This window comes from Curcuma longa, chromosome 7 (assembly GCF_044706935.1).
Source record: "Curcuma longa cultivar G26 ecotype Majalengka, Jawa Barat chromosome 7, ITB_CL_G26_1.1, whole genome shotgun sequence".
In the NCBI taxonomy this organism is placed as follows: Eukaryota; Viridiplantae; Streptophyta; class Magnoliopsida; order Zingiberales; family Zingiberaceae; genus Curcuma; species Curcuma longa.
The window spans coordinates 2,190,861-2,243,878 of record NC_133867.1 but is presented as its reverse complement, the minus strand read 5'-3'; the positions used below and the strand labels follow the sequence as shown (position 1 = coordinate 2,243,878).

The 53,018-nt window shown below is 38.5% G+C and overlaps 2 protein-coding genes across 2 annotated transcripts; one reads left to right on the top strand and one right to left on the bottom strand.

The window, feature by feature from the left end:
- Window positions 1–13,469: 13,469 nt before the first annotated feature.
- Window positions 13,470–14,841, bottom strand: LOC141832441 (uncharacterized). The gene has a single exon (XM_074719944.1). It carries the CDS (start codon window positions 14,798–14,800, stop codon window positions 13,601–13,603), a length of 1,200 nt encoding a protein of 399 aa, XP_074576045.1. The 5' UTR covers window positions 14,801–14,841; the 3' UTR covers window positions 13,470–13,600.
- An 11,154-nt stretch (window positions 14,842–25,995) lies between these two features.
- On the top strand, window positions 25,996–48,094 carry LOC141831598 (putative methyltransferase PMT11). Its single transcript, XM_074718991.1, has 9 exons — window positions 25,996–26,793; window positions 36,541–36,690; window positions 36,789–37,059; window positions 37,271–37,381; window positions 44,830–44,989; window positions 45,602–45,859; window positions 46,832–46,954; window positions 47,467–47,544; window positions 47,683–48,094. The coding sequence occupies exons 1-9, from the start codon at window positions 26,104–26,106 to the stop codon at window positions 47,882–47,884; spliced, it is 2,043 nt and encodes a 680-aa protein (XP_074575092.1). The 5' UTR covers window positions 25,996–26,103; the 3' UTR covers window positions 47,885–48,094.
- Window positions 48,095–53,018: the final 4,924 nt, after the last annotated feature.

Here is a 53,018-nt window from a genome sequence, read left to right as displayed (position 1 = left end):
TAGGAGAAGGCGGTCGGCGGGCGAGGAAGTTGGCCCGTCTCCGTCATTCGGCTCGACCCCGGCTGTGTGAAGCACGGGGGAGTTGGAATCATGGACGAATAGCGAGTGTTTCGGGATTTACCAGACTTGGCGGCGACGGGCGACAGTGGTCCGTGACCACCAGGAGTAAGCTCGACCCTGACTAGGAGGGGAGGTTGAGCCCTGAAAAGGACAGTTGCTGATGGAGTAGGTCCGAGACCTAATTTGAGCTCACCTTGGCTCGAGCCGAAGGGAGGTTGAACCCGGAAAAGGGCAATTGCTGATGGAGCAGGTCCGAGACCTGAAACCCGGAGAAGGGCAATTGCTGATGGAGCAGGTCCGAGACCTGAAACCCGGAGAAGGGCAATTGCTGATGGAGCAGGTCCGAGACCTGAATTTATGTCGATGGAGTAGCTCGACCCCAACAATGTCCGAGTCGGGGGAGGTTGAGGTTGCGGCAGAAAGATGCCCTGCAAAAAGCATATGCATCAGGCTTAATACTATGCGGCAATATGTACCCGGATCGATCCTCCTGGCACATCGATGAGGCTGCCGAGCTGAGCAGATTGGCTAGTCGTAGGCTGAGCCGCTGAGAGGTCAGTCGGCCAAGATGCGGGAGAGATCGGCCGAACTGTGGAAGAGACCATCCGAATCACAGTAGAGATCAGCCGAAGTGTGGAAGTGGTCAGCCGAATCGCTGTAGTGGTCGGCCGAGCTGTGGAAGAGCCCCCAGCCGGGCTGTAGAAGAGGTTCCCTGGGGCGCCGAGCTGCCTATAAATTCAGCCGCACTAGGCTTGACCGTGGGCCTAACGGGCCGGGGTCTGGTAGGCCTGGGTCTGATGGGCTTGAAGGGCTGGAGCTCGATAAATTGGAGCTTGAAAGATCGGATCTTGGTGGGCCTGAGGATGCCTGAGCTTGAAGGACTTGAGTGATACTGAACTTGCGACTAGATGGGCCTCTGATGGGCCCATAGATGGGCCTCTGCGGACCCAGGATGGGCCTCCGTAGGACCCAAATCAGCTGGCGCGCCGGCGGTGGTGGAGCATCGCCGGCGAGAGAATGGAGGTCGTGAGGGGCCAGCTTGTACCTGCGGCGGTTGCCTGGAAACTGCTAGGACTGCAGCCGTGGCAGACACGGCCCTGTCGAAACTCCTCCTGCGACATGGCGATGAGGCGAGGCTGAGGAGGTTCGTCCGTCGGCATCTCAAATCCGGGCAGAAGTGTGTTCCCACAGACGGCGCCAAATTATGTTCCGGTTGAGAAGTGCGTCTGGACACGTCACCGACCTAGCTCGCCGTGGAAGTGGAGCAGGAGGAAGGGGGAGAGCGATGCGAGCTCCAAGGGCTTCAGGACCACCACGCCGAGGAAGGAGATAGGACCAGCCACCTGGAGGCCCTGAAACATCACGGGGAAAGAGGTCATCCTGGCGCCGGGGAGTCCCCGGACGGCCACTCCACGCTCAAGTCAGCCCACGGATATAGGAAGAAGACGCAACAGTAATGAAAAATACTGTAATGAAAATACTATCATAAAGGGAGATGCCGCAGCCCCTAAAAGATAAGGCTGATGAGAGAGAAGGGGCGGATGCTGCGAGAGGGAGTGAGAGCGGAGCTCAGCCGCGAGAGAGAGAGAGAGAGAGAGAGAGCGGAGCTCAGCCGCGAGAGAGAAAGAAAAGTCCCTCCTCTTTGATACCTTCGGAGCCTTCTTATAAACTTTAGAAGATCTGGATGAGATCTGTGCTGTCAAGACCAAGACATTGCCTCGAGAAGAACAGTTTTGAGATATCTCATCCCCATTAATGTTAGTCTGACAAGGGATGGCTTTGGAAGACTTTTTCTGACAAGTCATTGTCAAGTTAAGACTTCACATCACATCTAATTATTATTGATGGAGACTCAGAGTGATGTTTGACTATTAGAGAGAGTTTATGACGGGACTGTTGAGCCGGGTGGGCTAAATGTCGAGTGACCTAAGTGGAGAGTGGCCTAAGTGCTGAGCTGCCGAACTAAAGGAGCAGGGCTGAGCTGCCGAGTGGCAGAGCTGAGCTGCCGAGTGGCAGAGCTGAGCTGCCGAACGGGTGGTGACAGGGCTGGGCTGCCGAACTGAATGACAGTACTGCTGAATGGTTCGAGTCTTAGATGGGGGCTATAACACCCACGTGGCCGAATGGGCGATCCGGCAAAAGGCGAAGGCCGAATCAAGCGATCCGGCAGACTAAGGCCGAATAGACTAAGTCCTTGGTGAGGGGATATAACATCCGTAACAGTAAAAAAATTACTCTAATATTAATTAAAATTGTTCTATTAATGGTTAAAATTATTTTAGTGGTATTGTAATAACTTTGGTCAAAATTGCTTTAGTCAAACTGCTTGAAGGGGGTGGCCAAAATTCTAAATGGCTAACAATGGCTCTAACACTTGGCTAAAATTACCACAATTTGAAGTAGTTTTTATTAGTACAATCATGCCTTGAATGATGTAGTACACATTTGAATTTTGATATTTAGATAAAGAATTTCAATTAAGTCTTGTTGTTATATTTGAGTGTAGAGATTTGGCCTCCGGAGCATGGTTAAGTAGGTTACTGCGGGGCATACTTGTTGAAATGGGCAATGGTCGAATCTCGGCAAAGCTGAGGCAATGCCCTCTCCCGTAGTGGTCAATTATAACTTCTCGGTTTACCTCCTCGCAGATGGTCGTGGAGCTGACCGTGTAGAACTGCTAGGGTGACGGATTCCACCTTTTACTGAAGAATAGTGTAGAGATTTGAAAACCCCCCCTATGGAGTTTGGAGAGCTCATGAATCAATGTGATAGAATATTGATTTGATGATGATTTGGTGTGGCCAAGACAATACACTAAGTGGATTAGAGGTATGTGGAGATCGGAGACAAAAATATGACATGCATGGCAGACCAAGTTGACAAGTTTGGCTCGACGACCATAAAGATTAAAGAAGGATGGAATAAAATATCCAAGAGACCATAGGATAGAAGTATTGAGAGCCACATTGACAACAATCGGTAGAGATACACTATATAGATGAAGGGTGAAGGATGGCATATGAAGCAAGTTGAGGGTTTGATACATTTGAGGAATAGGTTACTTGATGAGAAATGATCATGGGACGAAGTCAAGTTACAAATTAAGCTCTAGTGAACAATGAGAGTTGACTAGTCGAGTCATTAAGATGATCATGGTCAAGTTTCAATCAATTGGAGAACTAAGTTGATTAAAGAGTCAACTTAGGATGATCAGTCAGCAAACATAATATTTTTATTTAAGGTTATGTCGAGTGGGTAGTCGATCAAGCTAGGATCAATCGATCATTGAAGAATCTTAGTTAACTAATGCTATAGTAGGAAAGTCATAAGGATCCATCGATTGAGTGAAGTTGCACTACAGTAGTAGGATGGCCTCAAGGTTACACTAACCAATTAACTAATGATGAATTCCATTCAATCCAAATAATCGATGACAAACTCAAATTGAAGCAATTAAGAAAATAGTTAACAAGTGGTTAGTTGACTTATTGAACAACAAGTGAAGAATGAATTAAGAGATGATGAAGACTATAAAAGGGACCGAGGTGGAGGTTTGAAGATCACCAAAAATAAAAGTTGGTCAAATTTTATTAGAGTTTCATCCTTGTACTTCAAAGCTTTCCTCTTGTATTTTTTTATAATCTTACTGTTGAAAAATATTGCACAGTCTGTCGGAGATTGTTACCAAAGTTACAAAGGAAATTTACTAAATCTAATTTATACAAAAGTTAAATTCAGCTTTATATGTCGAGATTGTTTGAACTGATAATCTCAAGCTGTTAGCCTGGAAAGATAGGTCGACCTATTGGGTTGTCCAAGCAAGAGTGAGACGTCATTGGACGAAGTCGAGTGCTCTCAAGTGTCACGAGGTCTGAATATTTCGAGTGGGAAGGCAAAAGTGGAGTCGAGACACCGAGTGCTCTTGAGTAGTATATCGAGTCGAGACACCAAATGCTCCCAAGTGAACTCTAAGTGCTCCTGACGAATGTTGTCGAGTACCGAGTTTGGAGGCCAAATCGCCCGATTGCCAAGTTACTTGAGCCCGAGTGGGTTGCTGTCTTGTGCAAAATATGAGCCACAACGCCACGGCGGTCGGTTAGCGGGCGGGGTCAAGGGGCAGCGCCCCTTGCGGAGGATTCGGGGGCAGCGCCCCCGAAGCTAAATTATTTTTAAGACTCGTTGAATGAGTCGCTGCCCATACTGTTCATCATGATGAACCCAAGACCACCTGATCGGTACCATCAGATCTGCACCATCGGATTGGTACGATCCGATCTGATCAGTCCAATCTGCACCATCAGATTGATGCCATCAGATCTGATCAGTCCGATTGGCTCCGCCTTTGCGATACTAGTAGATCATCCCATGATCAACATGCAGATCATAATAAAAACGTTCTAAGTTCTATCATATAAAACTAAAAATGAGTGTGCTTTCGCAAGTGGCTCTGATACCACTGTAGGAATCTATATGCGCGAAAAACCGATTAAACCGCATATAACGCAGCGGAAAACAGGATCCCTCCAGAAGATCCTAACTCAAAAGTGAGCACCCTAACTCAATGTAATTCAGCCGTTACCTCGACGGATTTTCGACAGTCGATAGTGGCACTGGGCCAGGGCTTCGGTGGCCGGAGGTGGAGGCAGCAGTGGCGGTGGTGACTATAACAGAGGCAACAAGCAGCGACGCCAGCAGTAGCGATCGGGAGTTCTGATCACATTGTTCGTCGGCAGATAAGGAAGGGCATGCTCGCGGCCAACGAAGGGCGCGACGGAGCAGGGGATTGCGGCAGGGCGAGGAAGCCGGTGGCGGACTGGATTGCGGCAGGTGTAGGGATCTATATGCACGAAAAACCGATTAAACCGCATATAACGCAGCGAAAAACAGGATCCCTCTAGAATATCCATGCGAAAAACATACTCGTTTGACGATTCTACCTACTAGAATCGAGTTTACCTTCGATGCGTGCCCTTCGCAATCCCGACAGCAACTCTTTGCCTTCAAGGTCGACGGATCTCAGCACGATCAGTGCGTTCGTGCCTCCACGGTATCCACACGAACACTGATATGGAGAAGAACCCAGCTGTGGTGCTAGCCACAAAGGAGGGTTCGGCCAAGAGAAGAAGAAGAGAAGAAGAGGGAGAGCAAGAGCATCCAACAACCCCTTCATCAAGAGTCTCTCACCCCTTTTTATATCCCACCATGAGATATGAAGGATGAAGGGTTTTTCTTGTCTTTTAGTGATCCACGAAATTAATACTTTATTAATTCCCATGCATCTCATGCATGAATATTTTTCTCCTCTTTTAATGAAGATCATGCATCTCATGCATGATAATCTTTCTCTTCTTTTAAGGAAGATCATGCAGCCTTTTAATGATCATGCATCTCATGCATGATAACCTTTTAATCCAATTCGAATTTGGCTTGTGTGACTTGAGTCCAACTCGAGTCTCACACAATCTGAGTTGACTTGAGTCCAACTCGAGTCCAACTCAATCTGAATTGACACTAAGAGCTAATTTTAACAGCAGGGTGGCTCTACTTCAGGGAGAATGGCGACAGAGGATGCTACTGCGGGCTTTGTGTGAGGAAAATGAGAGGAGGCGGCGTCGACGAAGGTCGTCTGTTGTTGGTCTTCCCCATGCGAATAGCACGGGGGAAGCGACACAACTCGATAGACGATGAACAGGGACTCAATTGCGCACTTTTAGGGTTTCTCACCGCGGCCCCCTTTAAAGCCCCCCATCCCGAGTTCTCCGTCGGCAGACGCGGGCGTTGGCATCGCGAGTCGCGCGGAAGTGAAAGTAGTCGCGAGTCGCACGCGGAAGGGCAAATGATGATTCAGTTATAACGAGGAGTAAACAGTAACTTTCAGCCGGGATTTAGGTTTGGGCTAAATCGGCTTAAAAATCTAAGGTTTATTGTAACCATTGAACCGGTTACTATAGCGAACCAGGTTCAATGTTAGTTCGCTTGGTTCACTAACTAAACGACTTCCGATTTGACCCAAACTAGTTTTGTTCAATTTGTCTTCACAAGACGAATCTTCTCACCCCTTTTATTTTATCAAAACTTCTTCCATCATGAACCAAACCAAGTTGATTCAATTTGGTCCAAAACTAAATTATTTGGTTCACTAACTAAACAATCTCTGATTTGATCCAAATCAGTTTCATTTATTTCGTCTTTGCAAGACAAGTTCCCTTCTTTACCACTAGCAATTTATGTGTTTAACTAAATTCTAGATCTGACCCATTAACCTAAATAGGTTTGGCTAATTTAGGCTTCAACCCACTTAATTTGACCCAATTAAAAACTCAGCCTTTAATTGGTTAATCCTAACCATAAAATTTCTAGTATCTTACATAAGGAGTAGTAAAAGACTTGTCTTAGAGTTGAAAATTATTACTATATTTCTGTTTTGATAAAGAATACCATTTCTATCTCTTGTTTAAATAGAAAAGGGTTTCATTTGATTTTTACTAACGATTGTTGTTATCTAATTTTGAATGGAGTTCTTTATGAGACCAGAACATTAAATAATAATATCTACGTGTTAGATATTTCCAACGAGACATTCAATATCGAAACAAATAATATGTGTGCTTGAAAGGATAATCAGTTAATCTCCTATTCGTGGTATTGTCGTCTTGACCATATAAGTAAGAAACGCATGATCGAACTCCAAAAGGGTTAGGGTTGGCAGTTTGAAATCATTTGAATTATATTCATTTGATACATATGAATCATGCTTTTAGAGTAAGATGATTAAATTACCTTTTACCTAAAAGGGTAAACTAGTGGGAAAGTTGCTTGGCTTTCTACATACCAATGTATGTGGTCCAGTGTCAATTCAAGCACAAGGATAACTACTTCATTACCTTTATCGATAATAATTCATGATTTAGATATATGTATTTAATGAAATACAAATCTGAGGCCTTTCAAAAATTTAAAGAATTCAGAATGTAAATAGAGAAACAGCTTGACAAGAGTATTAGAACACTTCAATCTGATCGAGGTGGTGAATACTTAAGTCAAGAGTTTCAAGATTATCTAAGAGATAATGGAATATTATCTTAATGGACTCTGCCGTATACGCCCGTGCATAACAGTGTATTTGAGAGGCAAAACCGAACCTTGTTGGACATGGTGAGGTTAATGATAAATCATGCAAATCTTTCCAAAATATTTTAGGCAACGCACTTGAGACAACTGTTTACTTGTTAAACAGAGTCTCGACTAAGGTAGTCTCTGCTACTCCATACGAGATATGGAATAGTAAAACCTCACTTATCTTACTTGAAGATATGGGGTTGTCCTACTTATGTGAAGAGGACTGTATCAGATAAGCTGGAAGCTAAATTTGATAAATGTCTATTTATTGGATACCCTAAGGAAACGAGGGGTTACCAATTCTATTCTCCCGTGGAACAAAAGTGTTTGTTTCAAGGCATACTGTATTCCTACAAGAGTTTCTCTTGCAGGAAACAGTGGGAGTAGAGTTGAACTTAGTGAAGTTCAAGAGACTCAAATAGACATTAATGAGACACCTAGTCAAGAACCACAACTGATTACTCATAGTGATGAGCCATCGATTGAACCTTTAGAGACACAACCTCTTCGTAGATCTAGTAGGACACACAATATTCCAGAGAAATATGAATTTCTCGTAAGTGAATCGAATGACGTGTTACTCATTGAGGATGAGTAAACTACTGATTATGAAGAAGTTTTGAAAAGTTCAAAAAGGGATAAATGGTTAACAACCATGAAGTCGGAAATGGATTTCATTAAAGCTAAGTTTGGTAACTTGGTGGAATATCCATTTTGATGAGGCAATCAAAGAGTTTGATTTCTCACAAAATCTGACAAACCCTTTGTGTATAAGGAGGTTAGTGGGAGTGCGATCGTATTCCTATGATTATATGTTGATAACATATTAATGATAGGAAATGATATGTCTGTTCTGTAGTCAGTCAAACTATGGTTGGTCAAAAGTTCTCCATGAAAGACATGAGAGAAGCAACCCATATCCTCGAGATTAAGATCTATAGAGATAGATCGAAGAGGTTGCTTGGTCTTTCGCAGTCTACATAAATAGACAAGGTGCTAAAGTGGTTTAGCATGCTTGAATCCAAGAAAGGTTACATACCCATCAGGCATGGGGTTCACCTTTCGAAGTCTACGTGTCCACGGACAAAAGATGAGAGGATTTACATGAGTAAGATTCCTTATGCTTCGACAATAGGATCTATCATGTATGCTATGATGTGTACGAGGCCCGATGTATCATGTGCTCTGAGTGTCACGAGCAGATACCGGTCAGATCCAGGAATGGATCATAGGGCGGCTGTCAAGATAATCCTTAAGTACTTACGAAGAACTAAGGATGTGTTCTTGGTATATGGAGATGGTGATATGGTTACACGCGGGTATACTGATGCCAGCTACCAGACAGACAAGGATGATTCCAAGTCACAGTCTGGGTACATATTCACTTTAAATTATGGCACAATAAGTTGAAAGTGTTTCAAATAAGACACCATTGCAGCTTGTGAAGCAGCAAACAAAGCGGTTTGGATCAGGAAGTTCATCACTGAACTTAGAATGGTTCCAACCATTGTTGAAGCATTACTTGCTTACTGTGACAACAATGGAGCAATCGCGCAGGCGATGGAACCTAGGTCTCACCATCGATCCAAACATGTGCTTCGGCGATATCAATTGATCAAAAAGATCATCAGTAGAAGAGAAATACAAATCGAGAAGATTCTCACCAAAAGGAACCTTGTGGATCCTTTAATCTCTACCTCAAAGTAAGTTTGAGGAACACATAGAGGCGCGTGGTATTGGATACCATGGCGATTGGCCTTAGGCCAAGTGGGAGTCTGTTATATTTGAGAGGTGTCCTAAGGCAATCGCCTTATGGTTATACTATTTATTGGATAAATAGCAATTCACTATTTGAGTGCACATTTTCTATGTGTTTGATTGGATCTTAAACTCATTTACTGAATGTCCGCAATACGATTCATAGCATGAGAGAATTTGTGATTGGATCACAACTAGTGAGCATCTCTACATGTGCAATTATGAATGTATTGAAATTATCCCTAGTCGAGGAATTGATGAGCACAGACGTCATCGATTCTGTTGAGACTAGCACATTTTAAACTCCTTGGTTTGCCAAGCAGCTGTTCTCACTAGCTGGAGACATTGGATGTTGAGAGTTAAATGTGGATGCTAGTTAAAGGTAACTAGTTCATTGGAGTGACCTGCCTTGAGACTTCATATGGTTCTATACATATGTCAATGAAGATCTCAGTGCAGCTTAAGTGCAAGTTTCCTTTGACTTGTGGTATTCAAGTCACCTTAGTCATGGAGGCTTATACTTTGACATCTTAAGCAAACATCTCCGAGGAGGTGTGGACCCGGGATGATTGGGTATAAGTCGAAGTGCCCGAAGGTGTTTGAATAGCCCATAGAGGATTCATAACTTCTTGAAAAAGGAGATGTATACCCTACGACCGCTTGTTAGGATTGTTACTAAAAGTCTTTAGCCAAAGCATTACATGTCAAGAGTATGACACTCTTGGACACATGTACAAGTAACTTGAATTTATAGGATAAGAAAGCAAGCTTGGATTAGGTGTGACGTAGTCAACCTAGTGGGGATTGACACATATAGACCATGTCCTGAACCAAGCGGGTATAAGACGGTGAAAGGAACGAGACACGTTTCATTATAGCTGTTGAAGGGTTTAGAAATTATTCTGAAATTCAATCGTTGATTTTTTGGTCAATTGGGGATCATGATGTACTACTAGATGTCACTCATGATCATTCCATAATTAATGGTTAATTACGGACTGCCAACATAATTGAGAACCTATTGGGTCACACGCACTACAAGTTCTCCGAAGGACTTAAAATGAGTTTGAGAATTAGATTCTTAAATCGAGAGAAATAAAGTTTGGTTGGACCAGACAAAGGAAAATGGACTTCAATGAACTAGTTCGGTTTCAAAATCGGAGGTGGTTTGGTTATTGAACCAAACGATTCAGTTTTGAACTAAATTGAACCAACTTGGTTTGGTTCATGATGGAAGATATTTTAGACAAAACAAAAGAGATGAGGAGCTTCGTCTTGTGAAGACGAAATGAACAAAACTAATTTAGGTCAAATCAGAGGTCGTTTGGTTATTGAACCAAGCGATTTAGTTTTGAACCCGATTTGCTACGGTATCGGTTCAATGAGGTTCACTACAGTAATGAGAAAACCCTTCAATCTTGATTTGGCTACCCGATCGTAACGCATGCAACCCTTCTCCTTCGAAAACCATTCTAAGCAGCCTTTCTCCTCCGCTTGACCTCGCATGACTCCTTCTCCACAATCCCGAGTTCACCGACGAAAATCTTAGGAGAAGCTGGTATAAAGGGACACCAAAAACCCTAGAGGTCGTGTGAGCGCCGTCTTCTTCTTAGTCCGCGAGAGAAGCTGGATCCATCGTCGTGTTTACTCGGCCGCATAGAAGAAGGAAGAAACCCAAGCTCGATCGCGTGGGGAAGAGCAACGCCCTAGTCGCCGCCGCCATCCTCTGCTCCTGTTGCCCGCGTGGGAGAAGAGAAACGCCGGTGTCACCGCCGCCGCTGTCCTCTACCCCTATTGCCCGTGTGTGAGAAGAGTAGCACCGGATCCCTAATCGGAGCTGTGGATGCCGGTGGTTAGTGTCCGTTCTTCCATCGATTGGAGCTACTATAGGGTTTTATTTTTCCAACAACCATCAATTATTCCTTTTAGCTTCTCCCCGACAAAGACATTGTCGGATTTATTGTTAGGGTTTGCCATCAGGTTATTGCTGGAATTTGTGTTGATTGCTGCCGTTGACCATTGGAGTGTTCTCTGTTGCTGGAAACTATGTCTAGCCATCGGAGAAGTCGTGTGCTAATGTCTGGGTTAGCAACTGGAAGCTTGTGAAGCTTCCAAATAATTATTCCATCGTTGTCGGAAGTGTTTCCTATTGTTTGCCTTTATCAGCGGTCAAAGGCTGACCACCGAAAACTACACCGGGAATACAATTACCGATGATAGTTAGAAAAATTCAAAATTTATCACAATAAATGTTGTTGTGTATTAGCAGTTTTCTCTTGTATCGATTGTTGCCAATCGTCATCTAGTACCGAAGACGGTGATGTGACTCGTGATTTTGAAAGTCGTTCGGATGAGAGTTTGGCGTGAATCACCAGTAGAGGTGGAACTTCGATGAGGGTCGCTCGATTGATGCCAACTCCGCTCAACGTCATCTATCAGGTACACATAAAATAATTATTATTTTAAAAAATTTTAAATTTCAGTTATGTCTTGTACCTGTTGTATCCTATATTTACATGTGTGTGTTGTAATAATTAGATTTAATTATTAGTTTATTTTCACTGTGCACATTTGTGAAATATGTAAACACGCATAATGTACCAGGACGATCCTAACAATTTGAACTAGTTGGATCTTGAGAGGTTAAAGGTGAAGTACTACTCTATTTCCTACTATCAAGAGACAATTCACAGAGATAAAAGAGCAAGCTAAGCAAAGATCATTGTGTAAGGTTATTTTCACTTTTATTTGTATTTGTATTCTTGTTACGTTAATGTAAGAACAAATTGTAAAAGACTTATCCACTTCTGGAAAGTATCCGAGAAGAAGAAGAAGAATGGTGCTAGTCGTTAAGACTAGATCTTGGATGTAATTGCCTTAGGAGGTGATGAACCTAGTAAAATCAACAGTGTTATGTATGTAACATTAGATTTGATTTAAATTTTCTATTGCACATTCAAACAATAAATATGCAATCTAAATGAAGTGATCAAAATTATTCAATCTCATTTTAGTTCGTATGAGTTCTAATACTTTTGGATGCATCCTCTCAGTTAAAAAAAATAATTATCATCAATTTAGTACTAATACATTTGATAATCATTTTTCTTTCTTTAATATGTTTTCTTATGATTAAATATTTAATATTGATATGTTTATTTCAACTTATCACTTTATTATTTTTTGTCATAAATATAAAAGTTGAAATACCATAATATATTTTCAATAGAATAAATATAGAATCTTGATTCTAAGCCTAAATATTAACCTAAACTCTTGGACAACACACCATGCAAAGTAGTCTTAAAATAAGAAATGAACTCGACTTTCATAGTACTATTGTTTGCTTTCCACTCTAAAATATAGCCCCACTAACAAATAAAAATACATAACTAAATATTAATTAACGTGAATCAATCCAGTATTCAATGACCTTCAAATTAGTAGTTTGTTTATATATAGGCATGTAATATTTAAGTCCCTTGAGGACATCTCATTACTTTCTTCTCTACCCTCTAATAGTCAATGCTTGGATTATTCCACAACAAATGCAATGTCAAGTTTTGTACAAACTTGAGCATTCATATATAAAACTTCCATATCGAATGCTTTTCATTTATTTCCTTAATTTCGAGCTCATTCTTTAGGCATTGACCAAATTAAATATGCCGCCCTTCACGGTAGGTGTTATATTTGGCGAACAATTATTCATCCAAAATTTATTTTAAATCTTATTGATATAGATCTCTTATAACAAACCAAAAACACATTTAGATCTATCACTATGAATCTTTACGACATGATATAAGATAATTTACTCATATTCTTCGTATCCAAATTCTTAGAAAAAAATTATTTTATTTTGTACAATAATCTTTTATCATTCCTTACAAGTAAAATATTATTTATATATGTACATAAAAAAATATATATTTTGCTCCTTCTACTATATATATTAATCTATAGTATTCTCTATAAAACTAAATGAAGAGATAATATTGTGAAATTTTAGATATCACTAAAGAAAAGCTTATTTCAATTCGTATATGAATTTATTTAGCTCGCAACACCAAATGCTCGCGATTAATAGAGAAGAATTCAATTTTTTGAGGAATAAAATTGGCATAAATTAGACCATTGAGTAAAATATTCTCTTGATGATAAATTAAAATAAATGCCTCTTTAATAGTTTAATAAGATATTTCATCCCAAATAATGGTAGTTTATATTAAATCAAATGGCATGTCATGTTTAAGATACAACAAAAATGGCCCAACACAAGTTGTAACCTCTAGCTAATATTATGCCTCTCTTTCTATGGTTAAATCAAAACTCAAAAGACTAAAACTTTGGTAGTCTAATATCATTTCTAGATATATAATTAATAACCATCTGAATTTCAGCTACAAATTTAATTCCATACCATTAAATAATTATTTATTGATGCGGTACGCTCAGTTATTTTGACTCAACAAGATGATTAAATTTTTTAATCATATTAATTAATTGATATTAAAGAACGTAAGTACGTAACAGAGCTTATTGAGGATTCTATTAATTCCCAGTTACATGCGCAGCGAAGCCATACATTTGTTGCTTAAAACGAGGGCACAGCACATATTTAATTAGGTCTGTAGTAGCAAACAAACTGTTTCCCAAACAGCTAGACACCGCCGCCGCCACCAACACCACCGCCTATTCCACCACCTCCTCCAAAGCCCCCTCCACCACCGACACCGCCTCCAAAGCCTCCACCACCTCCAGCTCCACCACCGAGTCCACCTCCTGCACCACCACCTACTCCTCCAAGACCACCACCAGCTCCGCCTCCCGCTCCCCCACCGAATCCACCTCCGGCACCACCACCAACTCCTCCGCCAGCTCCTCCTCCAAGACCACCGCCAGCTCCACCACCGAGTCCACCTCCGGCACCACCACCTACTCCTCCGCCAGCTCCTCCTCCAAGACCACCGCCAGCTCCGCCTCCCGCTCCACCGCCAACTCCACCTCCCGCTCCACCGCCGAGTCCACCTCCAGCACCACCACCTACTCCTCCTCCAGCTCCTCCTCCAAGGCCACCGCCAGCTCCGCCTCCCGCTCCACCACCGAGTCCACCTCCGGCACCACCACCTACTCCTCCGCCAGCTCCTCCTCCAAGACCACCGCCAGCTCCACCTCCCGCTCCACCACCTTTGCCTCCCCCAAGGCCACCACCCGCTCCACCACCGGCGCCTCCGCCAAGCCCTCCTCCTCCGCCTTTACCTCCTCCAAAACCACCACCACCACCGGCACCAGCTCCTCCTCCAAGTCCACCACCGGCGCCTCCACCAAGGCCTCCGCCGCCGCCTTTACCACCTCCAAATCCACCACCGCCACCAGCTCCTCCACCAAGTCCACCACCAGCACCTCCACCAAGCCCTCCACCACCGCCTTTACCACCTCCAACCCCACCACCAGCACCGCCTCCAGCTCCTCCACCAAGTCCGCCACCAGCTCCAACACCGCCGCCTTTACCACCTCCAAATCCACCCCCAGCGCCTCCGCCAGCTCCTCCACCAAGTCCACCAGCGGCACCTCCACCTAGTCCACCACCTTTACCACCTCCGAATCCACCCCCAGCACCGCCTCCGAATCCACCGCCGACGCCTCCACCAAACCCACCCCCAGCTCCACCACCAAGACCACCCCCTCCACCCTTCCCGCCCCCGAAGCCACCACCAAAGCCTCCTCCAACCGCGGCGCCGCCAAGCAAGCGCTCATTCTCAAGGCGGCGACCTTGAGCAACACCCACGATGGCCAGCACGGCCATCAGCACCAGCCCCAGCCCATACACACACTTGGCGATAGCCCTACTCCTCCCCATCGATGCCTTCCCCTGCGCGTACGCTTTGAGTACACCACTGCTTGATCTCTGCGACGAAGCGTACGCATGCATATATATATATATATATACATACATCTCCCGGTCGGAGCCGGCAGAAAATCAATGCGGACGGTTGGAGAAGATGACTAAATTGACAATACGATTAAATCACACATGCATAGTCGAACATTGCACTTCATGGTCTTACTGATGAAATTAATATTTGTTATCAAAATGTAAATAATTCCAGCAATGGGACAGATGGCAGCAATTAATGACGAAGGCACAAAAGTCTACAAGGTGGATTTATATGGGAGACAGGTCAATGTCTGGCATGCCGGTGCCAGACGCCATCTAATAGATACTACGCTCTACGCGTGCGTATATATACACCTCTTCTGCATCTAACAGGCCGGTGCAGCTTCCCGCCAGCTCATTTTGTTTAAAGAAAGAAGGAAAAATAAAATAAAAACAAGAGAATAATTTTTTATGATTATTATTATATATTGTAATTTAATGGATTTTACAGAAATTTATATAAAATTATAGTAGTTATAGAAATAATATAAATTATGATAATTGCAATTGTAACAATAAATATTATTTATTTGGTAAATTTTAATCATTAAGATTAATTGAGATCAGTATTAAATACTATACTATTTTGATCTTATTACTCCTTACAAATCCAACTACTACATTGAACTTGATTGCTGTATATCATGTTAAAATATTACCTTATTAATGGTTTGGTGAAATGCCACCAAATTAACTGTACATCTTAACTATACATGAACACAAAAGATTGATTTTGACATACTAGATTTTAGGTGCAATATTAGTAGGTGCATAGAGTTTGGAAGAAATCTTGGGCATAGTTAAGTTGATTACGGAGCAAAGTTGTAGAAATGGACAAGGATTCGAATCTCAATAAAGTCAAGATAATATCCTCCTCCGTCGTGACTAATTACAACTTCTCGATTTATCTCTTTACAAATGGTCATGAGACCGACCATGTGGAGCCGTTGGAGTGGTGGATTCTACCTTTATATAGATCCGTCCACGGGCCGGGTCCAGCCCGAACCCGGCCCGGACCCGGACCGGGTCAACGGGCTGGTTGGCCCGTTGACCCGGTTAGCCGGGCTAAATCGGAACCGGCCCGGTAGGATGCCGGGCCGGTTACGGTTCAAGCCTATTTTGAACCGACGGGTTGAACCGTCGGGTTGAATCGCCGGTTTGGGTTTTTTTTTAATTTTATGATTTTTTTTTCAATATCTGTTTAATATATAATTGTATATATTATTAATACATTTTTATATAAAATATATTTATTCTTATTTAATTAAATTATAATTTAACATGTAATTGTTAGGGATCGAACGTTCAGGACATCCTAGGACACAAGCATATATACCCACCACTGTTCTACAACGTCTTTTATTTATAAAATTAAAATAATTATATATATACTATATTTATATTTATTTAATTTAATTTTAATATAGGGAACAATTCTTACCGATCAAAGACGTAGACACTCATCTATCCAATGACTTTTATACATAATTTCAATACGATATTATATATAATATAGTTATATATTTATTTCAAATATATTATAATACACGTTGGGATCGAACCCGAGAGTTTCATATGAGAAATTGATACAGAGACCACTATACTACAACATATTTAGTAAACTTATTCAATAAATTTATTTATATATTTATTTCAAAATTATATTTACATGACGTTAGTGAGGAACGAATCAAAGTCTCCCGCGTGAGAAAAAGGAATACGCACCACTAAACTACATTGACTTTTCTCATTTTTTTCAATATTTCTTTTATATATATTTTAAATTTTTAATATAATAATCTCGAACCGTCGTGAACCGTCTCGAACCGTGAACCGAACCGTGAACCAGCGGTTCCGAACCGTGAACCGTAATTGTCTTGGGCGATTAAGGTTAAGGGTCGACCTATCATGAACCGTCGAACCAGCGGTTCCGAACCGTCGATCCGGCGATTCTGAACCGTGATCGGGTCTACCATTATGTAGAAATAGAATTTGGAAGAAGAGATTGAAACTAGATGATTTCAAATATAGCACATGTAATGAGTTTATATTGAGCTTTAGTCCCAAAAATACATTGATTTTAATTTAGATTGAATTTGATAAATCTAAATCTAATCATATTAAAATTTTAGATTCGAGATATTATACGATCATCATTGAAATTTGATTGAAAATAAATTTTAACCAAAAGTTACTAATGATCTATATATACACCCAAATCAATTTAAATTACAGTTAATGCATTTCTAAAAGTCTACTGAGTGTAACCATATCCTCCAATTTTGATTCTATAGCTTAGATAAGTTGTTGTGAGTTTTTAAAATTTATACAATTTTAAATAAATTTTACACAAACTCATTGTTAGATTTCAATCTATCATATTCACTCAACAACAATATTAATATATTCCTAGGACTCCCTTAGCTTGACTTTAACCATATTGAAAATTTTAGTTTCTAAAAATTATATAATCATCTGTGAGTTTTAATCAAAATTCAGTAAAGGACACATGATGAGCTTCGATAAAAACTCATTGATATACTTAAACTTATCAAATCAATCTAAATCAAGACTAATATAATATTCTTGCTCTCTTGAGTTTAGCCATGCCCTTTAGTTTTTGTTCCACACCCTATTTAGTATAACATAAGTTTTTTTAAAAAAAAAATCAACCTTATATAATTAATCACAATTGTCATTTATGGATTTAAATTTATCACATTCATTCAATCATAATATTTATGTAATCTAGTTCTCGATCTACTTGGATTTTCATTTGTCAAGTATTCAGTCCTTGACTTACACTTGCACTTGTTAAATATTCAATCTTTGATCTATTTGGATTTCTTTCATTACACATACAATATCGATGTCAATTAATCTGGACTTGACATATTTAACAGACCATATCAGTAATCATAAATAGCCTTAAGTTAAATTTTAATTTACTTAAACATCAATAAACATCAAAACTATTGTATAAATAACGATATTTATTATCGTCTAAAGATCTTCCTTTTGATAGTGAACTATCATATTCATATGTAATGATTAAATAAGAAGAAAAACATGGTTATATAAACATGGAGATCCCTGAGCACACAAAGCAATACCATGTCTTCAGCAACAGCTAGCTAGTGATCCAATGGAGATGCACAATGGTTATATATCACGTACAGCTCCTTTTTTTTTCCACATCAAATTAAATTTCATAAGATAGCATATGATATTCAAGAATGCTTTTAATTTACGTAAAACTTGAATCACACATATAAACAGCTTATGAAATTAATCATAGTGAATGATTTTATAATTATTCTTTATTTAGTTTTTCCACCCAGATTAACATCGGCAGTGTCTGAAGGTTGCTGATTATGTATCTAAAAGTTGATGAACTGCATATTAACTCGCTGTTAATAGATGATCCTCTCGATCATAGTATTGAATATTCGATTAAAATTAAATTAAAATAATTTTTTTAAAATCAACTGAATCGATTGATTTTTTAAATAGAAATAAAACAAATCGAACTGATAAAATATTAATTAATTCGATTAAAAATTAAAATAATCAAAATTTTTAAATATTATAAGAAATTTATCGATTAGTCAGGGATTTATAAATTTATTTATTTAAAAATTTATTAATTATTTTTTATTTTGATTTATTCAATTTGATCGAATAAAAAATTTTAAAATCGAAACTGAATTAAATTAATTGATATATTCAATTTTCTTAGAAAAAAATAAATTTCTGAAACAATCGAATTAAATTTTTAAATTTGATCGATTCAATCAATTTATTTAATTTAATCAAACTTTTATTCATCCTTATCTTGTTGAACTTGTATATGCACGGGATATGCCAAGAATTGATTCATCTAGAAGCTGATGCATCATGTTTGAGATCCATCTTAGCGTTGAGTTGGTCGGTTCTGAACATGTATTAAGTTGTCACTGTGCCATCTTCTGAGGTTTCCATGAAGCTAAAAGGAATAGACAAGGGCAGGCAACTTTACATTTAATGCATAGCAGTTTAGACTTGACAGTGCACCACCCTTGTAGAGTGGAAGGATTGGTAATGAGACAGGAGATAAAGGCATAATAAAAGAAGCATGCCTCGCAAAGTCAGTAAAATTCAATAGGCTTGTGTTTATGTACAACAAAGCACATTTATTTCAAATCACATGTTTGGCAATGACCGGATAGTGCAAGTGGCGTCCAGCGCAATTAATCACAAACATATTATTATTGGTAAATAATTGACATTGCATTTTAATTCGAATTAATAAACATTTGAGTTTATTTGGGTTAAATAATGGGTTTGTGGTGTGAAAATTGATATTCATGATTTCTTCCGAGTTAATTCAAATTTTGATTGATTTGTTGATTTTGATTTTAGGTGAAGATCAGGGAAGTCAGATGAGCTTGAGTTCAGCTAGGTCAAATCACTGTTGAACTTGATTAATCAAGTCAGTGAAGCAAGCTATTAATGGAGTCTAGAATTTGAATTAAGTTGCTGAACCGAACCAAAACAAGTGAACCGGTTCGGTTCACTGGAGAAGAAAAGTCAGGCGATGCTTTGCAGATCGGTAGCTTCGGAAATTTTGGATCGCGACTCTTCTCTCCGCGCGCGCGACACCGACGCCGAGCTCCATCCACTTCTCAGATCTCGATCATCTTCCTTCCTCAATAGCGACTCCAGAACTCATCATCAATCATCAAATGTTGAGCAGATCATGATCAAAGGTGTTGAGCAGCACACGACAAAGAGTTTTTTCCAGATCGCGCCCATTTCTTCATCTTCATTCCGCCGCATCTTTGGATCAAGGGCGTTCCCTGAGATCCGCGATTTTCTTCCGATTGCATGGTTTTTCTGGAGTTCTCCGAAGAATCCTGCAACCATTTCATTTCCCGATTCATCAGAACATTGATTTCCAGATCTTAAGCTGTTCTTCCTCTGTTTTTCACACGCAAGAAATTCCAGCGAGCAAGGGCGTTCTCTGCAGCTGGGATATCCAGATTTATTGGTTGAAGAGTTTGGAAGACGTTGTTGAGAACCACAAGGGCGTTCCCTGAGGTTTATTCGCAGATCTGTGAAGAGAAGGGAGTTGATTTTGAATTTCAAGCATTTTAATTCAATCAAAAGTTAAGTTTCTGTCATTAGATCTTTTAAATCAAGATTGGATACTTAGTTTAATGTCATTAGAGTTTAGAGATTCCTTGCATGTAGAGGTAGATTCCATACGAATTTAGATTCCATGTTGCGTTTACTTTTGTTATTAACTCTGCATTTAAATAGTTATTTTTCTGGTAATTCAGTAATCTTAGTTTAGCTGCAATTTTATTCGATTAATTAGTTTAGTTTAAATTCTTGTTTAGATGTTTTGACATTTTAAATTGCTTGTATAGAAAATCCAAAAAGAAACAATTGGAAATCTAATTCAAACACGCTTACTAGTTTCCTTGGAAAAATACGACTTGGGACTCCATACTACACTTTAATTTTTAGTCTTGAATTGTTTTGATCTATATCAATTTGATGCACCACGTGACACGTAGAATGGTAGACACCAGATTGCATTCTTTCTTTTTTATTACAGTTAATTGAAATGCATGTTTAACCTGTAGGACCGGTGCATGTGCTCTAGAGGAGGGAGGGGGAGTGAATAACGCTCATTTGTTCATTAGTTCTATCAAAAAGACTAGCAGCGGTGATCAAGTAAGGATATTTAGCGATAACGTGGACGTCGAGTACAATGGGAGATACGGAAGAAAATAAGTAAAAATAACTTCAAGAAGAACGCTCTAAGTGGCAAGCCAATCTGAGCAGTGCTTCTCAAGAACAGATCCTCCTGACCCAACAATTGACCGAAGCTCAGAAAAAGGAGATGGAACTGGGCCTGAAGCTGGAGGGCGTTGAAGAGGCCTGAGGTGTGGCTCAAGCAGAATTAGAAGTGGTTAGAGCCGAACTGACTAAATATCGAGTCGGTGAGATAGCTCGGTTGATCGAATACAAGAAGAAATTCCTGGCATCTTAATTAGGAATTTTTTGACTTGTTATCTCGCTGATCCGGGAGAATGCTGGAACACGAGTTCAACGGAGCTCTACGTCAGCTTATGAGGGCCAAAGTTATATCTCGAGACCAAGACTTCAGCTTTTTAGACCTCCAAAAAGTTTGGCATGAATTGTCAGAGGCTGAAACAAGCGATGCCCCCCCCCCCCCCCCCCCCCCCCCCCCCCCCCCCCCCCCCCCAAAACTTTGTCAGAGCTGGAGAACTCAATCAAGACGCCCTAGATATAAAGTTCAATGTTCAGCATTTGCCTTTCTTTTGCTGCAGAATTTAATCCTTTTTGTCTCTTGTAATCATAATTGAAGTATTTCGAATGAAAAAGTACACTTTCGATTTTGGATCGAAATGACCCGTGTTTACTTCCTGAGTCAACATCACTACTAGATTGTTTAAAGGTGAGTGAAGTCAAGTAGGATCAGATCGGACAAGATGTGTGAGTTTAGGTCAAGATTAATCATGGCTAACCATACTGACTCATTAACGTTCAATGTATGACCAGATCCAATAATTTAAGGGGATAAGGGATGATGTCCTCCTGGGTCGAGACAAAGAGATCGCACGGACTGAGCCATCCTAGCCATTCAATGAAGGTCTACCTGAGGACTATTACGAAGTTGATTTTGGGGCCAATTGTGGAGATATTTGAGTTAATTATTACCGGATTGATATCTGCGGGCAGGAGGAGAGTGATGGAGAGATGAATGTGCATCCGTAAGGGATCCATCCGACGGCTAGGATATGCTTCAAGTACTACTGCCATTTGATGTGAAAGGTGGCGTAAGGTGAATCGCCGCACGCCTATCCTTCCGTACTTATTAGGCATTGATGACGCTACCCACTATGGAATTGGAGGGAAGATCTTCTTAGGGAATGACAAAATGCGTTAGCCTATTCTTTATCTTCTGCGCCCACTGGGCATTGATGGCATAGGACTCCATATGATCAATGACTAGGGCGCGTGTCATCGGACGGTGTTGATGTCAACTGTCGGGTTATATATACTAGAGATACTTCAGCTTTCCAACTATTCTCAGAGGTTTCCCCACCCTTTTCCCTGTTCTTTTGCCATCAACAAGAAGCCATGTACCATGCTGCCATGGAGCGCCACCTGAAAAAGGCTCATGGAAGAGAGAGATGAGGCTGAGCACGTGGCTGAATCTTGGGCTCTGAGCGTTGTATCACTCCGCGGTCAATTGATGCAGCTCGAGCAGGAACATAACGCGACGAACGAGCGAAACGTGCATCTGGAGTGGGAACTGGCTGCTGCTATCGCCAAAGTGCGGAAGCTTGAGAGGGACGTCGCTGGGGATCTAGAGCAGACCCAAAAGCTCCGGGAAGGCCTAGCTGAGATTACCAAGGAGGCGCAGCTACTCAACAAGGAGCTCAACGAAGCCAAGGAGTAGGTGGAAGCACTGGAGCGAGAGCTGGCCTGGGTGAATCCGGCTTGTGTCCCATCTCCTCTGCCATCGTCGAGCCACTTCTGTGACCAGGAGGAGTAAGACACCGACTAGGAGTCATCGTCTTCTCTCCCTTCATTTTGATATGTTGCACTTGTCTGTTCTTGCCCCCTTTTTTTTCTTTTTATACTTTGTTCTGAATGAATGAAACCTCGCTGCTCTTATAATTATGTCATGGTTCTGAGTCATCCAAAGGGTCTAACAGCGGGCATCGAACGGGGTTATATTTCTTGACCTGGCCCTTGACAAGTAACGTCGATAGGGTGGGTGATGCCACCTGAGAGAGCGGAATTATCCATGAGAGACGTCCACAGAAGCTGTTGAAGCCTTTAGTAAAGAATCGAACTCTTGATGAGTGACATTGAGAAAGCTTGTAAGCCTGAACCGAGCGCTCGACTGTTGGTGTCGAGGACTCATAATCCCGAACTGAACCATCGGCGAAAATGACTAAGGGGGCTGTTGGAATAGTTTGATAGAAAACCAAGCCTTCGACTGGTGAGGTCGAGAGAACTTATAATCCCGAACCGAGCCGTTAGCGAGAATAGCCGAGAGGGTTGTTGGGATAGTTTGATAGAAAACCAAGCCTTCAACTGGTGAGGTCAAGAGGACTTATAATCTTGAACCGAGGCATTAGCGAGAATAGCCGAGAGGGCTGTTGGGATAGTTTGATAGAAAATCAAGTCTTCGACTAGTGAGGTCGAGAGGACTTATAATCCCGAACCGAGCAGTTGGTGAGAATAGCTGAGAGGGCTATGTAAGGAAGAGGTCGTTGGAGGCCGAACCGTCTGAGCCTGTCGTAAGGCGGAGCCATCAGTGAGGAGCTGAGAGGGCCATGAGCAAGAAGCCATTGATGGTCGAACCGTTAGGGGCCTGTAGTAAGGTGGAGCCATCAGCGAGGGCTGAGAGGGCCATGAGCATGAAGTCCTTAGAGGTTGAGCCATGGGTGCCTATAGGAAGGCAGAGCCATCAGCGAGGGGTTGAGAGGGCTATGTAAGGAAGAGGTCGTTGGAGGCCAAACCGTTTGAGCCTGTCGTAAGGCGGAGTCATTAGCGAGGGGCTGAGAGGGTCATGAGCATGAGGCCATTGATGGCCGAACCATTGGGGACCTGTAGTAAGGCGGAGCCATCAGCGAGGGGCTGAGAGGGCCATGAGCATGAAGTCCTTGAAGGCTGAGCCATGACTGCCTATAGTAAGGCGGAGCCATCAGCGAGGGGCTGAGAGGGTTATGTAAGGAAGAGGTCATTTGAGACCGAACCGTTTGAGCCTGTCGTAAGGCGGAGCCATCAACGAGGGGCTGAGAGGGCCATGTAAGGAAGAGGTCGTTGGAGGCCGAACCGTCTGAGCCTGTCGTAAGGCGGAGCCATCAGCGAGGGATTAAGAGGGCCATGAGCTAGAGGCCATTGATGGTCGAACTGTTCGGGGCCTGTAGTAAGGCGGAGCCATCAGCGATGGGCTGAGAGGGCCATGTAAGGAAGAGGTCGTTGGAGGCCGAACCGTCTGAGCCTGTCGTAAGGCGGAGCCATCAGCGAGGGATTAAGAGGGCCATGAGCTAGAGGCCATTGATGGTCGAACTGTTCGGGGCCTGTAGTAAGGCGGAGCCATCAGCGATGAGCTGAGAGGATCATGTAAGGAAAGAGGTCGTTGGGGGCCGAACCGTCCGAGCCTGTCGTAAGGCGGAGCCATCAGCGATGGGCTGAGAGGGCCATGAGCACGAGGGCATTGGAGGCTGAACCATTGATGCCTGTAGTAAGGCGGAGCCATCAGCGAGGGGCTAAGAGGGACATTAGCAGGAAGCCATTGAAGGCTGAGCCGTTAGGGGCCTGTTTCCCTAATGTATCTTTGCCTTGAGATAGGTGTCGGACCTCCTCCGATGGTCAAGGAGCTTTAAACGTGCGTCTGATGTCGGATGTGAAGGGCGACGTGTCATGAGGCGTTGTCTACCTTTCCTTCTTTATTGGGTTCTGACGAGGCTACCCCTTATAGGTCAGTGGGGAGGGTATCTATAGGGGTAATGACAACATCCTCTTCATTTCCTGTGCTTTTTGAATTTTGACAGCCCAGATCCCCGTACAATTTATGACTCAAGGAGGTGGGATCGGACGGCTGGGCTATCTGCTGCAGGGCTATATATTTGAGTTTTAATTAGGCTAATTTAATAACTTAAATTAAAATCCAAATCCTTAATTAATCAAGCCTCAAATGACCAATTAACCCCTTAATCCTTACATATTAGGATTAGATTATTTACAATCAACCCTAAAATTTCTCGTATCTTACACAAACACAAATGACACATTTTCTTTTTACTTGGTTCATAGCCGAATGCTGCTACTCCAAGGCCCACGATCTGTGATCGTTTTCGTAAGGACAATCCACTAAGAAACTTGTACGAATACAAAAGTTAACGATAAAATAATACTTTATCGTATTAATAATTCAAACAGAAATTAACTCGTTACCAAAACATTGGAGCTTCGAAGTTCTTCATTCTGGCGTGATTCCGACATTACAACGGCTAGATGGATGCTTCTGTTTGCTCAGGGCGCCGTCGGCTCGTCGAGACTTGATTGTGAAAGTATTGAATGAGTTGTTTCGAAGCCTTTGCTTGAAGTCTTTTTATAACACCTTTCGATCGACTGAAACACCATTCAAGTCGACCCCCGTAGATCACCGCACGATCCATCTTCTCTGCAGCTTACTCGGCCTTCAGGTCGATCGAAACTACCATTCAGGTCGAGTCCAATCTGACGTGGAGGGTGTTGATAGACTTCGACTTCCGCTACGCTTATTTGATCCCAAGTCGCTTGGAATCCACACTCCGATCGACTCGATCGTCTAGTCGACTCGAACCTCGGTTAAGGTCGTCCGGAGTCAAAGACTTCACATCTCCAATCTGCAATACAAGTTAGTTCCAAATATAGAAAAAACAGATTGAAGAATCAGTTCTCTGAACTGTTTCTTGGTCTTAACTTTAGGTTTCTAGTGAAACCTTGGGTTAGACTGACATCTACAGTTCCACTTCGGGAACGCGTTCTGACCCACTCCTCTCAAGAAAATTTATCAAACTTTGCCAATCAAGTCCTCCAAACTTATTGGACTTTTTGCTCAGCTTTGTCCTTGGCCCCTAGAAATTTACTGCTAGGATCCCCAGTCCTCCAGACCGCCTAGACTTCACTAATCCTCTGGTCCTTTTGACCATACCCGATTGGACTTTAGTCATGCTTTCCAGTCCTCCGACACTGCACGGACTTGCACCTAGTGCACTCAACCTGCCAAGTCTTTTGTCTGGTCCTCCAGATCAGGACTTGTCCTTACCTAGCTTATAACTAGAACTTTTGCCTTTTGCCTTTTGCCTAGCCTTAACTAGAACCTTGCATGTGCTCTCTGCACACTAGATCAACATATCAGTTCAGCAACGCACTTAACTTGAACCTTGTGTCATTATCAAAACTAAGATTTGATCATCTCGTATTTTTTATACAACACATGGGACATTTTATATGGATATTTTTTTTAGTCGACTATATAATCGCCGATGAAAATAAATGAAGACATGATTTTTATTTTCTTCCCCGCAAAGGCAATTCTTCTTCACCAAGCGCACTCTCTCTCGTATCTCTACAAGTCCCATCTCTCCTCCCCTACGAGCCTTTAAAGCCTTGAGCCTTAAAGCGGGGCCTGCGAGCAAGCAACCATGGCGAAATCTCTCCTTCCCTACGGCGCCGACCTCCTTCAGTCCCACCTCATCGTCAAGATCTTCGTCCTCTCCCTCACTGCTCTCGTCTCATTCTACCTAGGCATGCACTGGAACAATGTCTCGCCCCAGCTCATGTTTTTCTCCCGCGGCGGAGGGGGCGGCGAAGACGCTGGCGGCCTCTCCTCCCCCTCCCCCTCCCCCTCCGTGTCCCTGTCCCCCAACTCCAAAATCACATTTGACTCCAATTCCGTTGTTCTCGACTCTACGCCGCCGATTGCTGCGTCGCCCCCGCCCCTGGATCTGACCTCCCCGCCGCCGACAAAGCAGGGGTTCGGAATCGTGGATGGAAACGGCACGATGAGGGTAGATTTCGATGAGGGGGAGATGGATCCGACGGACGGGTGGGACGAGGGGAATGCTGGGGGTAATGACACGGCCGTGGAAGGAGGAAAAGAGGGGGATACGAGTATTAGGGTGAAGATCGGCAAGTTCAAGGCTTGTCCGAAGAATATGAGTGAGTACATACCGTGCATGGACAACGAGGAGGCCATTAGGGAGCTTAAGTTGACGGAACGGGGGGAGAGATTCGAGCGGCATTGCCCGCAGGAGGGCAAGGGATTGGATTGCTTAGTTCCGGCACCAGAGGATTACAAGAAACCTATTCCCTGGCCCCAAAGCAGAGACGAGGTTCCAATCTTTCTTTCTTTTTTTTTTTTTCTCCCTCTTTGTTTAGCGTAATGCAGCTTAAGTGAGGTCTTTTTATTGCTTCATATTTATGATAACTGAAGCAGCAATCTGAAGAATCTAAAAACGGTTCCAAAAGTCCAACCTTGTTGTCTATTTCGAAAGAAAGAACTCTTTGTATCTACAGAATTTATATTTCTTATGCTAGCAAAATCTGCAACCCATGTCTTATGCTCGACCTTAATAGAAAGTTGAATGTTGATTTCGGCCAAAGTGATGTAGTATACTTATAGATTAGCAACGGTTGTTAAAAAGGGAAAAGTACAAATGAATGACTAAGTTCTGGCCTTAGTTTCAAACTGACCTGATAACAACAGTTATCCTAAGGGTGTCAAGGTCCAAGAAACAACACTTGATGATAAATATAGATGAGTAATCTTGGGGACCCACCATTCTTAGCAACATAAATTTGGGTTATCTGGAATACTTGACTTTCACACTCTCACTGGTAAAATTTGTTCGTGATATGAGCATTTTGTGATAAATCTCCACAATGTTTCAATTATTACACAATAATATCCTTATTCAAGTTCTTGATCAAATGCAGAGGAGTCAAAGTTAGTGCGTTAATTTTCTGTTTTTCTTGTTTTACAGTGTCTTTTACTTATGCTACTCATGTTATCATCATTATCACCAACCCTATTTGATGCTACATGGATCTTATACTCCACTGAATTATATGCAAGGTTATATCAGCAAAAATATTCAAATAAACTAAATTAACTTTTTTTTTTATTACACAAACTGAAATTTTCTTTGGTCTTCCTCTATCTGTCACACATTTGGTCTAATTGATTAGACTCTTCAAGTTAGAAAGTATACAAGAGTTGTGTACGTAGCATCTCAATATATTTTCTCATTTTATCGTCTATTGGAGCTATATTTAATTGCTATAGGATAATAGTATTTTTCAATGTTCCTTTTTAATAATCTCATACATTTGTTTCCAAGTCTTAAGGAAAACATGATGATCAGAAAATACTCTAGAAGAGCTTCTCAAACACTCATTTTTTTATCTATCAATGGCACTTTTATCAATATATTATTTATTTGCTATTATTAAGAAATCTAAGATATCTTGATGCCCATATCTTATCGCTCTTCTTTCATTTCTTTTCTTATAGCTGAAATTACATCTCATATATTTAGTTTTAGTTTTTTCTTAAAATTTCTTTTCTAAGTTTCTCTCTATGATTCAACCTTTGAATTTTATCTATTTGCACAGTAGCTTCTAGACATCTACGCATAACATACACCAATGTGATTTATTTAGAATGTGATTAGTGAATTCATCCAATAGTACTATGAAAGGTTTGAATTTGCAATTGACTCTTTATGAATCTACATTTATAGGACTTAACACATTATATGAGAATTTTTTTTATTGAGGTCATAACATCTTTCCAAAAGTTATAACATGACTTTTCAATTTGATCCCTTTATAACTAGAACAAGATTGTATATATAGTTATGAAAACTAGACTGGTAATCCAATCTGAAAACTCTGTGTTACCGGTCGAATCAGTGGGTCAATTGGTTGGATTGCATATTGAACTAGAAACCTATTGGGTCAAGCTAACAGGGAACCAGAAGCTGAGAATAAAAAAAATCAATTAATATAAATATATGAATAGTAATAAAAAAATCTCGGATGTGTAATGTTAAAATCATATGTTTCATAGGTCACTTGAAAATTAATTTAAAACACCTATACAAGTTGTAACATATAAATTATAACCTAAAGCATACAAATTTTACAACTTCATTAAAAGCATAATCATCGCAACACAAGATAAGACACTAAACTATTCTTCTATCGGTAACATCTCAATATAAAAAATAAAATCTATATGACATACATTGTCAATTTAACAATCATAAAGAAAAAAAATTTATAATTGTATGACAGACGATGCAAATTTATATAAATTAAGTAAAACCTTAGTGTTTGAAGTCAGATATTTGAGGCAGGAATCTAGACATCTATGATTTTGCAGCCAATGCCCAAAGGACAATCAGAGAAGATGTCAGCAAGGAAGATGACCTGTTGATAGACACTGAAGAAGATGCACTCTGGAGAAGCTATTAAGAGGTGTTTCTAGGCAAACCCTGATTAGTTTTATGAAACTGGTTTATTTTTCTAGTTTGTTGAAAATCTCCATTGATTGTTTCTCCGATTCAATTGCATATCTGAACTGCTCAAATAACCAAACTTTACCAAGATCTAAATCTGAATTTTTTTGGCCGGACTGATTGATCCAGTCCAATTTTAGCTACTATGCACCTATCCAACTTTTTTCCATTTGATAATAATTTTCCCATTCTTATAATATATCTTCTTTAAACAAATACATTTTGTACTTCCTCATACCCCTGCCAACTCTCCTTTTTTGTAACTCTATATGTACTAAACAACCATGTTAAGTTCTTCAATACAAGTGACATCTTTTATCTTATTTGTCATCAAAGCCCCCATATAAAATTTGCAAATTCTTTACTCTTAGCTCATTTTCATTCTCTCTATGGGAAGTTACGTTGTTGTCTTCAAAATTTCATCATTTAGCTCTTCTAGAATTAGAAACATATATTTTTCTTCGTACATTTCTAAACCTTGTATCTATCAATGTTTATTAGTTAGCATTTTCTTGAAATTACTTTATAATTTTTACACAATCCAATATGCCTCCGTAGTAAAGAAATTTTTTTCATCTCTTATAAGTTATATATCTTACTCCTTGAAATAAGTATAAACAATCATAAGCTTTAAAATCTTATTATGAATTGGTGATATGGTTCCAGTTGGAACAAAACTGTTTTGTGCTATTTTGATCTATGCCGACAAATAGTATCAATTACTCCTATATGAGGGGAAAAAAGAAGAAGAAGAAGACAAGGAGATGAGGAAACTTGTGTCTTATCCACGTTGGAGAAAATGTGTTGCAAAACATGACATGGGGTCAGAGAAACGTGAGTTGTGACACACGAGTCAATGTTGGAGGAGTAAACTAGGATTTAAGCATAGAGGAGAGTTCAACGTAGAGGAGCCAACGCGGAGCTTCTTGTGTCGTGACTTCTAGCATAGAGGAGTGAATGCAGAGCTTCTTGCAATCCTTCAAAGGAATAACTTAGAGTTTCTCATATGAGTTCTTGATTAGGTGCTCGATGCGACAATTTATTCAATCAGAGCTTCCACTTGTTGTGAAGGCAAACATTAGGTTCCACTTGTTGCATTGAGGATTTTGTAGCTTCTCACATGTTAGTCGGCATGTGGAATAAAAAATTTCACCAATGCCAATTGACACTACTCGATGAACAATTATATGATCATAAGTTGCTGTGATTTAAAATTATACCTTTTTTCATATATTCTCCAAATCTATCTTCATTTTCTATCCAAAACATAAAACATCCATGTACATCTTTGTATTCTCCTATGTCTCTTCTTGTATGCCCATTTATATCTCGTTCAAGTGCATGATTTTCGCTCATAGATAAATTGTAAGTAACCTATTAGTAATTGTGTTGCCAAACATTTATTCATGACTTAATAATTCAATTTTTCTAATGGGCATAAGCAGTACATTTAGTATCTCATTTTCTTAAACCAACTAATGCTATAACATTACATTTAATATCTCATACTGTATGCCTTTACAATAAGCATGTGAGTTATCTTGGTCACTTGTTGATGCTCCGTTCCTACAAGGTTGATGCCATAAATCTCTATGACCTCGCCCCATCCTCCACTCATGCCTTCTTGAGTGACACTCCATATTCACGACAAGGTAGTTTCTTGTCTCATTCCAACTACAATGATACCTTTTGCTTATTTAAAATGAGGCTAAGGCCTTATTGTGTTTGTAACCAAATACATCCACATGTGATAGTGATTAGTGTCATCATGTGCGAACATGCAACACATCCACAAAGTCACTTGTTGCTTATTATTCACTGTATACATTGTGTATAGGCCACCCCATGGTTACAAAATTGGTATTGGTGTTAGATGGTAAAAAATTTAAGTATTGGCTATATTGAATCAATTATATTAATGAAATTGGAAACATTAATAGAAATAGAAAAAAATTAATCAATTTGATATAAGCAAGAACAAAATGACTTTTAATCATAATAAGGATCTATATTATGCCTTATGAAATGTTAACATTAGTAACATTATAAAACTAATGAAAGTAGAATTGGATAATTAGATTGACTCTAGTAACAGTGACATTATGTTCTTGTATTTTTAGGTTCGTAATATCAAATTATCATTGTTGCTATTTGATAAAATATAATTATAGAAAAATTAAGTGCATTTCTGTTAGATTATTAGCTAATACATTATATTGTATTAATATAGAATCAATAATTAAAAATATACAAATATTTATTTCTTGTATTACATTAATAGAAAGCCTTTATCCTAAGTGGACTCGGCTATATGGATCCTCCTATACCATTGGGCTCGACCCCTAGTATATCTTCATCTATATTTAAATAACTTTTATCATGTTTTATTATTGCTAATTAAAACCTTGTTTGATCTCTCTCATCCTCGATTAATGTGCACATTCAACATGATCTCACATCATTTAACTAGAGCATTTATTAATAACCTAAGCACATGTTTGTATCATCTTAAACGTTTCTTTTAGAGTTTTTCTTCAATAGATGTAATCCCAACTTTTTTTTTTGATATTTTCATTTTTTACCACATCTATCCTCATATATTTGCACATCTACCTTAACATTTTAATCTCTGCAACTCTTATCTTCTACTATTGTGTTGGATTTATAACCCAATATTAAATTCGATATAATATAGAAGGTCTAACCATCAAGATTTAGAGGTACTTTACGACCACAAAGAACACTTGACACTCTTCTCCATTTTAACCTTCCTATTTGTATTCTATGAAAAATATCTTTATCAACCCCTCCATTTAAGTTACAGGCAACTTGTCATATCCTAGGTTAATAATTGTCTTACCGTGTTTACTACTATTAAACTTAAATTTCATATATTTTATCTTTACTCTACTAAACTTTAAATCTTTTTTTACTTCTAGTATTTCCTACTAAGATTTGACCTTAGTATTTACTTTTTCACATGTCTCATCGACCAAAATAATGTCATATGCAAACAACATGCACTATGTAACTTAATATTTTCTATCAACTTTTTTAAAATTTCATAGTATGACTCATTAGCTCAATGCCTCTATAATTCACACAATTTTGTATTTTTCCTTTGTTTATATACAAATAGAAGTAAACTCCACCATGGTTGATTCTAAGCCCGGATAAAGGAGGGTTGTATTAGTTGCTAGCCAACGTAAAATATAAGCACATGTTATGTATGAATCCATCAATATAAAGTAATTAAGTAATATCAGATATTTACTATAATAAACTATTATTTAATCTTCCATACTATTAAGTTTAGTTGAGAAAGGGTTTTGAGGCGACCCCACTTAGTGAAATAAAAGCTTGGTTGTTGTTGAAAAGTGGTTTTGACGTAGTATTGATTGAGAGAGGTATTATATTCTCTCTCAATCAATAGTCTCATCTCTTGATTGACACTAGATGAAGAAGATATGGATGAGGTACTTTGACTACTTTGTGACAAATTGCGTAACAATAAAGTTATTTTGTTAATCTTGCAAGAAATTATAGTGGATGAGTAGGTGAGGAATTTAAGATAGAACTTACAAGAGTAATTAAAGTTGTCTCCCTCTCTTGTAAGAATAGTTGTCAAGCTAAGATTCGAAAGAATTGGTAGATTGGCCAAGTTTGTCAAAATTAATTTAGCTTGACAATATTTTGACCTATACCATTTTTTACTTCCATTTTAATGTATTTTTTAATTTCTTTTTTTTTTAAATTTGTGAGACGATTGATTCCTCGAGAAAGATCAATAAATTTTTTAGATACCCATTCAACTTGGGTAATCTCTATCAGTAATGATTGATTTTGACAACCATGTGTCTCACCAACCTCATTGACAAGTTTAGGCCAAGGATGTTTTGCTTCCACAGAAATTGTGGATATCACATCAAGATGAAACCTTGGAGCATGACCGCTGTAGCAAGTAGTTTCTTAACTCCTTGTTGGCCTATATGTTGATGCAATTGTGCTCTAAGTGGTCGAATTCAACCTTAAATTTTGATATATGCGCAAATAGTTTAAATTAGGCCTTGTATTTGTATTTGATATGTGTGCAGTAAACATTTAGATCTTGGAGAACGTGTAACTTGACGATGTTGAGAGTTGATGACGACTTGGTGTGGCCAAGGGCACATGCATGACTTATAGGTCCAATAAAGTTCAAAGAAACTTGTATGAGGTATCCAAGAAATCGTAGGACGAGAATATTCAGGTGGTGTTGGAGTAGCTCATGGAGCATGATTGCAACCAAGTTGGTTGGCTTAGTAGCTTAAGGTCTGTTGGAGATCGGAGAAGGATATTATAAGACATCTAACGGACCATAAGACAAGGATGCAGCATAATAGTAGTTGGAAGAAGAAGGTGAACTATGTAGGTGGAGTGCGATCGATGGTACATAGAGTGAGTTGAGGGCTTGGTGCATTTAACGGACAAGTAGTCTAGTGGTAGTCAACCTTGGTGGCGAAATCAAGCTACAGAATATAAGCTCTAGTATAAGAGTTGGGAGACATGTATACTTAGAAGAGGGTAGATCTCAGTTCATACAATATTTGATCATTAAGATGATCATAGTTGGGGCTCTAGTCGATTGGACATGATTGTAATTCATTGGTGAGCTGAGTTAAATCTTTAGTCGACTTATAGTAATCATCCAATGAATAGAATATTTCTGTTGTTAAGGCTAGTTAATTTGATAGTTGACTAATGATAAATTTCAGTTGACTAATGCTATAGTTGGAAAGCCAAAAGGAGCTTGATATGATAGAGTTGTACTACAACGGTTGGATAATTCAAGAAACTTAAGGGCTATAGTAGAGCAATCTATTGATGGTGGAATCTAGTCCATTCAAGTAACCGTTAGATGGTGGTTCTCGTCGATTGATTGACGATAGATCAACCAAACAACTAATTTGAAGCTTGAAGTGTTTGAAGGTTATATAAAGGGGAGCAAAGGGGACGATTGAAGCAGGCAAACTAGTGATTGTAAAATCCTTTTAACCTTTGTTCTCTTATACTTTTTAGCGTTCCTCTAAAGCTCTCATTGTGGTTCATGTTGTAAAAGGTTTCTCCATCTCTAAAGGTTATCCGTGAAGGAGAAGGTAAACGTTTAGGAGTGACTTATCAACGAGTCATAGGCCGTGGAGGAAGAATGAGGTTCTAAACCACATTACATGCTTGTGCCACTACTCTAGTATGTAAACTTGCTTATGTTTATTTTTGTTGTTGCTAATTGTATTGTATGATCTTGCTAACTCATTAGCAAGAGTAGATAAATTTATATTTGTAGGGAAATTGCTATTCACCCACTCTAGTTATCTATTATCTATACACACCAGCCCTAACACTTTGGATTGGATGGACTCTTCCTTCCTCCATGCAAACCCTTGTAGAATTTCTAGCTTAGATTCTAAGTAATGGATCTCTTCTTTAGTGCTTGGCATTCCTAATTTTCCTCCAACCTCTAATAGAATTTTCTTTTGGAATTTGGCACCAAATTGGGCTCCTTTTGATCAACCTTCCAATTAGATAGCTCTAGATGGGTTTTCATTGTTAATCACCAAATTCCATTGATCGTATCTCCCTGCTGCTATAAATCCATAGCTTTGATAAAGTTACTCCTTTGTTTCTTTTGACTTATTCTCACACCACTTCCTCTTCTCTTAATTTCTTATCATCCTTTGAAAACTGAATCTTTGTAGTCATGTGTTGCATTTGCATGGCTTTAGCTAATGAAGAATTGAAAAGAGAAAATAGCTATTTGTCATTTTGCTACCTCCAATATCTAGTGGAGCTGTGTTCTTTTATCTCTAATGAAGACCTAATCAATGTTCTTAGAAAATCATGGTCAATGCAACTTTTTCTTTTGATAAATGAAGAATATAGATATTCAAAAATTACTTCCTTTGGAAAGAACAAAATAACAGATATTTTTTTTTGAAAATATAGGCATTTAAAAATTTAATAAATATTTTCCTAAAACTATTTTTTTGTGAAACAAAGCCTTATGTTCTTTTTTTTACTTATAACAATGGATTAATCTTTGTTATGTTCTTTTAGAACCTTTGAGTGCCTTCCTTTTCTCTCAATCTATTGTGTATTGTTATGTATATGTACCTTTAAGAAGAAACCCATAATCCATTTTCTCCATTCTTATTCCGTTCTCACTCTCTTCTCTCTCTTTGTTGATGTTATTTGAGGCTGAAGGGACTACCAACTATATGTTCCAATTATTTTTTAGATCTTTGGTTAATTGAGGTTTTGTTTTATTTTTTTATTTTGGTGGTCACGTCTACTCTAGTTTATGTATCAATCTAAATTTAGACATTATCTATGCTCTAGTTTGAGAGTATTAAGAGTAATAGAGTTATTAGGTAATAGGTGCACTGGGTTTAGAGGTGGCAATGGCTCTGCTTAGCTCATGCTTGACTTGACACAAATTAGATTGTGCACGGCATGGCCTTTCCCTAAATAGGTCAGGCATGGACAAATTAGGCCATACAAGCTATTAATTTTCTCATATGTAGTGGTCAATTTAGACTTGAATATAGTTTTGGTTCGGAACAACATAGACCTTGACTAGTTTCCTCTATTTTCCCCCTTTTAAATGGAGCCAAATGACTTAAATACCCCTACAAGATTTAAAAAAAATAAAATTTGAATGGAATTATGATCATTACCATATAAATTGTTTAAACTCACTTCTTGCCCCTCATGCAAATAGAATCTCATTCGTAACTCAAGCTCATAATTTCATTTTCATTTCTCAGTGTCTCATAAACTAACATATATATACTTTATAATTTTTTATTCCAATTTTATATTTTTAATAAATTTAAACTTTTCTTTATAATTGCTATTTTATATTATTTTTTAATTTATATTTTAAAAATTTCTTAAAATTTTAAATAAATTGATTTTTATTTGGTTTGTCAGTTTCAACCAATCAGGCATGCACTTGTTCTTGTAATGTGTCAAGTCCAAGATTGACTTAGGTGGTGTGTGGCCCGCTGTAGCTCAATCTAGGCCAGATTGGTTTGGACTCATACTGATTCAAATGACCATCCTCCAAGGCCTAGGCCATGCCTTCAAATTCCTAGTTTAGTTACACCTTGGTACCTTAAATTAGGGTTTTCTCACGAGTTCTACAGGTAATATGTAAGTGATTCTTTAAAAAAAATGAATACCTTTTCCTAAAGTTAACACGCCAAAAGTAAGTTTATTTCAAGTTGCTAACCTAATTTAATCATGATTAACTTCTTTAACCACATGAACTTACCAAAGGGAGAAAAATTGTTATATTGCATTACTTTTGAGTGTTGATGTGATGGATCCTTACTCCTAGCCCTATTATTTACATATCAAGGTACTAGGAAGATTAGGATTTATCATGGCAGTGATAGGTGATCTGGCCTTATATCAAATACTGCTAAGGTCCATTCTTCTGAAGTTTTCGGACTTAAGACCAACATTGGCTGTTTTGTTATGCTTCTGATATTTTCCTGAAAATTTGCACCATCTCAGGTATGGTTTAGCAATGTGCCCCACACACGGCTGGTTGAAGATAAAGGAGGACAAAATTGGATATCTAGGGAGAAAGATAAGTTCAAATTTCCAGGTGGTGGGACTCAATTTATCCATGGAGCAAATGAGTACCTAGATCAGATTTCCCAGGTAATAATATTTCATCATCCTATGTATGGTTAAATTTATCCTCTCTGTTTATTTCTTATCTACAAATACAGTGCACTTATTTCTTTGACAAACTTTAGATGGTTCCAGAAATTGCATTTGGTACTCGTACAAGAGTTGCTCTTGATGTTGGATGTGGTGTGGCTAGCTTTGGTGCTTTTCTACTTTCACGGAGCGTGATCACCATGTCAATAGCGCCAAAAGATGTCCATGAAAATCAGATTCAGTTTGCTCTTGAACGTGGAGTACCTGCAATGGTAGCAGCTTTTGCAACTCAGCGCTTGCCATATCCAGGCCAGGCATTTGATCTAATTCATTGTTCAAGATGCAGAATAAACTGGACCCGTGATGGTAAGTAGTTCTGCAGTTTATTGGGACATACCTGAATTTTATTTTCCATGATGAAGAATCTATCCAGTAATGTCTTGTCAAGTTTTTTTTAGTAATTATGCTATTTCTGAAAGTCACGAATTATAGTTGTGTAATGCTCGAACGAATTCTTCATAGCTTTTCTGTTTCAATTATACTGATGTACTAATCAGTTTGTTCACAAATGGTTAAGATGGGATACTGCTTCTTGAGGTCAACCGATTGCTCAGAGCTGGTGGTTACTTTGTTTGGGCAGCACAACCTGTTTATAAGCATGAGGAAGCCCAACAAGAGGCATGGAAAGGTATGTCCTAATACTATAGTTGAATGTCAATTTTTTTTTCCATATCAAAATTCACTGGCAGCAAATATTAAGTTATTACCATGCTTCCCTATTCTGTTTATTTCTGTAAAAATTCTGTCACTTTAGCTTATTGAAATAGCAGTTTGAAGCTTATCACAGTTGAAGGAGAACATGTACTGTCAAAATTCACCTTCATACTTATATTGAACATTCAACTTTTACTGCAGTTATACATCCAGCAAATTTTGAGATCTACCTTAATACATTAAAAATCTTACCTTTTGTATTTAAGAGTAATCTTCTGTTGATACTCACCCATCCCTCACTAAACATAACTTTACTGTTGAAATATTATAAAAATTTGCGAAAATATCAATACTCAGGGTATAGAGTGTGTTCTATGTATATAATCTACCATAAATATGATTGTCAATAGTTGATATAGAGGCATATCACTCAAGTTCAGATTGATATCAACATAGCCCAGTTCAATATTTCTTGAGAAATTAATTATCTCATGAAGATTGATAAGTTTGATAACTAGAGGTTTTAAAAAGGCCAGATTTAAGTTAGATTCCACTAGAAAATAAATTAAAATATTTAAAATTGAGTCAAACTGAGATTTGATAGGATGAATTAGTTAAAAATTTAGTAAAATTAGGTTGATTTAGGATAAATTGATATGTCGCTAAATATTTGCCAATCCTAACTTTAATTCTAGCAAGTACATGTAGAGGTGAGCATGGAATCAAATGCAGAGATGTGCCATTGCCATGGTTGAAAAATTTTGTTTCGACCTTGCACTAGCACACAAGACTCATCGACATGGGGTAAATGATCGTGTGCCACCTATACCTCTTGGACTATGGGCTATTCTCTTGGTCAATCATGCACCCTCAATTGACACACAATGCAATAGAAGGGATCATATTTAGTTTTTAATGTTAATTATGGGAAGGGGAGTATAAGTCAAAGATTTGTAAATCGAAGGAAAAATAGATACTACCAACATCCAATCAAGGCAACAATGTGGAAGAATTGGATTATTGAAGCAACAATGAATTGAAGTGGTGACAAAACAAATCTGGTCAGAACTACGTTGTTGACATCGTGATTTCTATTGTTGTAATGAGCGATAGTTGTTGATTCTATAATCAGGGTGAGAACTTTCACATCGCCAAAGAGTTGTGGAGCATCTTCGAGGAGAACTTGCAATTTTACAATTTGATGTTATATAATATATACTATAAGTATATAACAAATTTATTATAAATGCCATATAATATATAATAATTAATGTATAACAAATTTATTATAAATACCATATAATATATAATAATTAATGTATTGATCAATTATTTGTTAATTCAATAATTTAAGGTATTAATTGAATAATTTAATATTTAATATATAATATATCTGTTGGAACTTTCGTCCCTTTTTGAATTTATAGTTATTTTGATGAGTTGGGTAAAAGGTTTAAGTTAGGTTTGTTGCTTTATTTGATTTGCCTGAGAAATTGTACGACTACTATCATGTATGTAAATTGACATGGTGTGCCCAAGGTGGTTGATGTCTTGATGGCTCGAAGTACATAAATCGGAGAAGGATGGTGTAGACATTTGTTGATGACAAGATAAGGAGCATCAGAACACAACAAAGCCATGGAGGCGAACAACTTAAGTGAAGGCATGAAAAGCCAAGGGCTTGATATATTCAAGGGACGAGCAACTCAACGTGAGAAGACCTTAAGATTTTGAAAAACCCTTTGGGGGATGTAAGTGGAGTGGCTTCTATATAAGGGACGGGTAGATGACAGCTTAGGCGGACTTGACTATAGATATGGTTGAAGTTAGAGGAGCCACTCCCCAAGTGTTTTAGGGTTTTCTCTAGTGATGGTTGTGTATGAGCAGACATATGACCAAGAGAATCAATACCCCCAAGTGGTACTATAGATTAATAGGTTTCTCCAAAGTATAAGGGGTTAAGTTAGTCTTTACTCTCTATAGGTAGCATTTTTGTTGAGAATTCTTAACTCAAGGGGAGCTTTGGTGAAGGGGGAGTTTGTCATGTGTTTGAAACTTTCTTTATATCGTGATTTCTTAGAGCTAATTTAAATGGATTGCTAATCATTAAAAAAGTAAAATTGTCGTAGCTTTTGTCTCCTATTGTAGTAATGCAGCTAAGTGTTTTAATGAGTTGGGCAAAAGGGTTTAAACTAGATTTGTTGCATAATCTACTTGTGTATTAAGTTGCATAGGATTTATTATATATATAGGTGTTTGTTGACTGGATGACTCAAGGTCCTTGGAGATTAGAGAAAGATGACGTGGACATCCAAGGGACAAAGAACGAGGTCCGTGGAGATTAGAAAAAGATGGTGCTAGCATTTGAGGGATTGTAAGACGAGGAGCATCAAAACATATAAAGTTAAGGAGGTGAACTACGTAAGCAAAGGTGTGAAGGATGACATAAAGAGTTGAGGAGTAGTTGTATCCAATGGACGAATATCTTGCCATGAGAAGACTTCAAGGCTTGGAGAAATTCTATGAGGGATATGAGTGGAGTGACGTGTGTACAAGAGACGACGGTGGATGACAACTTAAGCAGACTCAATCATAGATGTGGTCGAAATTGGGGGAGCCAGTTGACTGGTGTATGGAATTTGTAGGTGCAATCATCCCTTGATCCTTGTTGACTAACCTGGTCAAAGGTTGACCATGAATAAGATCTTTGATGTTTAAGCAATAAGTTAAGTGGTGTTGAAGTCCCGGAGACACTTGGTTGATAGGAATTCCTGACAGGTTAAGTTGACCCAAGGTTAGACATGTGCGAGAAAGTCTAGGCAAGTCAAAGGTGAGCAAATATTTGATAACTGTGGCAGTTTTAGAAGAGTGAACTCTAGGCAGACACAGTGAATTCTAGATAGTGTGGAAGCCTTGTAACCTTGAACTCTGGGCAAGTGAAAGTTCTGTTAGTGAGGATGGGCAGTGAAAGTCCTGGTGGTGAGGTTAGACAAGTGGAATTCCTAGTAGTGAGATTGGTAAGTAAAAATCCTTGTAGTGAGGATGGACAAGTAAAAGCCTTGGCGATGAAAGTCCTTGAGACAGAGAGTCTCTTGGCTCGAGAAGTCTTAGTAGGTTGAGTCATTAGGCAAGGTTAAAGTCCTGGCTAGTCCAAGTTTTTAACTAGCCAAGTTGGTCTGTGGCAAAATTGATTGAACTATATGTTTGAAAATTGAATTTGAGCAATCAATTGGTAGAATACAAGGCTCTTAACCTTATGGTCACTTGTGGTTACTGGTTTGAGTGTCATAGTGTGAAAATTAAATATATTTTGTTAAGAATATGAGTTCTAGTTTATTAGAAATAACATTATAATTGACTAACATGGTTAGTTGACTAAAAATGACATTCTAGTCGGCTAAAAGCTACATCATTGGATGATGCGGTTGCAACAAAAGATTTGATCTTGAATTTTATCTAGTCTAATCAACTAAAGTGACATTCTAGTCGACTAAAACTCAATCAACAGAAGAACAAGTAAGATCCAGATGAGGTGATGTACATGATTGAATCAAGTTGACTAAGAAGTCATTTTAGTTGATGTAGTTAGTCGACTAAAAAAATTGATTATAGTCGAGTACAATAGGAAGAAAGCTTTATATGAGCCAATATCATAGAAATTGTCACCAATTGCTTGTGTTTAGTTCCAAGAAGAGTGCTGCTACATTTAGGGCCTACTCGAGTAAATTTACAATGATCTACAACGATAAGGAGCCATTCATTTCTGAATTTAATTTTTGTATTATTATCATTTAATTATATTGGTTTATATTTTTGTTTTCTTGTATTAGCCCTAAAGAATAGGGACTTATATTGGCTTATATTTTTCATTTTCTCCACCTCTGAGAGGTGTCTAGAAAAGAGAAAAGATAGCAATTTACTAAGGTTGACCCACATCATATATCATGAAATAGGAATCGAGGATTCCAAACCACTTTTTGTTGGGTTTGTAATTGGTTTTGTGTTTGTTTATCTTTCTATATTTCCACTGCATATCAATATTTTATAGAAAAGAAAAATTGAATGAACGAACAAAAAGAAAAATGCACATGCCTATCCACCCCCTCTAATCACGCACATGGCTCCGAAGAGGCTTAATTGCCTTGAGCAACAACTCTAAAGGGAGATCCACCAAATCCGATGGAGTTTGGAGATGGATTCGGCTATGATATCGGAGTTCTACCACTTATTCAAATTGGGAAACTTCAACCATTGAAGATCAATGATGGAGATTTTCTTCATGATTGGTTCACCTTGAGGAAAAGCTTTGAAGCTCCTAAGGATAAGAAACGAAGAATCTTAAGCAAGGAAAATTGGACAAAGGAGCAACTTGTTTTGAGGTGAACAACAAGGTAATGAAATTACTAAAAATAAATATTTTGCATGAAAATATATTGTGCAAGATAGGTGAGTACAAAAGCGAACATGAATTGTGGAGCAAGTTGATCAAACTCCACAAAATCCCTTCATCTACACAAAAGAAGGCAAAGCCCTAGGAGTTGCACCCATTGATCTAAGAGAAGGACAACTCTGAAGTTAATAGGTGCTCAACAACCGAGATGGGAGACAAGACCATGCGCATCATCATCTGAAAGTGAGGAGGAAGAGAGTCCATTGATACTAGAGCAGCCAGAAGACTCAACTTTTAGGTCATAGTAGAGGAAGAAGCATCCAGATCTCCGAGGGTGAGAGTCTTAGCCATTGATGAAATGGGATGAATCTATATCTCAGGTAGGCGTTAGAATGCAAAACACGTTTCCTTGACCCTAGGTTTTCTTCATTGTGGATGCGCAAGCGCATCCGAACAATCTTAGAAAAAATTGTGAAACAAAAGAAAAATTAAGGGAAGATAGTTAGGTGAAAATGCAATATAAGATAGTAAGTTAAAACAGGTATTGCTCTTAAATTAGAAGGTATTGCTCTACATTTCTAATTTCTCATTTCCTATCTTATATTGCATTTTCAAAGGTTATGGAGCAAGTTAAAGGTTAAAGGTTAAGCTTACTGTCTAATATATTCAAAGGGAAATCAAACACAAATAAGATAATAAAGGAAAGTGATAAGGATGAAACTATACACCTCAATACCTTCTAATTTAAAACAGGAATTGGTAGGTGAATTGAGCGATGTAGAACAGTAAACATTGAGAATGAATGGATGATACTCGAGAATGAGTGCATTGTACCAGACATATAAAGACACTTGCCACTTTAGTCAAAGATCTTGGTAAAAGGCATAATAGAACATGAACAAGTGCTATAGAGATATTCTGAAGATATAAGATATCCAACTGAGAGGAAGCATCTATCGCAGTTTAGAGCCGAAGAAGATAGGCAGACTCAATAGGAAGTGTGTTAGTTAAGCTAATGATAGAAATGGGAGCAAGTGGACCATCCTGAGTAATTATGTCTGATTATGCTAATGGGCAGTGTGTAGAAATGAATACCACTTGGATACCCATGGATGGAGAGTAAATTTTCCAAAATATGTTTAAATTTTCATAATGTGAGTAATTACGTCTGAGTATGCTAATGGGCAGTGTGTAGAGAATAACTTGGTGGATACCCATGGATGGAGTAGTATTATATCCACTAGAACAACCAGTGTATTTGTGCATTCTAGGATCTTCCCTAGTTGGTATCTAGGGAAGTGTTTGGACATCAAGGAGGGGAAACATACCCCTTCTCTCCTTTTGTGTTACAAAGTCACAATTAGGGAAGAAATTAATTTATTAAAAAATAGTGGTGGTTTCCAATACTTTGTATACTGCTGAACTCATCCTTAATGCCTAATCACCTAGTTTAGTTGCTTGTTTACACTACCACAACCTCACTCACCTCTATCGCCACCTCCACCACCACCACCACGAGTCCCTCTGGTTGACAACTTGGTAGCCAAAAAAGACGAGTCCCTCTGGTTGACAACTTGGTAGCCAAAAAAGATTCGTAGCATGGTAAAGATGTAAAGGCCCTCAACATCAATATCTAAACATTCAATAAAGGTGGAATGAAGGTGCCTCCCAAAATCCAAAATAAGATTAATTGCATGAAGAAATATAACAATGGGGAGCTTGTGGAAGAGATCTTGTATGTGGTAGAGGCACTCAACATCAGTATGTAAACATCCGACAAAGGTGGAATGAAGGTGCCTCCCAAAATCCAAAAATAGGATTGTGTTAAGAAATATAATAATGAAGAGCTTGTTGATGAGATCTTGCATATCCTTAATGTTCGATGTACTTTGGAAGATACCTTGCTGATCAATAGTGATGTCTTAGAATTGGTCAATATGTGTGCCATCAATGTTTGATTGCCACAATTGAAAGAGATTTTCAATCATGTCTCGATAGATATCACGTGTCTAAATTTCTAGTTTATGCTTGTCATATAGCAGGAGAAGAAGAATATGCTCATGAGGTTGGTATTGATATGCTGCCATAGTAGAGGAAGCAATTGATCATCAGTCCATTCCTGCATGGCTATATTGAACCATTGCAATTCATGATACATATTTTCTGATACATATTTCAGCAATATTTACTCTGCAATAGCCAACTCAACCTTGTCTCTGGGGCTTCTCTATGGCAATTCATGAATCTAGATGACCTTGTGAGGAAGAGAGCACGAGGTCACAATAACAAAAGGATTGTGTGTGGGAGGGGAGTTGTAGATTGCTCATGATGGAGATGGATAGGGATTGAAACTTGAGATTGACTTGCTTGTGCTATGGAGATCAACAATAAATATTATGAGGTTCTTATATCATGTTACAGGAAAAAAAATTAAGGTATTACCCTAGATAGCCCCTTTTATTTGTGTTATTAATTAATGTGAAATTGCATTTTACTCTTAGCATGTCATATTTACAAGTAGATCCTTGGAGTAGTGATTTGTTGAATAGACCTATTATAAGTGTAATGAATAATTGTTTTTTAAGAGTTTACTTGATTTGCTTGCATACTCTTTTTTTGGTTTCCAAAATGTGCTTATCAGTTATTTACACATTTTCTTTTGCATTCTAAATTGAAAATTTTCATTTAATCCGCTAGAATTTATCTTGTTTTTCAAAATACCTCTCAGAGTTTCAAAATCATTAAGATTTCTAGTGTTTTAGAACTCCTGTGATGTCATCCCAGAACCATTAACATCCTTAATTTAGTTGTAGGAGAAGAGACATGACACATGTTATTCTATTAGGTGAACAACTGTATTTAATGATCAGGGGTGAAATGACAATAGTTTGAAAACTCTCAGTGGTATATTGATGAGTTTTTAAATTCTGGAGTCCATTTTGAAAAGAAGATATAACCTTTAGGGGGGGGGGGGGGGGGGAAATGAAATTTTCCTTCTGAATTGGAAATTTGACACTTATGAAACTTTACAGATATGGAGGACCTTACGTCTCGTCTTTGTTGGCAACTTGTGAAGAAGGAGGGCTACATAGCAATATGGCAGAAGCCTTTCAATAACTCGTGCTACATGAGTCGCAACTCTGAAGTCCAGCCTTATCTTTGCGATTCAGATGATCAGCCGAACAAAGTTTGGTATCTTCAAGAACTTTCTATTAAAATTGCTTCTTAGGAATAGGATGATCAAAAATGAATAGTTAGTAGTTACTGTGAACTCTGTTGTTTTACATTCTCAACTTAGGTTTCTCAAGTCTTAACTAATAGATGTCAGCACTATTCCTTACACCTATCCTTGACTTCTTTAACATGCTGGTGGAAAATCCTTGTTAAGCACCATTGGATGCTGGTACCATTAGCTAGTATTCAAATGATCAGAAATGATCTCCATTGGTCATGTGCATGCTAGACATCAATGTTATGGTTGTTTGGATTTTTGTATTCTGAGATAGACTGCTCTCCCTCTTTTGTTTCCTTTTGATCCTGCATTCAAGAACCTTTATTTAAAAAAAATGTTTATTGGATTATTTTTGCTTTAGAATGAAAATCTCGAATGAAGTGAAGCTTTCTGTTTTCCCCATTTGCGCTTATCTTTTCAACAACAAGCAGCCTCTTAAAGTTGTGTACTTTTGGAAGTCCATGAATATCTTATAGGGATAATTCTATATGCTAGTCATTTCCAATGTTTTTAAAGTGTGCTACATGCTGTATGTTTCTTTAATACCTCAAGTTACTCCATGTTTCTTGCAGGCATGTTAGCCTAAAAGCATGCATTACTCGCCTTCCTGAGAATGGATATGGAGCAAATGTTTCTTCTTGGCCTGCTAGGCTTCATGAGCCTCCACAAAGGCTCCAAGAAGTTGACATGGATGCTTATATAGCAAGAAATGATATTTTTGAGGCAGAGTCTCAGTACTGGAATGAAATTGTGGAGGGTCATGTTCGTATTTTTCGTTGGAAACAATGGAAATTACGAAATATAATGGATATGAGAGCTGGATTTGGAGGGTGAGTATTTCTTTTATCCATTCAGTAATTTGCATTGAACTAATTTTCTATATTAAAAGAAAAGCTTGATTTTGTTGAAGAGGCATTTTTTGTGGTGTTAGCTATCATTGATCTCAAGGGAGGCACTGATCATGTCAATCAAACTCATGTCTGATGTACTATTTGGAACTCAAATTTTATATTACTTTTCTAATTCATGATACAATTAAAATTCAATGTTAGCTATAGTGCATCTGATAGCTGAGAGTGAGTGGTGGACACAAGGATTACAAGCTTAGGGGGCTGTGGGTAAATTACAATAATTTTTAAAGGGTAATGCATTTGAAAAAAGAAAACAGGGAGGGATGTGAAAAGGGGCTGGGGTGCGCCTGTGTGTGTTTGGGGGGGGGGGGGGGGGGCAGCTGGGTGGATTAACTTGTTCGACTTTAAGATCATGATGTTGCTATGACAAACTGAAATAGTTCTCTCCTATTTCTTATATATAAATAATAAAAATGATCAAAATCCATTCATCTCAATGTCTTTCCGAACAATCACTAATTGTTGATATATAATTGTAACGCACACTAATTAACCATAACTTCCTACTTGTTTCTGGGGCTTGATATCTTTTTGTTTCTGGGGCTTGATAATGTTTTTACATTTGCTTATGTACATGCTTTCTTGCATGCCTGTGGTCAGTGATATCAGAACCAGCGTGTTTATACTTCTGTTTTCACACTTATCATGGGGTATAAAAGTGAGAACATCTATAAGGTCAATGAGTGTAGAGTGCCATTGTTGAAGTTTAAAGACACTCTATCTTGTATCGACGAAACATTTTAACACCAATTATCCTTCAAATTCTTTATCTGCACACTAATCTTCCTCTTTATGCTTATGAAGTTTACTAGTAGGATTTTTACATGCTCCCTGTAATTCTGTTTTATTCTGGTGCTATGCAGGATAATAATTATCACAATTTTGTTGCAGGTATGCGGCTGCACTAATCAATCAAAAGATTGATTGTTGGGTAATGAATGTAGTCCCAATCAGTGAGCCAAATACATTGCCGGTGATTTATGATCGTGGCCTTATAGGAGTGACCCATGACTGGTATGCTTGATGCATTTTTGGCAAATCCTGGTTGTTGCTACTCTAATCAGTTTAGACCTTTCATTGAAGTTACTGTCTTCCACAAATTTCACCTGCCTGTTTTGCTCTTAATATATTCATAGGCTTTTCTTCCTTGCCATTTCAATTGATGTTGATGGTTACGCATTTTATTTTCTTCAGCATCTGCATATTCTCAGTCTTTAGTTTTACTGAAAACAACATAGCAACTTATCAAACTCCCCTATAGCTCACTGACATAGTGGCGGTATATCTTTACTCCTGTTACACTTAGAAATTTTGACTTGAATGATATTACTTTCTTCTTGCGATGTAATGTTGAAGGGTCTTTTTGTGTTCAGAGGCAACACTTCCTAAGTTCAGCTACTTCTCTTGCAATACTTTCTAATAATATCAAGTCATCGGATGATTGCTGCCATAAAAACATTTCCACGTGGTCAACTTTTTCTGGAATCTTTTTTTATTTTACTATATTAATCAATTTTTGTCTTCAGGTGTGAACCATTTGACACATATCCAAGAACTTATGACCTTTTGCACGCATCTGATCTATTCTCTATGGAGCAGAAGAGGTATCTACAGAATCACTGCCAGTATCTGTGAATAAAAATGAAATTGAAATCATTCAATTTGTAATTTGTTTTCAAGATATCAAGTTTGCAGTGAGACTAAGCAGTAGGCTATGGATGATTTTCCCCCCATATTTTCAGGTGCAATATTTCAGTCATTTTATTGGAGATGGATCGGATCCTCCGGCCAGGTGGGCATGTATATATTCGTGATTCAACAGATATCATGGGAGAGATTTCGGACATCACACAGGCCATGAGCTGGAAGACTCAGCTGCGTGACACTCCAGAAGGTCCATATGCTAGCAGGAGGATATTGATGTGCGAGAAGCCATTCTCCTAGAACCTTTACTCTATTTGTTGGAAATTAGATCTTCAAGAGCGCATGTTTTATATTCAATTGTTTTGGTCGATCCTACTACTATAGGAAACAATATTTTCTAAATATTGATATAATGTGGGTAACCTTTTATAAATTGAGGTTTACAACCTCTAAGCATAACACCTTGATGTAATCAATGAGATTTTTACAAATTCTAACAAGTATGGTCCGCCATGGGATTTAACTTACAACTATATATCCTTATCTCTCCAGAATTTTGAGAGTTTAATCTTTTCAATCTTAATCAAAGCTCTTGGAATTCTTTGAGTACTGATTATCTTAAGTAGAAGGTAACATTTAGAATGTTTACAGTTTAACGTCCAAAAGCCTTCCGAGTTCTTATTTTATTTCAAAATCCAATATGCACTTTTTGGGGTTTGGATAAAATTTAACTATAGGTTATCTCAATCAATTGAAGTGATAAGTCAACTTAGGATGATCTATTTGCAAATAAAATATTTTTATTTGGAATGGAGTCCATTGCATAGGCTATTGATCGTAAGATTGCTGATCAATCTAATTGAGTTGATTGATGGTACAAGTGTACATGATCAAGAAAATAATTGATTGGGCTTGCATAGAATAATACTAGTTTGTTGACTATTTGAAGATAATTTAAAAACTATAATTGTTGACTATTTGAAGATAATTTGAAGGTTATAAATAAAATAATAAAGAGAGTTTCTCAATGCTAGTGGACTGGTAAAACTTAGGAAAAGATTAAGAAAGTGCTCTATGTTTAAGTTTGCTAATTATCTTAGTCATGTGGTTTGTTTTAATTATTTTATTATTTCATTGTAGCGAAGTGTTATAAGAAGTTTCTCCTCTTCTAGAAAAGATTAAGATAGTGGAAAATTATGGGATGACTCTCCTGATATGTCATAGGTTGTGAAATAGCAATCAAGATCTGAATCATGTAAAATCGATGTCTTAACATTGCTTTTATTGTATATCCACTTTAGAGCTAACGCTAATCTTTTCTTCTGTTTTATGAGCGGTCCCACATGATCGATCCCACGACCATTTGTGAAGAGGTAAACCTCCACATCTTTTAGTTGTTACATCAATGCCATAATGGTATCAAAGTTTGGATGCCTTGAGAGGATTCACCACTGAAAGAGTCACAAGTTCGAAGAAAATACTTTGATATTATCTAGCAATGATATTAGGACTCACTGCCAACCCAACCAAAAGAAGGTTAGAGAAGAAAGAAAAATATTGACTGCTACAAAACACTCCATTCCTTGACAATGATGCCTATATGGGACTTGGATCTGACATCTCCATTCTACCATCTTATAATGAGACAAACTTCTTATTTTGGAAGTCAATGATAAAGTATTTCATGTAATTGTATTTGGAGAGTTGCATTGCCATGAAAAAGGAATTTGAAGCTCAAATGGATAAGGAGAGGAGAATACTCAAAAGAAAGAAGCAGATCCAAGGACAAATTCAAAGATTCACTCAACTTTTTTGTTTGGTCATTCCTATTCGGCTCACCATGATACCAATTGACAACTTTGTACGACTCCTCCAATTGACTCACTCTTATTTTTGTTGATTAAGCCACTTTAATCCAACAATTATAGCTCTCTCTTATCAGTCATCTTGTTTTTGGCTATGTTCAGAGAGATTCAGTTGACTTTCCAATCAACTCAACTTCTAACAAATATATTATATTCACAATCAAACTAAACTTTACTTTTTAGTTGTCTTGGTATACCAATCAATTGAGATCATCTTTATTTGAAATCCAAAATAGAAATTACTTAACTCTCATAGCTCACTTATAAGTTTATCTTTGTAACTTTACTTCGCCCACAAGACCAACTTCCATAAAGTGGTTAGTCCCTTAGATACGTCGAGCCTTTGACTCATTCAACCCTTCCATTCTTCACTTTTCATCCATGTAGTTTGCCTTCTTTTGACTACTTCAAACTTGCTTTAGCTTCACTTTGTCTAAGTGGCCATCTCATTTTTGGTCCTTAATCATTTAGATTCACCAAATCCTTTGACTCGATCCTTGCGCTATCCTTTACTTGTTTACCTACATACTTCACCTCTTGCAACTCTTGTTAAAGTTGCCACCTCGATGCTTCTCATCATGGGTTTAGGATATGATTGTACTAACATTCTCAGTTACATGCATCTAGTGCTAGAAGAATCATAGGTAATGTGTGACTCAATGAGCTCCTAAACACTGATAGTATATTGACATGATCAAACTATTGTTGGGATGTATATCAGAATCCTAGCTATCTATATAAATAAACATTCTGAAATAAGAATCACATATGGTCAATGTTTGCATTTAGTTTTTATGCATGTGTCCATTTAATCTATATTGTAGATAAACATGGTGTGCGAAGTCACACACAGAAGACCATGTTATCAGTTCCTTATAGATTATAAACAGTGTTCACAACCAAGATGGATTGGACAAACCATTGGACTGGTTGTAGTGTAATTTGGTCTTAGTCTGTCTTGACTATAGAATTACACTAGTACACTTAGTGTGTATTGAGCAGGACCACCTGAGGATTGTTTGATTTATACTGACTATATAATCGAACTAAACCTCTATTACTATAGATGTACATGCTTTTAATCCCGATATAATAACAAACACATGTACTTAGTATGTACTTCTTTGATTCATCAAAGGGTGAGATTTAGAGCGATAGATCAAAAGACCCGATGAGTTGGGAAGTAGTATTATGTACATGGTGTGTTGTTGATTATAGATGGAAACTGTGTCCTATAATTTAGGCTGATGATGTCCCCTTGAGGAGCTCATAAGGATTATCATGTAAACCCTGTAGGTGGACTTTGTTCGCATGATAATAAGGTTGAGTGGTACTACTCTTGGATTAGAAGTTAATTAAATTTGAGTTGTCAGTAATTTATTTAATTAACGAACATACGATATCTTAAACACAGGGAGACTAATGCACTTATAGTAAGAAGGAGCCCATATTATAATATGAGATTGGTGCAGTAGTGCAATAATAACTCTCTAGTGGAATGAGTTATTATTGATGGACTTAAGCTGTGTGTTAAGAGCATGGGAAGCTTAAGCCCATCAGGAGACCAAAACCAATTCCTCCTCTAAGTCCCTGCTGTAGCCTCTAGAAATCCTCAAATCCGCCTCAGGAAGAATTCTTGGAGACCTTCGGAAGAATTCTCTTTCGAACCCACCTTAATCGATCACCTGATCGATTACGGAGCATGGTAATCGATCACCTGATCGATTACGGAGAATGGTAATCGATCACCTGATCAATTACGGGACTTTCTGAGAAAAAGTTACAACATTTAATTGATCATCCGATCGATTAAATGGAGCCTTAATCGATCAATGGATCGATTAAGCCATCTAGAATCGGTTAGTAATCGATTCAAATTAATTTTATTAAATTAACAAAATATTAATTATGGAATCTCGTTAAAAAAACTAGCGAGATATAATTAAAAGATTTTGTTAAAGATAAAATTAATATAATGGAAATTTATTAAAAAGGCAACGAATCTTATCTGTAGATTTTATTAGATTTATTCTAATCAAAATCTTGAAAAATTCTTTAGACTTTTTTCTAAATTTCTTAGATGGCGTAACTATATAAAGGGGGTTAGGGGAGGCAAAGGATATACAATTTTTCTAAGCTCTCTCCGCCGCCCCTTCTCCTCTATTCTCCATCTTCTCTCTTCTTTCTCCTTAGGGCCGGCGCCCTTGCTTCCCTTCCTTCTAGGGCCGGCGGTTCCCTTTTCTCCTTTAGCTGGTGTTTGGCCGAAGATCACAGCCCCTATTCCCTTTAGGGCCGGCGGCCACAAGCAAGAAGAAGGACAAGGGAAAAGGAAAGAAGAAGGATTGGTTCGTTGAGGAGTTTTCTGGTAGAGTATTCTCGGAGAGCCGTTGCCCACACAACGTTCGAGAAGAGGAGAGGATATACAACAGAAGATCGAGGGGTCATCCACCTCCTTCAAGACAACCCAAAGAAAAAGGTATAATTTATTGCTTTCCGCTTTAAATAAATTATCCCTTTTATCTTGGATCCTGTAAACCAAACACAAGAGCCCAATGATCTAAATGTGTTGATCAAACCTTGGTTTGATTAACTATGAGGGCAACTTAAATCCGTTTCCGAAAAAAATTTTGTTTTGCAAGAATTCATCTGGAACGGGTTTCCTAGTGTTTCCCATCAACTATTTGATCCCATATGAAGCCTCTATTGTTTAAGACATACAAGAATTGCTTGGCCTCTAACAAGACATTAAGATTGCTATTATGAAAGTGGTGGATTTCATATAAAGTCTTTCCATAGAGCTACAATCATGCCATACAATCCTTTTACTATCCTTATATACACATGCCTAATACTTGGATTAGTGTCTATCCGAATAGGATACACTCGTGAAATTATTCAACTCCTGTTAGGAAGTATACTGAAAAGACTTGTCTTTTGTATATAAAAATATTTATGAAATAAGAAATCATGTTTTGGTCAAATGATTGCAATTAGGGGTGCAAACGAGTCAAGTCACTCATGAGCTGCTCGTGAGCCGCTCGGTCAAAGCTCAGCTCGAGCTTGATTTTGACTGAGCTCGAGCCGAGCTCGAGCCGGCTCGTTTAATATTCGAGCCGAGCTCGAGCTCCTTTAATACTGGCTCGATGGCTCGTCGAGCTTTTTTGAGCCCAACTATATATGTATAATATATTTTTATCTATTCATGTGAATATTGATAAATTTAGGTCAAGTAATTTAACTTTTTTATGTCCAGTAATTTAACTTTTTTATTAGAAAGATAGATAATTGTATTTGATCAATTTTATGGGTGAATTTGATCAAGTTGTTAAAATTACAGTAAAATAAGCTCAAGTTATGATTGGCTCGAGCTCGAGCTCGAGCTCGAGCTCGAAAGCTTGCTTTTAATTCGAGCTTTTCGAGTCGAGCTCGAGCCTTGGATTAAATGATCGAGCCGAGTTCGAGCTCAAATTTACAAGCTCGATCGAGCTCGAGCTCGAGCCGAGCTAATAAAACGAGTCGAGCCGAGCTCGAGCCAAGGCTGGCTCGAGCTCGGCTCGACTCGTTTACAG

Coding starts and splice junctions, on each gene's coding strand:
- LOC141832441 (XM_074719944.1), bottom strand. CDS start 14,800: ATGGGGAGGAGTAGGGCTATCGCCAAGTGTGTGTATGGGCTGGGGCTG.
- LOC141831598 (XM_074718991.1), top strand. CDS start 26,104: ATGGCGAAATCTCTCCTTCCCTACGGCGCCGACCTCCTTCAGTCCCAC. Junction 46,955..47,466: donor ATAGGAGTGACCCATGACTG/GTATGCTTGATG, acceptor TTTTGTCTTCAG/GTGTGAACCATTTGACACAT. Junction 47,545..47,682: donor TTCTCTATGGAGCAGAAGAG/GTATCTACAGAA, acceptor CCATATTTTCAG/GTGCAATATTTCAGTCATTT.